Below are 60,948 nucleotides of genomic sequence, written 5' to 3'. Positions count from 1 at the left end.
TTTCTTTGCTTGTTCATTTTACAGGAAAAAGATGGTCTACCAGCTTTTCCAATGGGTGAAATTGATCAGACACGGATGTGGAAGGTTGGTGAGTGAGTTCGATCTACCCGACCAGCAGGGAATTTGGGTCCATTGTATCCTTTTACTGCTGGTGTCTAAGTGGCATTGATGATGGCCCAGGTATGAGTCTCCCTTGATGGGTAAATGGGAATATAAAAATGCTTACCTTAATTGGAACTATGCTTCTATTTAATAAAGGTCGGACATGGAGCCAAGTCTATTCCATTTTGGAAGTTGGGAATTAACGAACCAGCAAATAGTTTATTCTGTGAAAGTTTAATGGAGTTTGGTCCTTTGGAACAGGAAAGAGGTTTCTAGGAAATGGTGTTTCAATCTTTTATGTGTATGTCTAATGCATCCTTCTTTATATTCCACATTGAAATCTTGAGGAAGAAGGGGCACTCATACTCTGAGATCATTAACGAAAGTGTGATCGAGTCTGTGGATTCCTTGAATCCATTTATCCATGCCCGTGGAGTTTCTTTTACGGTCGCCAACAGCTCAACCACTGCAAGATTGGGATCAATGAAATGGGCTCTTCGCTTTGACTATATCCTCACCCAGCAGGCATTGATAGCGGTAGACAATGGTACGCCCATCAGCAGCAACTTTCTATCTGATCCAGTGCATGCATGGTGCTATTCAAGTCTGTTCCCAGTTGAGACCAGCAGTCGACATTTCAGTGCCACCAGATGCTGACTTTGTGCGACCTGAATTACGTCAATCTAGCGAATGAGGTCGGGAAGGGGAAACTTCTGCGTGAACTAAGCTAGGGGAGTTTTTCCGTATAAATTGAGGGACAAGCATGTATTTATTTATATTTTAGTCTTTTGGAACCTTTCATAGGGTTATATCAGCATTCTACCCTTTTTTCCCTCTCTCTATCTCAAATCAGTAGTGGAATATCAAGAATGCTTAATCTTCTGAGACATCCAAGAAAAACAGACGTAAAAAACGAGGGATGTCTATTTGATTACAGACATTTGATATGTTTTAATGTATCCTGTATAAGATTAATTATGAGTTGGGTAACAGTAGTCTTGTATTGCTATGTTGAGCATTGAATCTTTTTGGAAACATGAGTGAATCTGCTTGCAAGATGAAGAGTTTTGCATAGACAAGTTCATGATAGTCAAAAGACTCCTGCATGAACTAGCCGTTTGTTCTTATAGTGCTATCGGGGCAGTTCAATCGTTTCATGCACGTAAAATAACAAAGAAAGAACTCATCTCAGTACACTTTCACAATCCAAAATTTTATCTGGGCACTGACTCAATACCTACCTACAGCAGCACCGTAGGTATAAATATGGTGCCACAAGCTCCAGTAAAGAACCCGCTCGACGGCTTTCGTCAGTGCTGGCTCGACGGCTTTCGTCAGTGCTGCCTCGCCGTTGGCTGGCACATCTTCTAATTAACCCTTTGTTTTGGCTGCGTATCCTGCTTCCTTCTCATTGTCTCATTTGCCGCTGGTTGCAAAGTAGTATCCACACCCATGCATGCTCTCTACATAAACTTATAGATGGCGTATCGATCGTTGATTATCCATAAAAAAAACACACACACACACACACCTCCTGAGAGTATTAAAGAGGGTAAGAATTTTGTTTAATAATAATTATTATTTTTATTACCAGTGATAGTTAGATTTTAAAACTAGCATCATAACAACTTTTATAATTTTTTAGATTGATTCTGTTAATTCTTGACTCAGTTCTGAGTTGGCCTCAAATCGAATCTTAAAATTATAATAATAATAGATTTTACTCTTATATTTACCTGAGTTCACTCTCCTAAACAGTAACTTGAGTCTTGTTTCAATTCGACTCCTGAATTAAGGTCCCGTTTGGAAACGCGGCTACCGCTGCATTCCCAAAAAATTTGAAAATTTTTTTTTTGCTAAAATTTAATATAGTTTGTACGTTTTGGATCGTTTTGATGTGCTGATGTCAAAAATGATTTTTAAAAAATAAAAAAACATCGTTGGCATGCATTTTGGCATGAAAAGTTATTTGAAAAGCACCTGCAACCACACTACCAAACACGTTCTAAGTTTTAAAAATATAATAATAACTATCTTTATTATTTAACTCGAGTTCCCTAAATTTACCCTATTGAATTGTGGCTCAGGTCTTGTATCAGAATAACTCCCGAGTTAAATTTTAAAATTATGATTATAATTATTTTTTTCTTGTGTATTTTAGTTGAATAATTTTGAAATTGAGAATTGATTACAAAGTTATTTTTATAAACATAAAATAATAAATATTGTATATTGAGATATATTCTCATGTACTTCCAAATAAAAATTACAAAATTCACTCTAAAATTATTTTAAAAACAAACTTATTTTATATTTTTTATATGTATCTCATTAAAAAAACATATTATTATTTTATTATCTTCATCACTTATGTTTTTATAGCCCATTTAGTATTACGGTAACAATTATTTTTTAAAATATTTTTTGTTTGGAAATATATTGAAATAATATATATATTTATTTTTAATATTAACACATCAAAATAATATAAAAAAATAAATAATAATAATTTTTTAAAAATATTTTAAAACCCAAAAATAATAAACAGACTATTCCATAGTTTTTAGACTTGGCCCGGTCCAAGGCCTGGGTTCTGGGTTTTGACCGGGTCGTCCGAGTCAATTCTTTTTTTTAAATCAAAAAGACATTGTTTTAGTAAAACAAAAACAAAAATCAATGGGTTGCAACCGATTTTTTAACTGAGTTACCGAGTCAATCCGTCGAATTAGCCGAGTTTTTGACCGGATCATCAAGTCAACCCATCAAATCAACCCATTTTTTTATTTTTTTCAACCTAACCCAATTCTAATTTCAAATTATATTACTTTTCACCGAATCAACCCGCCGGTGAAGTCGAGTATGAAACCTATGTTATATTCTATTTGATAGTAACGAAACAATGGCTAGATGCTCAAAGAAAATTTAAAAAGAACGCGGCTCTCACCCAGCGACAAGTCGTGAGTCGTCCACATATGAAATGTCAAAATACGTGTCGTTCACTTCCCGCAATGTCAAATCCAATTTTCTTCGGTCTCCGTCCTCTCCGTCTGAAAGTAACAAAAGAATTCAATTCCTAAGCCAAATTTCCGTTACTTTGCGTGTAAATCTGTATTATAGAAATCCAAAATGATGGCGGAGGATCTGGGCATCGAAGCGAAAGAAACCGCCGTGCGTGAGGTGGCGAAGCTGTTACCGCTTCCAGAGCTCTTGCAATCCATTGTTTCTATCAAAGCCGATTACATTACCCGCCAACAAGTAACTTCAATTCACTCCTTTTTTCTCTCAATTTTTTTATGGATCTCAATTCAATTAAATTGCTATTATTTTTTGGTTTTTTAGGCTAATGACGCGCAACTTAGTACAATGGTAGCAGAGCAGGTACACTTTTTATAGATTTAATTAATTATTGCTTGTTGATTTTATTTTGTTTTGTTTTTAAATTTTAAATAATTTTGATAATGTGAAAGTGCAGGTGGAACAAGCACAATCTGGATTGGAATCTCTGTCCTTGTCGCATAAGACGATAAATCAGCTACGAGAGAACTTCATTTCTATTGAAAAGTATGCTCTTATTTTAAAAAAAATTAATTAATTACAAATGCTTGTGCATTCTTTTTAATTTTTTCTATGGTTTGATTTAATAGTTATAATAATTGATTTAATTTTGTGTCAGGTTATGTCAAGAATGTCAAACTTTGATTGAGAATCATGATCAGATAAAGCTACTTAGCAATGCAAGGAATAATCTAAATACTACCTTGAAGGTCGGTGCCATCTTTTCACCTCTTAGATTTTGCGAAGTCATTGCTTGTGATTAGTGTGACAAATGAGAGTGTGTTATCTTGAGTTGATATGATATTTGAGCTCTTATAAGCTGTATGTTCTGATGCCTGAAGCTTCAGCTAATATGAGTATGCTGATTTTATTATTTGCTCCACGGTTACTTTTTGGCTTACCTCTTGATTCTATATAGGATGTTGAGGGTATGATGTCAATATCTGTTGAAGCAGCAGAGGCACAGGATTCGTTGAGTGATGATAGAGAAATTGTTAATACTTATGAGGTAGAGCTGAGTTCTTTATCTTGTTGAGTTGTAAGTTGAATATATATATATATATATATATATATATATATATATATATATATATATCATGAATGTGTAGTTATAACTTGGTTGATAACTTTTTGTTGTTAATTTGTCGTAGAGATTAACTGCACTTGATGGGAAGCGAAGGTTTGCATTAGCAGCTGCTGCATCTCACAAAGAGGAGGTTGGAAGATTAAGGTCCGTATCTTCCTCTTCAAGTTAATTTTGATGAAGCACAACAAATTACTACTATTAAAGAGAAAATAAATAGCACCTAAGTTTTGGCTTGGCTATGAGTTCCTTTACATTTGTTTGACGTTGTAGCATGTAGCTGATAAAAACTACAAGTAGTTATAAATATTTGTACTTCAAAGAAAAATGTTTAACCCCTTGTGATGCCAGCCTTTGAATTATACATAAGAGATTGTAATTTGATGACAACCTCATGACCCACCTCTCTGTTATAACTCTTTTCCAATCACTTTTTCCTGAAATAAAAATTCTAATGTTTGACACTTTGACTTTGGCTCAACCATGAAGCTCTGTCTCACTTGGTGGTAATGTTGACGCAGCAGAACCTTTATAATTGATATATTTCTTTTCTCTCTTGGTTTGTGTGTGCTTTTTATAGTTTGAGGTTCAATGAATTGATTTCTTTTTATGTGCAATGATCAGAGAATATTTCGAAGACGTAGATCGGACATGGGAAACCTTTGAGAAGACTTTATGGGGACACGTTTCCAACTTCTTTAAACTTTCTAAAGAGAGGTACACCCCTTATTTTCTCTTGAAGTTTTTGATAGTGAGTACATGAAAAGTTTGTCTAGTTCTTGGAGCCACATTTGACAAGGACTTACTGATGTTCTCTCAGCCATCCTACCTGAACAAACTGTTTATTTAATCTGAGAAATCAATCAAAACAGTGGTGTAAATGTTTTATGGGTGGTGATAATAATTAGCGTGCCTTCTGATCATCATTTTGCAAAAGAAACCTTAACCCACCTTTTCTCTCAATAGAAACACCACCCCCAGCAATCAACTAGGAGCATTGAGGTTTGTTTGAAGTAAGCTATTTTTTTTTTAGAGAATGCCACATTCCTTGATAAAAGCCTTTTGCTCATCTGGTTCAAACATGTTAACTAAACCCACTCCCCTTAGTCGAGTGAGAGATCTCACTTCAATCTGGGATTTGGGGTGGGGGTAGAGAATTTGCCACCAAAAACCTCCAGAGAACCAAAATTAAAAATCTTAACAATAGCAAATGGAACCCATTCTGCTGATAATACCACAGTATCTACTTGTAGGCTTTCAGCCTCAAAAAGCAATCTCAAAGAACTAAAATTATGATACCTAGCATTAAGTAGTTGATCCTAATGGTACATGAGTAAATGCCGTATTGCTTGCTCATTAACAAATGTGAAAATCTTTGTTGATTAGACAAACACATGTATGAGAGAGAACAGAGCGACTGGGGTTGAGACTATTTTGCTTGATTCCTGATCCTTGTGGTATCCTGGAAATACAAAGCCGAATGATTGTTATTGAGGATTTAATGGATGTAGATCTTCTGTATAATAAATAAATTGCCCATATAATTCTTTTCATTTATTAGTTCTATTACTCTTCATTTATTAGTTCTATTACTCTTTGCTGTAGAACACAATATATGTTTTATTGACCTTGTGGTTCTTCTCCAATGCTAAACTCTATTAATTGTGCCTTTTCTTTCTACTTTCACAGCCCACAAACACTGGTTCGTGCTTTAAGGTATGTTTCTGACAAGTCTTTCAGGCTTCTCTCTTTTGTACTTAGGCTGCTGCATATCAAAATGTCCTCTCTTTCATGTTCTTAAAGTAGTTGTCATCTATTAGTGGCAAAACATTAGTTACTCACTGAAGGTTCCAATAACTATGAGGTTTTGTATCATGTAAGATGATGATAGGAGATCTGGTAACTAGAGATAGCATTCTTTTATAACCATTTTGTTTGTAACAGAATCCTTGCTGTGATATGAGTCCATTTGGTTTAGTCAACCGTTACTAGCATGATGAAGAGGGAGAGCATGCTGTGAATACATTAGTTGCTTGTTTCTCTTCCAAATGGTTTGATATGGCTTTTGATTCAACAAATGATGGTGAAATAATGAAATGTGAAACTTCATATCCAGTATGTTGAAAATTTATGACATGCTTGTTTGTCTTTATTCAGTATATATTTGAAAGGCTACTGTATCCCCTTTTCCTTTTTCTAGGGTTGTCGAAATGCAAGAAATTCTTGATGAACAAGTTGCTGAGGAGGCAGCTGAGGCTGAGGGAGGTGGTGCAATGGCAACTGTTGCAAATCCTCGCAGATCTTCCAAGTAACTTGAGTCTCATCTGTTTGTGTTTATATTTTGTTTAAACTCTGAATTACTTTTTCGACCAATGATTTTGTATTTATGTTATCCATTTGTATTTCATGCTGCATTCACCTTTGTTCCACAAAGTGAACATCACTAACAGAAAGTTTACTTGTGAACCGCAGAAAATCCACCACCGCAGCAGTTTCTTCCATAAACCTTACGCAACAGAAGTTGAAGATTCAGGGAAAAGGGTTTAAGGATAAATGCTATGAGCATATAAGAAAGTCAGTTGAAGGACGGTTCAACAAGCTACTAACAGAGGTGTGCTTCTTTTGAATAATGTTTCACTTGATATAAAATTCACTTCTGATGCTGTAAATGATTGATAATGGTATTTGTTCATCAGCTTGTAATTGAAGACCTCAAAGCTGCCTTAGAAGAAGCTCGAACAGTATGTACAAGTGATATCTCCAATTCGCAACTATTTAATTTTCCCTGTTCCTTGAGATTGGAAAATTTTATACTCTGTTTTTTATTTAATTTAAATGATTTTCATTTGATACACAAAGGTCTTGAATAAAAAGCCATGAGATATAATAAAGCTACTATTATGAAATTTTAAGAAAATCTGAACCAGAAAAAGGATTGTTTTTTTGTCCCCCACGCAGCATTTTGTCTGTGTGTATGATTGCCTCTATTCTTCTGCTTGTGCATGTTTTCACCATTATGCTGGGAGTAGCAGCATTTGAAAGAGAAAATAGATAGAGTCGCTTGCATTTTTTGATTTCATGTCTGCCATATTGTTTTATTACTATATTTTTTCTTTAAAGTGCTTTTGTGGCTGCTTTTGGCATTACTGTGCTTGTAAGTGAATTTTAGTTTATAATCTATCCATAGCTGTTGATACCGCATCATATTGATCAATAATTTATATTTTTTTGACATTTAGATTGGTGAAGAGCTTGGTGATATTTATGACTATGTAGCCCCATGTTTTCCCCCAAGGTAAGGCCTGTGCTAAACCTGCTTCCTTTTGTTATTTTATCTGGACCTATGCAGAATTCAGTCGTTTGATTTGAGGATCAAAGTTGCTCTCATTTTTTATTCATCAATCTCAACTTTTGCACGATATCTTTGTGCTGCACAATGCAATGGTTCTATATGGAAGCCTCAGTATGCTTGGTGCTATTTCGTCTGTATGTTATGCTCTAATAGTCACCCTTAATGAAGTATCCATTTTTTCTAGTTATTAGTAACAGATAGATGTGAAATTGTGGGTTGCTTTATAAGTTTCCTAGTGGTTGTAATATGGTCCTTTGAGTCAGCTTCTGTTTCAATTGGATAGCCTAAATAGGAACTTATGTCTTTGTTGGAGAGTATGATGCACTTAGATCAAACACTTCATCAGTAATTTGTATATTTTCTTGATCGACATTAGCACGTCTAAGAAACTGCTTTGCCTTGGACTGTGAAAAACTTTAGTTGCATGAACACATTCTGCTATTTTTTCCCCAGAAACCTTTTTCTGGAGCAGAGCAACATCTTCTTGAAATATTTGTAATGTGGTCTAAGAACTTTGGGATATTAAGTTGATCTTTGATGTTTGCAGATATGAAATATTCCAACTCATGGTAAACCTCTATACTGAGAGGTTTATTCAGATGCTCAGATTGTTGAGTGACAGGGCAAATGAGTTATCAAATATAGAGATTTTAAAGGTATTCACCTGATCAATAATGTGTTTGAAACATCTCATTTCATACATATAAGAGCACCATATTGGAGGGTGACGCATTGTCCCTTTGTATGGTACTTTCTGACTTTATGTACAATTTTCTTTTATGAGAAAAGGAAGTCGATTTTCTTTTACCGAGATCTCATTTGTTTTCACCCTAGGGTAATATTAGATGATTTCTTTCATGTAGATTAAGTGGTTTAATTTTGATTGTTTACAACCAGGTAACCGGTTGGGTGGTTGAATATCAAGATAATCTGGTTGGACTTGGCGTTGATGAGTCTCTTGCTCAAGTCTGTTCTGAGAGTGGCGCCATGGATCCCCTCATGAATTCATATGTGGAGAGAATGCAAGCTACAACAAGGGTAATGATATAAGATCCCATAGCTCTACTGTGCTATTTTGTATGGAATATGTGTATTATTCAGCTTTGACCTTTTCTATTACTCATCTGATGCATTTGCTCATATTTTTTAGAAATGGTACTTAAATATCCTAGAAGCTGACAAGGTACAGCCACCAAAGAAAACAGATGATGGAAAGCTATATACACCAGCTGCTGTTGATCTGTTTAGGATCCTTGGGGAGCAAGTTCAGATTGTTAGGGATAATAGCACAGATGTCATGCTATACAGGATTTCTTTGGCTATAATTCAGGCAAGTGTAGATAAATTCTGTAGAAATAATAGCTTCATTTTTTGTCACTTGGAATTGATTCCTGAGCTCGTTTAAAAATTGGAAGAGAGTTTGACAGTATCTTGAAGAATATGGTAATACGTGGAACAATCCAGTTCACTTAATCGTTTTCAGCAGTGTCCCACTTGAGTCTTGCTTCTATGCCTTGATAATAGGACTTCTGGCACCATAGGGATGACTGTTTTTATTGTGAATTTGTGCAGTGGCATCTAGCTGCGCCTGCACTTGAGTTTGTATTTATGCTTCATACTAGTTATGCATAAGTCTGCCCTCCCTCTTACTTTCTGGCCATGTGCTTGATGTTGTTTTCTGTATCCACCATTAAAATTTCTGTTACTTGTGTTTTATAGGTGATGATAGATTTTCAAGCTTCTGAAAGGAAGAGGTTTCAGGAACCTGCTTCAGAAATTGGTTTGGAACCTTTATGTGCAATGGTTTGTGGATTTTTTTTCTGTGTGTTTTATGCAAGTATTTTTTCATGGTCGAGAGATAAGTTACATTTTTGTTTGCCACTTGTTTTTGCTATGAACAGATAAATAACAATCTGCGATGCTATGACCTTGCAATGGAGTTGAGTAACAGCACCATAGAAGCACTACCACAAAACTATGCTGAACAGGTTATTTATATGATTACTTTTTATTTGCTTCTGCTTCATCCATGTGTTTTCTTATAGGTATCTATGCCAAGATTTTCAGTTGCATTACTATATAATATGCTTGAAAACAACTATTCTAATTGCATAGTTGAAATTAAATATGTAGCTTAGCTTTTCTTCTTCTTCTTCTTTCTCATGTTATGAAATTTATTATCCTTGTCACTTTTGCAGGTTAATTTTGAAGATACTTGCAAAGGCTTCCTAGAGGTTGCGAAGGTATAAACAAATAATGACAGTGGTTCCTCCTTTCTCTCTGCCTCTTTTGTTGTGGAAGAATAGCATGGAGCTTGGTCACTGCAAATGCTATTTTCTTCCACAATCCTGATGTTTGTGTTGTTGTAGCCAGTGGCCTTGCTTAGCATACTTTATCATTTTTATGGACATTCTTTTTATGAGATGATGATTAAGCTGATGCTCAATTTTCCCTTTGATGGTAGGAAGCTGTGCATCTAACTGTTAGGGTTATATTTGAAGATCCTGGAGTGCAGGAGTTAATTGTCAAGCTTTATCATAAAGGTAAAGCAATGTTCAGATTTATCATACTCTATACTGTTAACTTAACAACTTGATATGTCATTAATGCTATCTGTGTTAAATAATGAGAACCAAGCTGACAAAATTTAAGCACATGTTAACAGCCCAATACAATCACAATATCTAATTACAGTGATGTGGGACTGCACAATAGCTTTTCTAGGACTACTTATTTTAGAAGGAAAAGGTTTTAATTTAATTCTAATATTTTAGTTTCCTTATGTTTCCTACTTTCATCAGGGCTTGCCCATTCTATTTGTTTGGGTGCCTATAAATAAACACTACATGCAGGCATTCAGTTCTGAGGTTGAATTTTTTAATAAAATAAATTGAGTTTTCTTCAAGATAGAGAGTGTCTCTCTTTTATGTTGTGGTGGTTCTACACCATGCAGTGCTTAAATGAGTAATTGGCAGAGGTCAGAAAGGGCATGATCCTACCCTGGGAATACAATGCAAAAGGAGCATGTATCCCTGATGGATGATCTTGAAAAATATTAATGAAATTTTTCAAGTTTAACAACTAAAAGAACTTACGTTGATTTTATAGAATATTGTCCAGAAATGTTGAAAGATATTAACTCAACAAATTTTCTTAATGCATTTGGCCCATCTAATATTGCCTCTAAGTGTTTACCTCATATTTCAGAGTGGTCTGAAGGACAGGTCACCGAGTACCTAGTTGCAACATTTGGTGATTATTTTGCAGATGTGAAGATGTAAGCTTGCTCGTTTGTCACCTTTCTTCTACTGCTGTATTGCAGCTGAACGTAAATAATACACTCCATTTGCTTGTTGCATGTTCTTTGCATTTCCAAGGGAAAAGTTCAGGTTTATGATTTTTGTGAGGGAAAGTCCCAACTCTTATAGCCAAGGCCACTTAATTGTGATCCATGGTGTGTGTGGCAAATTGAATCAGGCATGCATCCTGGGTTTAGAAGCTGGGTTTCAGCCTGCTAATGGAAGGGGAAGTGCTAGAGGAATATCACAAGGTTTTAAATAACATGGTGTGCTATCAAGAAACTACCTCTTGTCCGTGAGATACTGGAAAATCTTGAGGGGCTTTGCACTAACAGATTAGATAAACCCATATGATTAAAATAGTTTGCTTAGGTTTTCCTCTTATCTGGAAGTTGTCATCTCGAAATTTAAAACATGGATTTGGGTGTGTAAATTATTTTAACTACTGGCAACCACACATGCAGATAGCTTTATTGATCTTGAATCTATAGTTTAGACAAGAAAGGCTGCTCTTATTTGTTTTATTTTTCTTACCTTAGGTATATTGAAGAAAGATCATTTAGGAGATTTGTTGAAGCTTGTCTTGAGGAGACAGTGGTGGTTTACGTGGATCACCTTCTGACTCAGGTTTTATTTCAAATATAAAGTTGAACCTTTTATTTTCTTGGAAGATACTCCTGCATGTACTCTCTCCCAGTGTCTTTCTATTTTAGCATAATGTTCATTTGTAATGTGTTGTGATTGTTGTAGAAAAACTACATCAAGGAAGAGACGATAGAACGGATGAGGCTAGATGAAGAGGTTATTATGGACTTCTTCAGGGAGTATATTAGTGTGTCTGTAAGTAGCTGCTTCATGTAGAAACTTGCCTGGATTATTCTATGCTTACTATATTCGCAAGCAGTTTCTGTTGAGATTACCAACATTTTCTATCATCTTTTTGTTCTTTATTAATATTGATCAACTGACCTTTGTTTCAGAAAGTAGAAAGTAGAGTCAGGATACTGAGTGATTTGAAAGAACTCGCTTCAGGAGAGAGTTTGGATACCTTCACGCTCATCTATATGAATATTCTTGAACATCAACCTGACTGCCCGGTAAATGTTGCTTAATATTTCTTCTTTTGAGTGATTATATTGGTCCGATAATTATTCTTCGTATACTGGGTCCTGCTGTGCACAAGTGGATCACCAGTTGTCAGTTTTATGATAGGCTAGGATAAAATAACGGGTCAGACTTCAGTGATTTCTTGCAAAGCCATGGGCGGGAAAAAAACAATGCAGTATAAATTTGCGCCTAACAAAATTTTGTGATTAACCTAGTATCTGATTGTATCGTGCTTACGAATTGCAGCCCGAAGTGGTTGAAAAGCTTGTTGGACTGCGAGAAGGCATACCAAGAAAGGATGCAAAAGAGGTGCGCGCAACCCTTGATATGGATCCAATGCATAACAGACACACTTAACGACAACAAACCTCAAATATTTCTTATATTTCTCCATTTTAACATTGGAATATCTCCACTTGCATCATATACCATGTTAGGACTAAACAAAATAATAATAATAATAATAATAATAATAATGATAAAGCTTATTTTCATGTTATTCCTTTCACAGGTTGTACAAGAGTGCAAAGAGATTTATGAGAATTCACTTGTTGATGGAAACCCCGCGAAGGCTGGTTTTCTCTTTCCAAAGTTGAAGTGCTTTGCAGCTTCCAAAGGATCTCTCTGGCGAAAGCTCACTTAATTTCAGTGCCGATGTGGGGGCAAAAAACAAGTGCTGTGAAGTTAATCGTCCATTGCGATGACCTGATGTATTCATTTTATTGATGGTAAATTTTGAGCTTCTATTTTCTTCTCTTATATATATATATAAAGCCAACCTATTCTTTTCTTTGTAATTATATACTTATAGATAGCAATAACTCTAAAGTGTTCGTGATCTCAAGTCACTGTTTTTGACGAAAAGAAAGAGTAAAAAGTTCTAATATTTAGCTGCTATCAAATGTTGCTAGCCAAACGACAGTAATTCCCACGAAAAAAATCAGTCAAAACAAGAACTTTGTTGTCTTTGTTTTCTTGTACTGCCAGCCTATTACCGTAATCATATGGTATTTTTACCCCTTTCTTTTCCCTCCTCCCACCATAGCCAGCTTAAATTCTAATAATATCAACAATAATGGAAAATTTCCCTCCATTGCCTTACAGAATCCCCAGAAGAAGCTCTAGGCAATCAAGTAAATACCTTGGAGTATGAGAAGACCATAGTGAAGCTACGATGCAAAGATTCAGAATTGTTTTCATATTGTTTTGATGTGCTGATTTTAAAAATAAATTTTAAAAAATGTTATTTTAATGTTTTTTTAGATAAAAAAATATTTTAAAACATAATATTTATCACAACTCCCATCCCAAACAGGTCTTAAAAAATAAAAATTGGCTAGGCACGTTTGACACTGCTGAGGAAGCTGCTATATATAGCATATGATCTATCATCCATCTCTTGTAGTGGGCATTGAAAGAACTTGGCATGGAAGACATAGCTAGGTACAACACAAGATGATGAGTCTACTGTTATTGCTTCTGTCTTGCAAAGTTTTTGCCAGTCCACTAGTTATTCTTTCCATCCACAAATTTAAGTTTTTTTTTCCTAATAATCAACTGCCTCCTTTCCAAAAAGATAATATATAGCCCTCTTGAAATCCTCTTGAAAGTTGAGAATGAAAGGTATAGGATTTCAACATGTGAGCATGTGTTCTTTTCATTCTTTTTCTAATTTCTACAGAGGAACGCTATGCCATTGTTGAAACTAAGGCAGCTCTAACTTAGTTTTCTCAAGAAAGCCACCCCTTTAAGGATATCTTATTAGAATTCGCTCTTGTTTGTGAGGCAGATTTGTTAAAATTCAATATTTTTTTTGTTTAAAATTATTATTTTATATTTTCAAATTGATTTGATGTGTTAATATCAAAAATAAATTTTAAAAATATTATTTTAATTTATTTTTAAATAAAAAATACTTTAAAAAATAATAATAATCAAACTCTCTAGCATCCCCTTCATTCCATCCATTTATATGTAGCTAGATTAAATGTAGATACATGTCATTTTTTAAAGAAGTCAATTGACTTAAAACCTAAAACCTAAGGTTTAATGATTTTTTTTTCTTGTCATCTGAAGCAATTTATTAGAAGAGTAGACTAATTGTGAATTATAAAAGATTAGTTGTGATAGTTAAAGGAGACCGCAGATATTCTGCTACTTGATAATTTTTTTATAAAAAAAAATGCGGCAGCTTTCTGGTCTTGGAAACTAGCTTATTTTCACCTTCGACTGAAGGAAACTTGAAATTGAACCCTATATATGAACAACTGAATTTACTGGCATGTGTGGAAGGCTCTCGGTCGATACAATATTTATTTATTTATTTATTTATTTTTATTAATATAGATATCCGAGTTAGTTTATGTGCATTTTAACTAATTTTATAGATTTTAAAGTTAACAACCATGTAAACCTCTAATAACTCTGAGGGGACTCGAACTTATGATCATTAGAAAGCAAACCCAAGATCTGACCAGTTGAGTTACCCATAAGGGTTATTAAACACAATATTTAACCCCACAAGTATTAGTTAAAAGTGATTATTATTATTATTATTATATAAAACACTAAAACATGTGGGACAATTACATTACACTCTTACATTTCGTTGTGGATTTATTGTTAAATTTTTTTCTAATTTTTCACAAACTTATTTTTTGAGTGATTACATCCTTTTAGAGTCAAATTAAATGGTGATTAATTCAAATTTATTGATCAAAGACAAGATTGAAAAAAGATGACCAATGTGGTAAAGGCACAGAAAATAGGTGATGGGTTCAAAATTCTTGTGAAAAGTTCATTTTATTTCTCCTACTTTCCAAATTATACCAATTCAGTCCCTAACCAACTTAGTCCCTTAACCTTTTTTGCAATTCAATCTTGGTATAAATATTTATTTTTAATATTTTCTAGTTTCTGTTTTAAAAGAGAGAGAGAGAGAGAGAGAGAGATTGTTGGATTATGGCATTAAGAGAAAAGGTCATTATTCACGTCATTTTCAGCCATCAAAATGGTTATTCTTGGTGTTCACAGGTTTCATACAATGAAAAAAGTTTGATGGTGATTGTTTGGAGTCTCAATGTTACTTGAAAAACATATCTAGGTTAAAGAAGACAAATCTAACCCGATTAAATTTTGATTTTTTTTATTGTTTTTTTGGGTTGATAAATTGGTTTCTGGATGCTTTAAAAGTGTTGGTAAGGCCCCACAAACCTAATTTTCTAGTCACCACGGTGATAGCTGGAATTTGGGTTGATAAACAACATGTTATTTGCCTATTTTTTTTATAAAAAAAAAACAATAAAACCAAGCCTAGGCACGCAGGCTGGCACAATGCTCAACTTTTTTTGGTCTTTTTTCAATTTTTATTTTATATTTACATTAAATATAATTTTAAAAAATAATTATTGAGTCCAATTAAGTCCATGATTCGGATTGCAAGTTTTATAGGTTAAGCCACAACGTCTGATTATTTTTTTTATATTTTGTTGTTTAATACATTTTTTGTCCCTTGATTTAAAAAATAATAATTTCACTATTTTTTATCAATTATCTATTTTTTTATTGAAATTAAAAATAAAAAAAAATACAATTTCACCTTTTGCTATCAATGATCTAGTTTTTTTTTAATCTCAATCCCATGCTCCCGTCTAGTCTTTTTCTTTTTAAAAACTATTTCATACAAAAAAATTCTCATTCTCTTCATTGTCGTATAATTAAATAAAATTTAATCTCTTAGATAAAAAAAAATATGAATTTGATTATATGCATGATTTATATCACGAGTTTAATTGGTTGAATCGAGTTCACTTAGGTTATTTTTTTTAATTGAGTGTCGTTTTTTATCATTTTTTTCCTTTAACATTGAGTTAATTGGAGATTGAGCTTTCTAATTTATTTTTGCAAAATTATCTCCACATATTTCATAAGTTAACCCAAATAAATCTAATATATTTTTATCTCAATATTAAATAAAAATATCATCGAGTACGCAACCGATTTTGAATTTATGATTAAAATCTATTTGTTTTCTTAAGAAACATGTTAGCAATGCCTAGACTCTTTTCATGCATTCAATATTTTTTTTGCTCTGGCATGTGGCAGCCGGGCCAATTCTTTTATTGTTTGATTAGATAAAGAATTTATGATATATATGACTTGTGTTGTGAATTCAAATATCTTAATTTATATTTATCTCTTTATTTTTTTTAGTTTAGTCTTTGATTATCGTCAATAATTTATTTATATTTTATAGGCATGGATAATAGTTTTATTAAATAAAAAAATTTATTCAAAGAAACAAAGTTATGAAACACAACTAGGTACATAACATGTATTATAAGATCAAATATCGTAATGTACATCTATCTCTCGACTTTTTCAATTTAGTATTTACTTATTATTAACATCTTTTTATATATATATATATATATATATCGATTTATTTAATTACACGGGTGTATAAATTTTTTTTATTAGAAATTTTTTTTCATGGCCACAAACCCGTTGAGAAAGCATGCACATTCATTTAAAAAAAAAAACTAAAATTACTCAACTCATAACAAAAGCACGGGACAAATAGCTTTAAGTTTTATACTTGTACAATTTCTAATATTTTGTTGCATCTGGCCTCTTTTAAAAGTTTCAAGATGGGTTGACATCAGTCCAAAGACTAGTGTGACCTAGTGTAACCACTCTCAGTCCATGCAAAAAATAATTATGGAAGTCTCAAGGGACCATAGATCGATTAATAGATACCAAAAAAAACCCTAATATATAGACAATTGAATTCGATTGTGTGATATATATCAATGAGCTTCTAACTCAGGTGATAATAATCTCTTGATAGATAACAAAAGATTTACATCTCATGTAAGGAAAGATCAACGTTAATTGTTCATCCTTACTGTATTGGTCAGATTAAAATACCTATCAGCAAGTTTATCTCTCTTTCTTAAGAGTAACAATTAACACTAACCATGTTTATAACCTCATATATAATAATATGATTGTGTTATTGTTAAAATAATAATAACCTAACTCAAATTAATATTATATCTTTGTATCGCCATATGATCAGGCTGTTCATAGACCTAATAGTGGATTAGTTGGGTCAAACATTTGAAGTTAAGAATTAAATGACTCCTTTAATGAAAGACCTGCACTTATCTTTAGTACAGAGTACTTTTTTCTTTTAAGCCCATAAAAATGAAGGGATCCGTTGCATGGACTCCATTAATGCATGGAAGAGACAGCCTTGTCAGGTGTCGAGTGCGTCATGTTTGCAGTTATGATGTTGCAGGTATAAGGTTTGCTGTCTGAAAATTTAAAGCCTCAAAACAATAACCTAAACATATGTAATATTCAAGTTCATGTCACCCAAGAGAGAGAGAGAGAGAGATCTGAGAGAGTATCCCTAAGCGCACACACAATAATTACAACTAGTACTCGTGAAATCTATATATAGAGAAGATGATTTTTTGGACTGTAGCAAAGCTAGCATGGTGTGACCGACAGATCTTTGAGCTTCTGCGATTCTTAAGCTGAGGTGGAATTAATCTGACCACCGCTCCCGCTGCTTACTGGTGGAGTCCGCCTCGCAAGAGCACTTACAGTGACTGCAGGAGGATCTTCCTATATGCACATCACACAAAATATTAACTGGTATAATTCTGTTGAACTAATAATCATGAGTCATGAGTCATATTTAAGAAGAAAAAAAGATTACTAGTGCTACACGAATTTAATTTGGAATGCAAGTTTATCTGTTGGATACGAGGAATTAAGTTATTAATGCCGATTTGATAATTCAGGAACTACTCCATTTGTTTAGCCCAAAACAGATGAGAAAAAAGCTTAATATCACATCGATATATATGTGATCAAGTCACATTTCACAGGTTGGATTCACAAGCTGAGAGAGAGAGAGAGAGAGAGAGAGAGAGAGAGAGAGATTACAGAGTTATCTGTGGGAGGATCAGCTTTTGGGTCGGTTGTTGTTGTTGGAGGATCTTGGGAGCTTTCTTCAGAGGCTTTTTCATCCTCTTGTTTCTCTGAACTGGAAGTTGACGAGCCTTCTTGGGTCTTACTTTGATGATCAACAATAACCAGTCCCAAGAACTGTAGAAGAGCATTATGAGCTTCAACAAAGAAGGAAGAGAGATAGGAACCCATTTTGATACTTCTTCTTCTTCTTCTTCTTCTTTGATCTAACCTCAACAGTCAGCAGCCCTAGTTAAATAGTTCTCTCAATGGTTGTCTGGTGAATGTATTGTATCATGACTATCGTTGACAAAAGTACGAAACTGTCCCCCTTTTTGTCTCCTCTTATTTACGTGTATGCACCCTTTTATGACCAAATCTAATATGAACTAGCCCATTAAATGTAAATTGTAAAAAAGAAAACTAGGAGAGTGGAGGTTTTTTTTTTTGTTTTTTTGGCAATGCTGTTAATCTAGGCAAGTAAATAAATTTTGAAATCTTTTTATCTATTTCTTATTTAGCATGAGTTTTTAATTAAATCATATAAAAACTAACTTAATATAAATTAGTTGATTTAATGGGTTTAAAGGAAAGCTGGATGACCATCAAAAATATTAATCAACTTAAAAAAAATATTGAGACGATAGCACATTTGATAACCTCGCTCACACGAAACTTGGTTCATGAACTTATTAGCTAGGTTTGATTAAAAAAAAATTAAAATATTTTTTACTTAATTATATGATAAAAATTAGATGCTCGCAATTTTAATCATCAAACCTAAAATAGACGTTTATTCAAGACCACGATAACCCTAAATAAAGCAGAGAAAAAAAAACCATTCACGAAGTCTATTTCTCAATCAATTGAACATCAATAGATGAAATAGGAAAAAAAATAAAATAATTTTTTTTATTATTATCAACATTAATTAAAAGATCAAATTGCCTTTAAGATGATAATTAAGCCACTTAAGTCAAGCTTTAAAAGTGAAAAAAAAAAAAAACTTAGACCCAAGTTAAGTGTTGTTTTGCATTTATGGACATTATAGTAACTTAATTTTGCAAAAAATGAATAAAAAAGACAGCAATAACCTCGATCAATTAAAAAATAGTTAATCCATAATAAACGAAGAAGGACGAGTATGAAAGCCATTATATAAAAAACTGGTAAATTTATTGTTTCAACCCATACTAATTGATTCAAGTGATTAATCTTCTAAACTAGGCTTAATATTCAAATTTGCAACACATGAAATTAAAAACCTGGGTTCAATTAAGAATTTTAATTGTCGACCAATTTAATACTAAATGATGAAATTGAAAAAAAATCTCAAATAAAAATACTAACCAAAGCAAGAGGGCAAAAAAAAAAGAATGTAAATCAAATATGAAAGGAGAAAAACAAATGAAGGGGTGAAATTCAAAAAGAAAACAAACTCAAAAATTATCTTAAATTAAAAAAATTAAAAGAATAAAAACTAAATTCGATAAACAAAAAAATTAAAAGATGATACTATTGAAAAAAAAACAAAATTTGAGAAATGAATTAAAATAAAACAAATAGAAATAAAAAAATAAAGGACAAAATCTAAAGAAAAATAAATTGAAGAGCTGATATGAAACATGGAGATCCTAGCGTGGATTTCTAGTAGAAAAGAGAAAAGAAAAAAAAAAGAATCTTAACGACACATTAAGGGCCCGTGCGACTACATACATCATATAGAAAGGAAGAGGAGGCCAAAACAAATTGAAAAACAAGACAAAATAATGTTTTTAATCATCAGAATCAACCACATATGCCTCCGGAAAACAGTGGAGCAACTGACAAATGCAACGTATATGTAAGTAGCTTTTTGCGTTTTTTTAAAAAAAAACTATTGTGAAATTACAAATTAGTCCCTCAAGTAAAGCTTTTGAAATTTTGAATCCAAGGATAATTGATTAATATTGTAGCAAAAAATATGAAATGCCTAAAAAAACCCTAGATAGTTAAATGATTATTTACTTTTAAGTGCACCAAAGTCTTTTTATTGTCTAAAAAATTAATGAAAAGACCTAGACACCTCTTAATAATTCTAAAATAATAAATGAATCAAAGAAAAAGACCATTATACCTATTATTAAAAGTTTTTTTGATGATAAAATCATCAATTTATACTATTGCAATGCACAATAAATAAAGAGATATATTAAGTGTTTTCCGATGTATTTTAGCTTTCTTTTTAATTCTCTTAATGAAAAAGTTGAATGGAAAAGTTTTTAATTTGCATGCATGAGGAACTTCCAACGCAAATTATACAATGCATATCATTCTTAAGACATGACCTAATTAATTAATTACTTGAAACAATGCTCACTAATGGAGTTTTTTCTATTTTTTTACAAATGAGAAGTTCGAATTCAAGTCTTTTAAGAAATGGAGAACATATTGAGTTATTGCTTATTAATTAATAATGAAGAATTGATTTAAATGGAATTACCTTTTAATCATTCAACATTACCATACACCCCTTTAATTTCATCTGATTATTTAACCCATATATGTTGTCTATATGTGTTTGTACGGATATCATCTATCTAATTTTACCTTACAATATCATTATGGTATATATATATTATTCTACAAAACTAGTTTGTGTATATATTAATGAAGCTAGCTGGTATATAGTTTCAGGAACTAGCTAGTCGTCCTTGAGATCTTTGAAATAATTGTTATTAATTGTCTAGGTTCCAGCCACAATGAATAAAAGACCTTAATTAAGGAATTGATTAAGTTAATTATTTTTCACTTGTGTTATTAGAAAGTGTTTTTTTTTTTAAATGAAAAAATTATAAAAAGTTTTTCAGTTTAAAAGAACTGAAAATACAATGACTCAAAAATATTTTTTATATATAAGGATTAATATATTAACAAAGACTTTAAAATATATAATATTATTAGTTATAGAATATTTGAAAGAAAACTTATTATCAGCAAAACTATAATCAATCAGCATGCTACACAAACAGCTTGAATTGTCACTCGTGAGTCGTGAGGGTATCAAAGTAAATAGGTTGAATTGTCATAAGGTAATAAATATTATTAAAGAGACATGACACAGATGAATCTACCCCTTACCTACTCCTGGGAGGAGATGTCAGATGATAATACATCATGCCATGGCCCTTCTCTGTTTGTCTTTTTACACCTACTCCGATCGTATATTAGACTATTAGTATTAAAAATTCTTCTTACTGGGATCGCAGCTCTTTGTCTATGAAGAATCTCACTTAAAAAATCTAATGTTCTCGTCAGAAGTCTGAATACGCTACATTTCTTCTTCCTCTTCTCTGCGTAGGAATCAAAGTTTCGAAGTCGCCCCAAGTTTTGATGACTATAATATTTTGACATTATATCAAACCAGTTGCAGGCTGTTTACTAATTCAAGACCACCATGTCTGTGGTCATTTCTTACGTCAATGGTAGAACAGTTCTTTCAATTCGAGTGTGATTTGTGGAATTCCTCTTCCTTTAGGATCAAGAATTATATTTTAACATTGCATTTAATTAACCATATACTTTGAACAACTGATGCTAAGAATCAAGAGCAACGGCAGAAGGGTGATTAGAAAAATAGATAAAAACTTTACTGTGCAGTGATGTTTTCTTGCGGTGCATGCTAAGGGCATTGTATAACAAAAATAAATCTGAAGAACAATTTCATTCGTACGTAAAAGACATGTACCCTGTATTTAAGTCAGGAGAGAGAGAATGCCGACCTCCTGCAAGGAAGACCAGAGGTACCATGTTACCATGAATGTCAAAGAGTAACCTAATGATTATCTTGGGAATGATGGAGTCGGCAGGTTCAGAAACATTAAAGTTTCTTAGCTCATCGAAGCATTCATACTATACTCAATTGCTGATGAGTTCATTTTTTAATAGAATCCCCACAGAAAGGATCACTTTATAAAGACAATCTGGCAGCTGACGAGTTATATTTTGGCTAAAGGATTCTTATTCTCCAAGGTCACAAAAGGTCAGCTACACAACATTATTCTCCAAGAAAATTACAAGGTCAGCTTACGAGTTATAATTGTATTATAAAAATAGGATTTCATGTATATATAGAAAACAAATTTAATGTCAATGCTCACGAAAGACGAAGTAAATTTAATAACTCAAAATATTTAGTTATTTTTTAATTACTTTATGATCAAATATTGAAAGATGGTTTCCAGCTAGTTTTTTCAACTAAACATACGAGATTATTTGCCCAATATTTGAAAGAAAACTTATTATCAGCAAACTATAATCAATAAACAGCATGCATGGCACGAACAGGTTGACTTGTGAATTGTGAAGGTAAGTTGGATGCGCATAAGGTAAGAAATATTATTAAAGAGACATGACACAGATGAATCTACCCTTACCTACTCCTGAGAAGGGATAGCTAGCAGATAATATAACTTGTTATTCAGGTATTAATTCAACTTACAGCTCTGTCAATGGAGAATCTCACTTACAAAATTATTGTTCTCATTAGAATCTCAATACGCTTAAACTATTGTTATTCCGGTATTAGAAATCTCTTCTTCTTTTATTTTTCAATAGTTTAAGTTATTAGATAAAATTAGTTCTTTAAACTTGAAATTTGTAGAGGGTTTTACTATTTTGTACTTAATTTTTATCAATTAAATGAGGATAATGAGATTCAAACTTGTGACTACTTGGTCATCAAGGTTCTGATATCATATTAAAAAATCATGTCAACTCAATAGCTTAAACTATTAGATAAAACCCAAGATATAATTTATATTATTTTCTAACATTGATTAATGCTTTGCAGGATCTTTTGGTTATTGTTGTTGTTGAGATTTTTTCGTAGATTATCATGTAAAAGTCTTTTGAAAAATTAAGTTCCAAGTCTGTTGGAAAATTTTCATTTAAAGGTATTGGGTTGCAGGTATTGCAAGTTAAGAAAATCTTATTTTATATCTAAATAGTAGGTGTCGTAAACTATTTTTAGGTTACTTTTTAAAATTTATCCTTTTAAAAAAAATAAAAAATAATAATAATAGCAAGAATACTGATATTTTGATAAAAGTAGGTTGAGGAGGTTCCAAATATATAAAAAAAATCAAACTGAAATTTTTTGACAAATTAGGAGCCTAATCGAACCATTTTGTACCAAAAATAAAGAAATAATGTGGATTTTAGGTCAAATTAAATGATTTTTGGATGAATTTACATAAAAATTAAGCTCAATGATATAATTAGTTTTTAATAGGTCAATTTAATTTAATCATTGGCCAGATTAAAAATTTTATTACGCTTAAGAATTAATTTTGATCCAATTAAAGAATTTAATTAGAAGTCATGATTTAATTATACTTTAAATGAATATAACTTTATAATTATACTCAAACCCTCTTTTCAACACATCATTTCAGAAGACCGACCCATCATTGCTCATTGCCATGCATGCCCTATAATAGTAGGTCTGATATTGAGTAATTCTAATGCGTGAATCATTCAATTTGTTTCCAAGTAGAAAACATTGATGAATTAATTTGCAGATATTGTAGTGTGAAAATTTAAAGGTATTGGCATCGTGTCGGGTTTCATGTAATTCAATTTGGTTTGGTATTGCATCTAATTTTTAAGTTTGTTAAAAAAAAACTTACAAAAGACTAAGCTCAATAAAAAATTGTTAAAGCTCAATATCCAAAAAATTATCAGAAATAATACAACTCATTCACTTTTAATATAAAAATAAAAATTGCAAGAAGTTTTTGTATCTAAAATATTATTTGGAATGATACAGTGGTCAAAAATTCAAAGTTCGTTCTAAAAGAAACCTCAACAGTAATTAGAGTTATTCCAACTTATGTCTCATGGTACAAGAATTATGGGCATCCAAAATATAAAAGATAAAAGATAAAAAAAATAAAAATCATTAAATCTTTTTGGATTTCTAGTTATGGTTCTTTAGACCAAGTTCTTGACTTATAAAATTAAGGTTTGTTCATCATAGCAATCCTGTTATAATAGATTAATAGGATTTAAAATATCATCAGACCATAACAACCACAAATAAAAATGATGTATCTTATCTTAGATAAGGCATATCAGAAGTACTAATATATTTTCTTTAACCAACCAATTTTTTTTTCTAGAATCTCTAAAGATCAATTAGGGTTTTTAGTAATCATAATATTATGAAGCAACTCCTTATTCAACCAAAGACCTCTTAACTCGTCTAGAAAGGATTGTCTTGATGTCAAGTTTTAATGAGGGGTATGACAATTATAATTATATTACAAAACATGATAAAAGAAAACCTTAATTCATACTTCATTTTTATCACTTTCTAATCCCTTTACTTTAAAAAAAAAAAAACACTCATCAAAAAATAACAAGGAAAGATGAAATATTTTGTCAATGGAGTCTGGTGATGCTTCATTTATAACTAATATAGACAACACGAAGCAGGGAGTTTCAAAAAGTTTCATTGGAAGTCAAAATTATTATAAAAGAAGGACGAACAACCTCCAAGAGTACTATTTTTCCTGTGTATTATTTTCATTTTAATTATTATATTTTGTTTCTAAACTTGATCACTTGCAAAATATGAAACAAAGGATTTATCCTCTTTCGTTCTCTAGCCTCCAGTCAGAAAACACATGCACAAAAACAAATTAAACAAGAGAAAAAGCTAGTCACCTTTTTTCCTCAAGGGGCCAGTCTTCGAAGTTCTGATTGCTGGGTTTTTTACCATTAGGTTTTTGAAGTGAAGATCCATCCTTTTTATTATTATTATTATTATTATCATTATTATTGTTAGGGCATATTGCCCCCACAAATTTAAAAGAACAGAAGATCCAAGTACAGTCCCTTGTAGGCCGACACCCTCTTCATAACCCTACTTCTTTTGTGTCTTCTTCCAGCTTAACAAAATAAAAAATTAGAAATATAACTGGAGTACTTCAATTCAAGAAATTTTAAAATGATTAAAAATTTATATAATTATTAACTTTAAAATTTATAAAATTGTTTGGATATATATATATATATATATATATAAATTGATTTGAAAATCCGTATTAATAATAATAAAAAATAACAAGGAACACAAAGGTTGTTCTGTTCTATCAATAGACGTACTCCGTTATAGAAGGGGCCCGTTTCTTAAAAAAAGATAAAAATTATACCCCTTCAAACGGAAAAGAAGACGCTTTGTTTTTTATTTAAATAAAACACACACACGGGCACACATCGCTATTATACCAAAGATACAATCTCTCATGCCTTTATCACGCCCTTCGGACCGAATATTTGACATGTCCAAACCAAAACATTATGCAAAAGTGTAAATCTATCCCCCAATTATTAAGGCACCGAATGTTTGGTCCCTCGACAAAAAATTTCATCAATCGAGTCTGTGGACGAACATAGACGCATCCCGCTTCATAGCTGTTTGGAGTACAAAATCATACCTTTTCTTTTCCGACAATACTTATGTTTGGATTTATGTTTATTGATCATGCGCATGTGTTGGTGTTGGTGTTGATGAATTTGTTCATTAATGTATAATAATCTCTCTCTGATTAGGTGAAAGGGGTGCAATTTTACAGTTGCTCTGAACCCTTGCATGATTAATGTTGCTTGCTTTGAAAATCTTGTTTACTCTTAAATTAAATTTCCGAGGGCCAATTTACTTGATCAAAGGTTTTGCAATCTAATTAAGGTTAAGGTATTGAAATTTATGATGGGGATAAAACCATTGAGGTTGATGGGCTAACAAATCAAGTAATTATGATGACTGATGCAAAGGTAATTAGAAATTAGTAGAATTATATGTCCTTAAAACCTAATTAAGGACCAAAGCCTTACCACTTTAATAGCACAAGGACAAATTTATACCTTACCCCAAGAAAATGTATTGACAGAAAAACGGTGTTTTTGGGGGTCACGTCACTGTCCACGATATAGCGCGAATGCTGTTTTTGACTGCGTTCGGGCAACGGGTACCTTCAGCTCCCTGTCCGGGCAACGCTACATCTCTCTCCTCTTAAGAGGAAACCATTAAAAAAAGAGAAGAAAAAAAGGTGTAATGAATAAACATAGATAAGCGCACACTTTCACTCATTAAGCTGAAAAGGAGAGCTTCCTTTTTTTATATTTCCTTTCATTTTTAGTTACCATTATTACGAAAAAGAAAGTGAAGTGGTAGTGAACCGAAAATGCTTTGAAATTTTTCGACTTGGTAATTGTTGTTGTGTTTTTTGTGGTGGGTTTTGTGGTCTTGTCATAAAGTTGTGACCTTTTTGAAGTGAGGTATAATGGGGCGTGAGAGATCAGGTTAGTTTTTAGAGGGAGAAAAATGGTGGGGTTGTTAGTGTTTTTGTTGTTGTCACGGAGATGAAAGAGAAAATGGAATGTTAGGGGTTTTGAGGGTCTTATTTTTTAATTTTTGATTGCCTATGTAATGGTGAGTTGGGTTTTGGTTTGTTGTTGTTTGGATCTGAGGAGCTTGAGAGATTAAATTCAAGAGCTTTGGTGGGTTATGGAGAGGAAAGTTGGGGACTTTCTTTTTCTGTGGTTGTTGATCTTGGCGTTGCTGCTGCATCCAGTATGGCTGGTTTTGGGTAATATGGAAGGTGTGTTGTTTCTGCGCGCATTTACTGGTTTTTTGGTACTGTAGTTTTGTAGGTTTTTTCTTTTTTGGAAAATTTGAGTTTGATCCCGGTTTTTTTTTTGCTATATTTGCTGATTTGTGAAAATGGGTTTTTGTTTTTGCTTTCATTAATTGTTTGGTGAGTGAAGGATGAGTTTCTGTGGTCGAGTAAAGTACTTTGATAATGGGTACTGGTGATCTCATTGAATTCTTCAATTTATTGCTTTTGATGGTGAATTTGAATGTGTGATGAAATTTGAGGTAAAGGTTGTTGATCTTTTAGCTCAAGAGTTAAAGATTCTATGTTAGTTTTTACTGTTCATTACTTTTTAGAATTAAGATGATAGTTGAAATGGCTTTATGTGTACCTGAGAATTTGCCTATTGAGACATTGCCTTTTTGTTCTCCACTTTAAAATTTATATATCTAGAGGGATTTATCAAATGCTTTAAGAATCTGTACTCGCTTTGAGATACATTTTGTTGTGGATGTATATCCTTCCATATACATTAGATAATGAATGGATGGTTACTGTGAGATGATTCCTGTCTTGCACATTTGGTGCATTTCTGCCTTAAACCCTGCGCTTTCTTCTTCTTTTTTGAGAAAAAAATCTCTTTTTTCTTCTTCTTTCATGTTTATAGATGAAATGCCCTGAAGCAAGGGTCAGCCTCATTGTCCCTATACCTCATTGACTTATCTCTGTATATAGTGTGCCTTAACTAGTGTATTGTTATCAGTTGTCAACCCCTAACTTAACTGGTTTGCTTGCTTGAAAACAGGTGATGCTTTGCATAGCCTGAGGAGCAATTTGAATGATCCAAACAATGTCCTGCAGAGTTGGGATCCTACCCTTGTCAACCCATGCACGTGGTTTCATGTCACCTGTAACAATGATAATAGTGTTATAAGAGTGTAAGCTTCTTGCCCTTTTGGTGTTCCTCAAGAACAAGCTTATGATGTAACTTGTTACAAACGTATTAGCTTACTTAAGCATTCCTGAGGAATACAGGCTGTGATATTTCTTCTTAATTGCACAGTGATCTTGGAAATGCTGCTTTATCTGGTCAGCTTGTTCCACAGCTTGGCCTGCTTAAGAACTTGCAATACTTGTAAGTCCTGCTCTCTGATTTTGAATACATTTGTGCACTGCACCAGTTCTCTTGCTCTTGTAAAGGGGATTTTGAAGTGCAATATTACAGATCCAGTTGCATTTGGAGACACAAATAAATGTTCTCAAGCATTCATTTCTTTGTCAAATGAATAATGTTGATTCCCCAGAAATATATTTTTCTGAAATCATCAAAAAGTTTATTTCTTCTTTCTGGAAAAATATGATTTTGGAATTAGTGCATATACATTTAAGTGTAGATGTATTTCCATGTTGAACAGTTTAGCAATTCTTTTCCGAGTTAAAAAAAGATTCTTGAATGACATTAGTAGCAAGTGCTTCATTTGCTCTCGAAGATATTGTGTTATTATATCCTCACTGGGGTAGAAAAGGATCTAGTTCATGTCAGACGTATGGGTTGGATGAAAGTTCATAGGTCAATTGGAAAGGGTTGACGGCATTCTTTGCCGGGGCTAGTTCTCCTAAAGAGGTTGCATTATAAGGATGGGAGATGTGATGACAAAAAAAAAAGAGCAGCATGAGATATTGCTCTCAATACTCTTCCAAGTGGGCAATGATTTTGGAAATATTATCTAGATTGTTTATATGGGTAGATATTTTTCTCACTTCCAAGCATGCAGATGATGGTGCTCTCTTGACAGACTGTTGCAACCAAAGATTTTTCACTAAAACTATGGAGCCCATGAGACAGAACAATGAACTGTGAAAGAATTGGATATTTCCAATTATGTTAGCATTTCCAGTGGTCTAACTAAATCTAACGCACATGTAGTCAGCTGTCTGGTTGAGTGAAACTTGTATTTCCTATTGCAAGTCAGCAGAAAGTAAGAAATGTTTTATGTTCTGAGCCCCTGTTCTGTGTATTGGATGACCCATCACTTAATTATAACTCCATTCACAATGAGTGAAATGCTATCTTGTTATAAAGAAGAAAAAAAGAAGGCATTTCATGGGTATTGTTCCACTGAAGTGGTATCCTGGGAGGAAGAATTTGGAGACTATCTTAGCATTTTGCTGGAAGCGCTTGTTCCCAAGACTCAAGCCCTGTTTCTCCATGGCTACAATCCCAAAAATCTTAGCATTGTACCTAGCTAGGGCCCCTTGAGATTTTCACGGAACAATCTTACATGTACTGATGCTCATCTTTGAGCATAGGAAAGTCTCAATAGTATGTGCTAAGGTCTCAGGAAAAGGATTTAATGCTTTTCTGGCATGAAACTGTGTGCTTTTAGCTTTGGTCAGTGAGATTGAATGTGGCCAAATGTATTCCACGACTGAAAATTTGTTTAGAAGATGTATCAAAAACTTGTGGCACTGTTTCTGCTGCTTGATCTAGCAGAACAAGATTAAATGGCTACATTGTGATATTCATCCTAGATCTTGCATTAGCTCCATGCCTCGATGTTATAGTTGGGTGTATGTAAATTAGATAGTGTAATATAACATCATCTCATGTGGATCAAGACATGGAGAATTGTTTGGTAAAAGGCGCAAAATAGCTATTTGGAAACTGTTTCGAGCAAATTTAGCAATGATGTATTTTGTCTTGAACAGATGAAAAAGGATATCCTGCTTGATCTAGTTATGGAAAATGACCCGTAGCAGTTTGTTAAATCTTGTTTCATGAATCTGTTGTCGATGCATCTTTCCTTATCTTTAATTTTTCCTTTCATGATTCACCAAGCCAAATTGTTTGCTACAGGGAACTCTACAGTAATAACATAAGCGGACCAATTCCTAGTGATCTTGGAAATTTGACTACCCTGGTGAGCTTGGATCTTTACTTGAATAGTTTTACTGGTCCCATTCCAGACACTTTGGGCAAGCTGTCAAAATTGCGATTCCTGTAAGTATGCTCCTATAATAGACAGTCTCAATGTTTATTGTGTAGTTTCCAAATTGTCATTATATACTATCTATTCTTTATTCCTATCCATTACTAGTCATGCTTTTTGTTATGTGTACATTGTTGTAGGATGACTAATGTTTGATTGAATGGTCATTTGAGCTATTACACTGCAAAAGAAAACAAAATGAAGTTATTAGTTGGCTCTTGGTTCTATTGAACTGCCAGAATCTCTGAGCTGTAGCCATATCTAAGGAGTCATCAAATGAAAAATTGCAGTTGCTTCATGTTAGACATGCACACAAGTGCTGTTAACCTGCATCTGCACTTGCATGCCCAATCAATCGTGCAAATTCATTATTTCACATGGCTTTTATATCCTTGACCTTAATAGACTTTTATGGTATATGTTTATGATGCTAATGTGAGTTGCTTCTCTTGATTGATTTTAGATCTTGTTTATTTATTTATTTTGGCGTGTTTGGTGCAAGGATAGTCGGCTTAATAACAATAGTTTGACGGGGCCAATTCCAATGTCATTGACTAATATCTCAGCTCTTCAAGTACTGTGAGTGCCAAGTTATTTTCTACCTGTCATGAAGAATTATCTCTTGCTCTTTCAAAGTAATCATTTGCGATACAAGACTAAGATTTTTACTTATTTTTTTCATTTCGAAATGCAGGGATCTTTCAAACAACCGCCTCTCTGGAGTGGTTCCAGATAATGGTTCCTTTTCACTATTCACTCCCATAAGGTTTGATTATCATCAGAGCATTACCTGTCTATAATACACTGGTTTTGAAATCTCTTCTGAAAAGCTTCGTTTTCCCTTTCAGTTTTGCTAACAACTTGGATCTGTGTGGACCAGTTACTGGTCATCCCTGCCCGGGGTCTCCTCCATTTTCTCCCCCTCCTCCATTTGTCCCACCACCTCCAATTTCTTCACCAGGTAATCTGCTGTTTGTTTTTAGTTTGAACTTAAAAAGTGTAGTGCATGCTCTCCCATTGTAGTTTTTTCTTAACCCTTCAGCGTGGTTGGTCATCATTTTTGGCATGTGAACTGGACCTGGGATTTTTATGCTCAAAGTTCATTGTTCTAGCATTGCATGGTCAATGTGAGCTGTTGCGTGGTCCAAGTTATGCATACTGCTAAAAATACTCCTGAATTTTGTGTCTGCATAGTCTGTATCAATATGAAGGTTTTTTTATTTTTCCTGTTCATTTCTCGTGTTGTACACAGTGGCCAGAATATTTAATACTTGATATAACATTACTTACACAAAAATATAATGCTACACATTTTAACTTGTAGGTTTTAAATTAATTGAAATTGATTTAATTGTGGTTATAAAACCCATTTGATTAATGCAGTGATATTTTAAGAAATTTATAATCTGATATGGATATTGTTGTCTAAAACATGTTGTACACTGCCAATTCCATCACCTAAAGAAACCATAATTTTTTATCTCTTGTTTTTCACTTTCCTTGATTTAGTTTTCTTTTTGTGGGCAAGTCTGTAATGGAAAACCAGTTGGAAGCTTCATCTCTTTTGTCTGCAAAGGCATCAAGGTGTCACCTGCCATAGGCAGAACTACCATTTCTTAATGTTATTGTTAATAATCAGTGAAAATGAAATGTATTGTCTGACTTGATTAACTTTTGATCGATATTCAGTTTACAAGTGAATAGTTTGTCTAGAATTTGATATCCTGTGCTAATTTTGGGCTTTTTTATGCATGTAACTTCAGGAGGGTATAGTGCCACTGGAGCAATTGCTGGAGGAGTTGCAGCTGGTGCAGCCTTACTGTTTGCTGCCCCAGCATTGGCATTTGCTTGGTGGCGTCGGAGGAAACCTCAAGAATTCTTCTTTGATGTGCCTGGTTAGTGTATTAACTGAAAACAGATTTTAGACTTGTAGGATGGTTTGATTAAGTATGTTTATATTCCTTTGCAGCTGAAGAGGATCCTGAAGTTCATCTAGGACAGCTTAAAAGGTTTTCTCTGCGAGAATTACAAGTTGCAACGGATACCTTTAGCAACAAAAATATTCTGGGTAGAGGAGGGTTTGGTAAGGTTTACAAAGGACGTCTAGCAGATGGCTCACTGGTGGCTGTAAAAAGACTTAAAGAAGAGCGTACACCTGGAGGGGAGCTACAGTTTCAAACAGAAGTAGAGATGATAAGCATGGCTGTGCATCGGAATCTCCTCCGGTTACGTGGCTTTTGCATGACACCAACTGAAAGACTGCTTGTTTATCCCTACATGGCTAATGGAAGTGTTGCATCATGTTTGAGGGGTAAAGCTTGCTATCATTGACATTTATCTTTGATATTTTAACTGCCTTGGCACAATTTGTTTTGATAATCAGATAGGTTGATCGGTCTTTGTGCCTGTTGATACTACCTTTTGTGCCCACCATTATAGCGTTGTCTTAACCATTCAATGGATGTATGTTGTCTTAACCATTCCATGGATGTATGTTTGTAGAACGCCCACCTTCACAGCCTCCTCTAGATTGGCCAACGCGAAAGCGAATTGCATTGGGATCTGCAAGGGGTTTATCTTATTTGCATGATCATTGTGACCCAAAGATTATTCATCGGGATGTTAAAGCTGCAAATATTTTGTTGGACGAGGAATTCGAGGCTGTAGTCGGGGATTTTGGGCTGGCAAAATTGATGGACTACAAGGATACTCATGTCACCACTGCTGTCCGTGGTACAATAGGACACATTGCTCCAGAGTACCTATCTACTGGTAAATCATCTGAGAAAACTGATGTTTTTGGGTATGGAATCATGCTTCTGGAGCTAATTACTGGACAGAGGGCTTTTGACCTTGCCCGGCTGGCAAATGATGACGATGTCATGTTACTTGATTGGGTATGCACATTTCACTGTGCTCTTATTTTATTTATGTTTTTGTCGAGGTATTGTGTAGTTGTCTGTTCATGTACCTTATGCACTTGATACTGTCTCAGGTAAAAGGACTTCTCAAGGAGAAAAGGCTAGAAATGCTAGTCGATCCTGATCTCCAAAACAAATATGTGGAAGCTGAGGTGGAGCAACTAATCCAGGTTGCCCTGCTCTGCACCCAGGGCTCCCCAATGGAGCGGCCTAAGATGTCGGATGTGGTGAGAATGCTTGAAGGTGATGGTTTGGCAGAGAGATGGGATGAGTGGCAAAAGGTTGAAGTTCTACGTCAGGAGGTGGAATTAGCTCCTCATCCTAATTCTGACTGGATTGTTGACTCCACAGAAAATCTACATGCAGTCGAATTATCTGGTCCGAGGTGACCCTGGCACAGTTACAAGAGAGAATACTTCCCCTTTTTTTTTTTTTCTTATGATTTGATGAATGTATCCTGATTAAGCTCGTGTAAGTCCAGTATGCATTATTCTATTCATTACCTTTTGTGCATACAAGTCGCTTTGTTGAACTGCAATTTGTCATCTGCCGACATTTGGAATCAATGACATTTAGATGCAGCCTATGCAGTTCAATCTTGTCTACTGCCTGCAAGTTCATGCCATGGTAGACCTGAGTAGCGAGTTTTTCAAATTATTCATTGTTGATGAGGAAATCGATTCCATGGATTATCTTTTTAAGCTGAATCCATGCGTCATTCACTGATTTGAACACTGGTGTAAAGATTCACATATGCTTTCCAAGGTTTATTGTACGGCTGATCTTGTATGAAGTTAAGAACTATGAGCATATTTTGAACTAGAATTGGACAGGGGCCGCGACTCGCGCAGCCCCCTCTGCCACAAATTTTGACGTAGGCTCTCCCTCTTGGGGAGACCTTAGGCCAGCACCCCTCCTGCGTGCAATGGAGGTCACAGACCTAGACCATGGGCCTTTAGGATCACCCATTGATCCCGTCCAGGTAAGTATGTGTAAAGTTGCTGAGGCCTTCTAATTTATACCCGCATTCCTTATGTCCCTTCTTGTTTTTCCTCGATGTGGGATTCTAGACTACCTCGCGACATCACTTCCTCGTGCGAAGCAGAAGACTTAAATACCCCCGCATGTGCCCTGCCTACTTACAAACAGTTTAGCGACTAAACTATTTTATTTTTCTAATTAAGTTTTTAACTATTATTTTACCCTATTTTTAATTGTACTATTTTGAAAGAAAAAAACTCCAAATTTAGATAATTATTGTATTTTTATGCTAGATAATATAAAGTAGAGATAATTCAATCAACCAATTATTTATTTCCATAGAATTTATATAAAAAAGCTAAAGCTGGAGGTAAAAATATCATGTATTTAGACTGGTTTCACTGTTCATTGATATTCTTGTTTTTTCAAAAAAAATCTAATTGCCATTGTTTGGGGGTGTTTTAGTCTTTTTTACATGGTGCATTAATTATGAAAGAATTATATAGAGGTATAATTATATTTTCTTATTTTTAAACATGATAAAATGACTTGACCGCCCTTAAAATAAAAAAAATTATAAAATTGGTGAAAAGGTGTATAAATATCTTTTTATTTATTTATGTACAGTAAATTGATAAATATACTCTTGGAATAAAATAAATAAATCTTAGGTCGAAGAGCCTTTTGGTCTTTTTCCTTCATGTCTTTTTTTCATGTAATTATTGTGATAATCAAAGGCATTTCAATTTATAATTCAATTAATAATTAATCGATCCAAAAAAGTTGTTGGCATGCACGCATCAACATGTGGGAGGCACTCGCGTATTTTGGGTGGCAAGTGTGAAGCCTCCCAGCGGCATAAAATGCTCATTCGTCATGTATCTGAATGCATCACCATATCCTCTTTCTTCTAATGTCATGCGTGTCGACAGCGACATGGTGATTTGTTGTCAGTCGACCTTTTTTTTCTTTCTCTTCTACCCTGAAAAATACATGTTGGTTCTCTTTGTTATCAATATTTCAACTTCAACCTTTAATTTTTTTTTTGTTTTTGACCCTTTAGCTAAAATTTTATTTGTTTTCAATTTAATCCTTCAATTTTAATTTGTCATGTATACTTTTTTTTTCCAGTTCTTGTTCTTTAGATTTCTATTTTTTTTCCTTGGTTTCTTTGTAAAAATTTTGATGGTTTTCAATTTTATCATTCAATCCAAATTTATGGTGTATTGTTTTTTTTATATAATATGCTCCTCCTTTTTATTTTTTTGTCATTTTGTTAAATTTATTTTTCTTTTCAATTTAACCCTCCAATCAAAAATTTGTTCTCTCTCTCTCTCTCTAATTTATTTTTTATTTTGATTCTTTTTATTTTATTTGTTATTTTCTATTTTAGATCCTTTTATGTAATTGATTTTTTTTTCTCGGTTTCATAATTTAACATTTGATTTGTTGAAAATTAAACTTTATGATTTTTCCATGTATGATGTTTTTGGTCTAATGACTCAAATTATGGGTTTAAGAAGTTAACAAGGTCAACATCCTCTCTTTTTTTATTTTATCATTTAACATTAGTTTTTTTTAAAAAAAAAATAGCTTTGCGGTTTTCTTTTAAAAATAAGATCAGAATCATAAATTTTATAAGTTAACTTGAATTAACTAATTTTTTATTATTCATATTACATGTCTATCATGCTAACTCAATGCTAACTCAGAAATAATAATCTTTTGATTTTTAAGGACTTTGAGCACTGGTTGCTAACATTCTTTTCCATAATCATACAAATGGTATAAACAAACCCAAATTCGCACCTTTTTTTTTTTTGTTATGATGTGGCAGGATGCATAATTTATGTCTTTCCAATTTACATCACCTGCATTTCATGGACGATTATCCAAATGATCAGCACTTGATTTAATTTCAATGCTTTTTATCTAAAAAATTAATCTGTGATGCGTCTCACAACCGATATCATGGTGGTTTCAAAAAATTCAATGAAATGAATAAATTTTTATTTTTAAAATAGAAAAAGTCTGATTTAAAAAATCATTACCTAATATTACGGTCACTAGAAATTCTAACTGATCTATAAAGATTCTATGATATGAGACTGGTTATGTAAAGAAAAAGATATTATCACCCCTTAAAGAAAAAGATATTATCACCCCTTAAATGTCCTGTCTAAGATAGACTGCATTGTTGGTTTTGTCTTAAATTACTAAAAGTTTGTTGGTTTATACTATGATGGTTTGATTATCATATTCTTGACTCTGACATTAGTGAATATTCAACTACGGATATTTCTAACTCTGATATTAGTAAATATTATGTAGCAAAAAAAAGTATGATATTACTGACTCTGACATAAGTGAATAAATTAATAAAATAAATTTAAATTAATGTATGTATTTTTTTTTGTTTATTTTTCTCTAAAAAAAATCATGCATCATATTTGCGTTTCCCAATAAAAAATTCATAGATTAATTATACAGTGAAATACCTATAAATAAATATGATGGACGCAGCCGGCCTGGCTAGGCAAAGCAGCACTCGTCCGCTAATTCACTCGTGTTGCTACAGTGTTCAGTGAATTAAAATTCACTTGAACAATGCAATGTGAAATAAAATGAAGGAGGAGGCAAAGCGGGAAGAGATAAATTATATATATATATATATATATATATATATATATATATATATATGAAAACCTTATCTGGTTGCTGAAGACTGTGAAGACGATGGTAATGGCGTGCTTTGGACAACGCTTCTGTTTTTCTTCTCTGTCTGTCTGCGTGTTACTGGGTTTTTCTGTTCTCTCTAGTTTTCTTGCTTTTTTCGTTCGCTCATTCTTGGTTCTCTGCTTTCTTGTTTTCTCTCTATCTCTCGTCTGTATTTTTACTTTCCGTCTCCCTCTCTCTCTACTAGTTTCTTTCACTTTGGTTATCTGCTTTTGTTGCTCTAGTTCTTCCCTGGGTTCTAACTACCTTCTCTTTCTATATACTCTCTGTCTATTCTTTCCTTTTTAGTCTGCCCCCTGCTTGTCTTTCTGTGGCCTTTAATAAGGCCAGAGAGAGTGAAGTCGTTAACAGTCCTGTTCTTGCAGGACTGTTAATCGATCTGGAAACAAGATCATGGGCAGGAGACGTGGTTCGAGTTTGGTGCCATTTCTTCCTGTAAATGAAGTTGTCGACAGTCTTGCTTTTGCAAGACCGTTAATCGATCTGGAAAACGACGTGGGCAGGACGCAGGAGACGTGGTCTGATTTTGGTGTCATTTCTCCTTCTTAAATCGGTCTTCAGGATGATGAGATGATGAACAGTGTGCGTTGAAAACGGCATCGTTTTTACTCGAAATGAATATTTTTAATTTGACCTCTGAACTTCTGACATTTAACAATTGGATCCCTGATTTCATTAATTAAACATTTTCAAGTTCAATTAAGTCCCCAAACTTTCAATTCTTTTAATTGTTTTACCAAATTGACTCTCAAATTATAATTCAATTCTCAAACTTTAAATTTGTGTTGTCTTAACCTAATTCTCAAATATTTTTTATTCATTTATTTTTATTTTATTTTTTATATATTATTTTTAAAAATTCAAAAATGAGGTTATTACAATGTATGTGGTTGCATAGTAAGTGTAAGAAAAAAAAATCAAGATAAGTTCTATATTAGAAACTTCTGTATTTTGTCTGGATAAATCATACTTTGCCAAATAATTGCAAATCAATAATGAAAATGGATGCTTTATCTCCTTCGTTATATATATATATATATATATATATATTCACGTAATCATTGATGACATTGCTTCCTTGGTAGATTTTGCACGAAGCTCAATATTTATGACAGCCATAAAATAAACTCAGATAAAAAAAGGAAAAAATAATCTGCAAAACCAATGAACACAGGCACAAGGTTTTGTTACATCTTTGCACTCTTTACTGGATGACATTCTCAAAATTGAATGTCAAAATTCAAGGAAATATGAATTCATTACCTGCAACATAATACGGTTTCTGTACATGAATCCTAAACTTGACCAACACAAAATATATGAACTTGTCTGAGATGGCTTCTCAACTACATCAAGTAATTGAAATTTCCTTATTATAAACCTCATTGGACAAGATTGCAGAAACGACTCCAGGGAATTAACACCACTACGACTAATAATCTCACACTCTACAAATAACAATAAAAATGGCTCATACCATATTTGCATCGATAAACTACGTAGCAGTCAATCAACTCACCACATAACCAATGCACAGGACTCAACTTAAAGGTTCCCACATAACCAACGCACAGGACTCAACTTAAAGGTCATAGGTGGAACGAGAATGATCTGTAGCAGATTGTGCACCAGATCCGAGATTTGAGTTTTGTGATGTGAACAAATTTGGGTATGAGAAGTATGGCTCATCATCCATTGAAGGCAATCTCTGTGGCTGGTGACTAACAGGCCCTTGCTCAGCAACATGATTACTAGGAGGGGAATCATAATCCACTTTGAGTTTCTCAAAGGAAGGAATATCCAACAACTCTGATGCCTGGTGGTCTTCATGAGGTCGATGGGAGTCTTCATAGTTGGGAACACTACCTGGGTCACCAAAAGATTGTTGGTGAACAAAGTGTGGCATTTCAGTAGAGGCTGAATGACCGGAAGTATCCACAAAAAACGGGTTATCATCCTCAGGGAACTTCTCACTGTTTTTCTTGGTTAGCTCACTAATCCTTGCCTGGGCAAGAGTTGCTGCTGAGCGAGCCGCCGCCGCCGCACGTTCAGCAGACTCGGCAGCAGCATGTGCTGCAGCTAAAACATCCTGAAGATCCACATTAGCCTCGGTTCTGGTCCTCATTACAGAGGGTGGTGAAGTGCTTGGTATTGCTGCATGTTTAGCAGTCTCCACAGTGCCCTGCACAGCAGCTGAAACATTCTGCAGATCCAAATTGGCCTCACTTTCGGACCTTGATGCCGAGGGTGGTGAAGTGCTTGGTATTGCTGAAAATGATTCAGAAGATAGTGAAGGGGGGGAAATGAAAGGAAGAAACTGTTTTTCTTCCCTGTCACTTACTGCAGTGCTTGAAATTTCATCCCTGGTAGCAACTGACTTTTTTTCAATCACATCACCATGTTCAAAATGAGGTTCTTGTGATAGATCTTTGTGAGTCACGGAGTGATTTGATGACTCATGATCGATGTCAGGGTGTAGAGCAGCTTGTGCAGGTGGAGCTATTTCTGGTGCCAAGGCAGAATTTGCACTTCGCCAAGGTGAGATCTTAGGAACTTCAGGAAAATCTAATGGGTCGAAATCTGTATCGGAATCAGGCTGCTCATGCTCAGCATGATCAGGAGCATTCAGAACTTCATCATGCTTCTCTTTTGGAAGAGGCAACATAGTCATATGTGTTGGACCAGCAACAGGTGTTGGATCAGTGATATGTGTTGGACCAGCAACAGGTGTTGGATCAGTGATATGTGTCGGACCATTCTGACAAAGACAGAACACACATAAGACATGGAAAGATAACAAGAATCGAAGCAGTTGCACCAAACTACTTACCAGCAAGTCTTCGTGCTTTTTTAAGAGCTCAGTTTCAGATGCAGCTGGGTCCCAGTCTAACTCGTGCTCTTCAGCAATTTCCTTCAGAAGCTTCAGTTTTTTTTCAGGTGAAGGCGCACGAACTGATAAGAGTTCTATTAACTGCAGGATTTCAATTTATAGGAAAAATGTCAGAAGAAAAGAGGCATAAGCATAAACATAAGGAAAAGGAACTTGTTGCGAGAAATAAATCAAGGCATAAGATAGAAATCCAAAAAACCTGACGATTAACACCACAAGCTGGCATAAGCTCAGTTGCAGCAGCTACAAATTCCTTTCCATATTTGGAAGCAAATAGGATTTGAACCTGCAGGAGCTCAGGTAGATCCGCACATCTTGGAGCCGCAAAACAAACACTGGATATTGCTTCTTTCAAGTCTAGAGGACATTCCCTGAAAAAGGAAAAAATGACATTTGAAAAATACAATCTAAGAAAATGAGTGGAGTTCTTAGCTCCAAGTAGCTACGGAGATTCTTCAACTCATTTCACATAGGTATAAATTTATTACATGCTGGATTAAGCAAATAAAATAGCAGAGCGACACACAGATGTTGGCATTCATGAAATTGTATAACCATAAAGAATTATTGACAGGATAGGAAACGTAAACAAATTGATTCCCCAGCTACATTGGAACTCCTACATGAAGAAGAAAACTGGTTAGATTAGATCCAACTTGGGGATTTATAAGAGGCACTTAGTAACTATACTGTCTGCAAACCAATCATAGTATTGACTGATTTTAAGACATCCCACGACCATGATGCCTCTGCCAGTTCACAATTAACATGTCATAGCAACTATAAGATAACAGTCACCAATGAAGCTCCTAATTTTTTATCTTGCAGGTTTGACCCGATTCTCACCTTTAAGAGTTCACAATCTTAATCTTAAACAATTATGTCAAATGCCACATTTAGACAGCAGCCTAGAGTTTCTAAGGTAAAGAAAAAATATAAAAGATCATTGAATGGCACTGCTCTAGCCAAAACAAGTCTGGAAAGTAATCACGATTTCTTCCTAGACCAAGAAATGGCGACTCTCCAGAGTTAGAGCAGGGCAGCCCAGAGGAGTAAAAAAACATCCATCATTATGATGTAGTTTGTTAAAACTTAAGAAAGGTTAAAACATTAAAAACCATCCCAAGTTTGTGCTTCTCTAGTCTTTTTGCATGTATAGATATGAATATCAGTAGTTTGTTCAATGACTACTTCTTCCACCTTCCATTTCCTTAGCCTTTTGGTTCTCTGGTTTTCAGGGAAGGTCAGTAGTTTTTTTTAAGCCTGCTACTTGAAGAAAACACAAGCAATAATACCTACAAAACTTTCATAGCTATGATGCACTGTTAACAAACCTATAAAATTCATGTGCAGATGGAAATATATCTCTAGTTCAGCACATCAAATATTAACGAAACAAACTATCTAAATTTGTCCCTATTAGTTTCCGGTCACTAATTGCAAAAGGCGCCATACATAAGACAAGAGTCCAAAGGGAAAGTGAATTAACAAACCAGGAGAAATAAACATAGTGCAAGCCAGATAATGTAATGCGAGGAATAACCTTTGTGTTTCAATAATCGGAAGGCGCACAGAAATAAGCTCACAGAATAATTCAATGATCTCTTGAGCAGCCATCATATTCTCCTCTCTTATTACGTGTTCTACCTGAAATGGAAATATCAACAACACCGTAAGATCATTCCTTCTGCAGGTACCTTAAAAAGACTAAAAACAGGCAAAGCTAGTTCATACTATAAAAGATGATATTAATAAGAAAGTAGCAAACCCTAATGCGAGCAGTAGCTTCTTGACCAGTTTCAAGAAGCTTAGCAATGTCTCGACGCATATGCTTCATCTGAATATCTCTCCTGTTCCTCAACAACTTTATCCTAGGTATCGTCAACTTCAACAGGGTTTTACTGTATACAAGCAAAACAAGTTGAAAAAACAACAATCCTCATCAAAAATTTAAACCCCAAAAACAATAAGTAATGATAGCATTTAATTAAAACACAACTAAAAAAAAAGTATGAACACTCCAAATTCTCGATGAATTCTATTTACTTTTTAATAAACAAAATAACTACAGCACAAGAGACAAATACCCAAATCCTTAATTGATAACCTTTTTTTTTTTTTTTTTGCTAATAACCAGTAAAATATGAAAAAAGAAGAGTTTTGTGCAGTCCATATTTCTTTAATTTATCCAAAGAACAACAAATTCAAAATAGATTGTACATTGAATTTCATCACGGTTAAATTTTGAATTTTTTTATTACTAATATCGTCATTTTCTCAGAAACCAAACAAAACCCAGAATTCCAAATCTAAAAAAGAGAAAAACAAAATAGAGGAAGATAGAAATCAATTACCATTTAGCGGCTTTAAAGCCTTTGTTGAAGAAGGAATCGATCATCGACATGATTTCTTATATTGAATAAGAATAGCAGAGATCAGATCAATAATTATAACTGTAGAGAAATTGTTTCTGTTAGATAATATAGCAAAAGAAGAAAAGAAATCTTGAATTTCAAAAAGAAGAAAAGGTAGGGGATAAGGAATCATCAAACAATTAACAAAATACCTGCTCCGCTAGAAAAGAGAAGACAACTAGTTTAATTATTATTATTATATATATACACAAATGAGTTCTGTCGTTTTTTATTTAGTTTTTGCTTAAGATGTAAGATTTCTATGATTCTTTTTTTTTTTTTAATAAAACATATTTTTAAAACACTTTTAAAACAGATGCTGTCACTTTTCCAAACAAGAGAAAGAAGATATTATCAATGTTTCGCCCTTGATTGATATTATGTTTTAAAAGGTGATGGGTAAAATTTAATTTTTTATATTTTTATAATAATGTATTAATATAAAAAATAATTATAAAAAAATATTTTAAAAAACAGATATTAATATTAAAGTATTTTTCAATCTAAAATATATTAAAAAATTATTTTATTATTTTTAAAAAATTATTTTTGATATTACATATCAAAATATCTGAAAATATAAAATAAAAATAAAAAATAAATTTCGAAAACGCTTTCGTCCGCAGTCTCAAACAAAGCGTCATCATGTGGGACCAAACACGGCTTTATGTGCTTCCGGTGAAGCTGCCTCGTCGGTCAAGTACTCATAATAGAAATTTTTTGCATTATGTATCTAAGCCCTAATTCAGTGGGCCATGTAATGACACTAGGAAATAAAATATAGTAAATAATATTATTAAGTCTTTGAACTTTTTCGATTTTTAATTTTAATCAATTGACTTTTGTTAATTAATATTATTATACATTATGAACAGTCCATTTGAATTTTGTTAATGCATGTGTTAAATTATGATATGAACACCATAATCTTAAAAAAAATATTATATATGCTGCCATTATGAATATCTAATATGAGTTCTGTTTTATTTCTTAATTTTACTGATTATAAGATTTATTTAGAATGACATCAAACTCTGAAATTAAAATGGTAATTTATTTATAATATAATCTAGATTTACAATGATAATGATAATTTAAGAATTATGAAAGATCTTTTAAGAAAATTAAAAGGAAAGAAAAATCAAATATTTGATAATTTTTTAAAAAATATATATAAAAAGAGTGATATAGGTACCATAATTTAAAATAATATATATATATATATATATATATATATCTGAATTTATTGGTTTTATGCGCCGTTTGAAAACACGGTGTAAACCGCGTTCCATAAAAAATTAATTTTTTTTGTTAAAAATAATATTTTATATATATTTTAAATCTTTTTAATGCACTGATTTTAAAAATAATTTTAAAAAATAAAAAAATATTATTTTAATACATTTTAGCATGAAAAACATTTTAAAAAACAATCGTAATTACCTTCCTAAACAGTATCTTAAAAGATTACCATAGAACTTATTGGTAAATTGCTTTTCAAAATTGAATATAACCTTTTACTTGAGCGTTATGTAAAGTCCTAAAATATTGTAAAGATTTATATAATTTCACTGGAATTATTTCTTATATGAAATGTGTATATAATTACAAAGGGAAAATTAATAACCCTTGTTATATTACAGTGTACGTAGTACATATCAGGATTACATGTTGTAGTTTAAAAAATTACTATTTATATCCTAAATTTTATACACGTTCTAATACTTATTTTTATTGTAAAAAAAATCAATAAAAAATATATTTACAAGAATATCATTATTTTTCATTTAATAATTAGAAAATCCTAATATTAAATACTACAAATTTGTTATTAGATTAAAAAAAAAACTCTAGCCATTCCACTTATTTACGTTTCAAAAACGTTTTAAAAAAAAATTAAATTTTTTTTTTAGCTTCAAATTAATATTTTTTTATGTTTTTAAATCATTTTAATACGCTGATATCAAAAATAATTTTTTAAAATTAATATTATTTTGATATATTTTCAAATAAAAAACATTTTAAAAAGTAATCATAACCGTAATTCCAAATAAAATTTTTTTTATCCTTTACAGCCACCATCTCCTATGATAAATAAAATTACAGGATGCTAAATAAGTTCCCCAATTATAAATCTTCATGTTTTTTGTTTTGCTTTAAATTATTAAAATAATTTTTATTTTACTTTAAATTATTTTTTTATTTTTTTGATACATTAATATCAAAAATAAATCTTAAAAAATATTATTTTAATATATTAAAAATAAATAAATAAAACGCAACATATATATACACCACACTTCGAATGAATAAACCCTAAATTAGCACAAAGATAGCACACGATATATAAATCACTGACAACATGCACTACTTGGCAGTCAGTCCTCCCTGCCTAACATTAGACGTTTCACCCACACGGTGGAGATACTGGACATTCCACAGCTGAACCACTGAAGAAGAAGAAGGAAAGCAAATTGGAATGAGTTGCATCTACAAACCCAATTAATCCAAAGTCATGTTAGATCATGCATCTCTGTCTCTTGGATTGACATCCAATTTATTGATAATAACACCAATCCTCTCGTAGTTTCGTTGAATGACTTCAAAAGGATGGGCTCCATTCAAGGACTTTGGTGTTATGGGCGAGCAAATTTAATTTTGATGAGATCCATGTAAATTTTGATGAGATCCATGTAAATTCACGTTTTGCAAACATTAATTCTGTGTTTTGCACATGAATTTGACCAAGCAGCTCCTGGCTGCTTTTTAAAATTTTGTGTTTATGTGCACGGTGCAATATGTGCACAGTGCAATTCACTTGTATTGTGCACACAAACAGTGCAATTTATTTGCACTATTCAAGTGAATTCTTTTTTCTTTTTTTTTTCAATGTGTTTAGTTTTTATATATATTTTTTTAAAAAAACTAGTTTTGCATTGTCATGTAAACAGTATTTTTTTCCCTGAAAAACTAGTGTATAGCGAATTAAATTCACTCACACTGTAATATCAAATCAATTTTATTCCTGATAAAATTTTATCTAATTTTATTACAAGCTCAAAAAATTATAGAAACTGTAGTTCTTGTCAAATGAATTTTGTACGTAATGAAATTGTAGATGGTTTAATGGCATAATAAAAAATATTTTATATAAAGTATTATTTATTTCATGAAATAATAGCAATAGTTAAATCTACAACATTTAAATTAAAAACCATCAATTTTAATATATATATATATATATATATATTAAAATTATTTTATAACTTTAATTTCAAAAGCATTATTAACCAAACACATTAAACTACTTTTTATTCAACCTCAATTTCAACCACAATTTTAACCAAATATCTATTTTTTCAAACCAATCTCAATTAAAAGTACTTTTTATAAAATAACTTTTTTCAAATCACAACTACAACAGCTACTGCAATACCAAACACACTCTAAAAGGTTTAAATTTTAGGTTTTAGGTCACATTTTTCAAATCAAAAGTGGAGTGAGGGGGAGAGGATTTTCATGTCGGTGTTACTTGCCAATGTCTCCAAGAATCGTAGCTTGATGTCAAAAGATTTGAGATCTGCACAGCAGGTCTCGAGTTCAAGTTAAAATGTGCATTTTTTATAAGAGCCTGGAACAGTTAGAGTTTTACTCGCTCATCTGGACTTATAAAATACGCTTTTTGAAAGATGAGATTTCCTCGAATTAAAAGAAAAAAAAATTACTGGACTTATAAAATACGCTTTTTGAAAGACGAGATTTCCTCGAATAAAATTTTTTTTTACTTGCCAATGCATTTTGGATCTGGGAGTGTCAAAGAGAGGGAAAAAAGCGAGTGAAAGTTTTGAGATTTTTTAAGTTTGTTTTTGTTTTAAAGTGTTTGGTTGATGAGAAATTTTAAAAACAAAATGACAGCCATCTTGCTATTTTAGAACCAGTATGAGAAAACCAAAGTGAAGAGAAGAGAGACTAGAGAGAGAAGAGGTCATTGAAGTGATACGGTTATTTATCTGTTGACACGCGACACCTCTTGTAAAAACTCTTCTCAGGCCGCTTTCAACCCCTCCAATAATGACGGTATTCTGATATTGGAGGAATTTATATGTTCAACCAAAACACGATAACTTCCCTCACAGGCTGGAGCGTATTCATGTATAAGGTTTTTTTTTTTAAAAAAAATGAGATTATATTTTTGCACATTTAGATGCTCTAGCTGCCCAAACAACATTTAATATTAAAATTTATTATAAAAATAAAAAAAACATGAATTTCATGCACTTCTTGAATGAACATATTTTAAGAATCACTTAAAACCAGGCTAACAAAGCCAACAAGTTCGTCATCTTCATAGCCAAATCCCAGAAACATCTACCACTTTTTAATGAACTCTTAAATCCAAGCTCAGAATCAAAGCAATCAACCTTGCTTTACTATAAACTCAAAGCAAAGATGATAACATAAGAAACAAGGCCTTTTATTGAGTGGTGTTTGAAATTGTGATTTTATACCTACTTTTGAATAGTTTCAAAAGTGTAATTAAAAAAAACTAAATTAATAATTTTATTTTATTTTTTAATAGCTATAATATGCTAATAAAAAAAATAATTTTTTTTTAAAAATATATTATGTACAATAACTTAATACTAAAAAGTAATTTATAGGTTTTTTAAAACATACAATCACAAATTCTCTTTTGAAATTTTAGATAAGAAAAATTTATAATTTATAGTTTTTTCAAATTTATTTTTTCAAAAAAATAACCACAAAAACTTCTACAATACCAAACACATATTAAAAAGCATTAAAGATTTAGGATCTTTTAGCATTGCGGTTGAACCGTTATTTTGTTATTTGTTGTGTTTTTTTATATTTTTGATATAATAATATCAAAAATAAATTTAATTATAAAAAAATATCATTTTAATTTATTTATGATTGAAAAATATTTTAAAATATAATTTCTACCCATATGTATTTAAAGCTAGGTATTCAAATTTAAATTATAGTTATAAGATCCACCATAATTAATTCACAAATAAGTAGATTGATTCATTTTTTTTATTGTTTAAGTTTTTAATAAAAAAACTAAAAGAAATATCGTTTTAGTTAAAAAAATCATATTCAAAATAAACTCAACACAGATAGATCACTAAATTGACCGTCTATTTTCATAAATACGATTCAAATCCTCTGCTCAAAACATCGAAAAATACCCTCCAATTATTCAAAAAAAACAAAAAAACATAAAAAGACAGAGAGAGATTGAAATACAATTCCAAATAGCAACTCTATTCCAAAATCCATGCCACAACAATTAAATCCAACCCCCTCCCCACATAATTTACCACAAAAGAATTAAAAAAAAAAAGTATAAAAATTAAGCAGCAAGTTCAATATCACTTAAATCAAGCTGAGCAGCAATCTCCTCCAACTGTTTCTTCACACTCATATCAATCAACTTGGACCCTGAATTTCCATACCTTACAGTAAACCCAGCAACCAAACTGGGGTCAATCACTGGCTTAACCCTTACATTCTTAGCTCCTGTCAGTTTCTGCACTTGTTTTGCTATCTGTGCCAAATGTTGCGACTCCAAAGGCACCACTGAACTCACCACAGCAAGCTCTGTATCCGTCAAGCTATTGTAAACCATCTCAAATTCTTTCACTATATCTTTAACCAAATCAATCCTCTTTGCATCTATAAGTATATTAACGAAGTTTACTGTATGGGGTTGGAGAGGTGAGGACTTGGCAAACTCATCAACCATTTGCCGTTTCTTTTCTGTGTCTACTGTCGGGTTAGCAAAGAAGTCATAGACTGCTGTGTCTGAAAAGAGTTTGTCTACTTTGCCCATGTCAGACGAGGTAGCATCTAATGTGTTGTTGGATTTTGCCACGTCAGCTAGCGCTGCCGCGTAACTTCCTGCTGCTGCTGCTGACATTTTGGTCCCCAGGGCCGAGCCACCACGGAGGCGGAGGGTGGTTGTGGTGGAGAGGTTGAGGGAAGGGAAAGCGGCGGAGAAGGAGAGGCTGAGAGGTTTCGGGGAGGTGAAGTTTGTTGGCAGCCTGGCTGATGGTGGGATTTTGGATTGGAGAGAAACGGCGGCATTTTGGAGTGCTGATGCCATGGTAACAGTGGCGGAGAGATAGAGGAGAGGGGCGGAGATTGTTCTGATTGGTGAAGTGTTTTTTTGGAGAGAATGGGGGGTGGTGTTTGAGAGTGGAATGGAGGGTGGTGGAAGCAGCGGGGGTTATCTTAAATAAGCCACTTATCTGCGTACACAGAGGATAATGGAGTTTGACATGTGGATCACGCTGATGGGCTAATAGAGATTGAGTGACCTATTTATTTTTTTTTGGCGCGACTTTAATAATAATAATAATAATAATAATAATAATAATAATAATAATAATGTGTCACTTGTGGATTATGGTGTGTGTATATATATATATATATTATGAATGATATTAACCAACGATTTTTTTTTTATTTGGAACAAAAAGAGAGATGTCTGTCTATATGAGAAGTTTTTAATGAGATTAATTAAATTTAAATATGTTATTTTAATAAAAAAATCAATAATCATTTTATATCATCTAAATTCGTAGATGTTTTGAACTAACATGTATTAAATTTTTAGATTTATCTCTTTAATTTGATTAAAATGGCTATTTTTCTACAAATTTTGGATTTGAATTTTTGTTTATATTCAAAATACATATTTGTTTGGGATTTTCAAGCTCTAAATATCAGAGAAAATCTATAATTTTGGCATTTATATTCCAAAAAATCCATGGAATATTTCTACTTTTCAAGATTAAATGAAAAACTAGGCGAAAATTAGACATCACTCAAAAGATTAAAGAACTAACCCACACACGTGTGAAAATCAAGGGAAAAAAAAAACAGAAACACATGGTAGCTGCACGCGCCATTTCAATGAGCAACTGCAGTTACAGATACAAGGGCAAAACCCTAGCTAAAACCTCTCATTCTTCTCCTCTCTAGCAAACGCCAAGGCATCGCCATACACGGAAATTAAAATAAATAATTAAAAAAGGCGAAAAATGAACGGTCCGAATCGATCATTTCACGACGACGACGAAGACGATCAAGGCGAAGTTTTCCTTGATGATTCCGATATCATCCACGAAGTCACCGTCGATGAAGAAGGTATTGATTAAATTATCATTATTTTATTAATCAAGTTATTGTTATTTTATATTGGATTGATAAATAATTCACGAATTTGTAGACCTTCCTGATGCGGATGACGACGACGACGACGACACGGATGATTCTATGCACATATTTACCGGTCATACCAGTAGGGTTTTTTTTTTTCCTTTGAAGTTTCCATCTCTTTTTATAATGAAATTAATTAATTTTCAAAATAAAAAGAAACCCAATTCTATTATTTGGATTTAGAGAAGTATACGAATTAAATGAAACTAAAAACGAAAAAGTAATTAATTCTTTTTTGTAATCAACTAAAAGATTATGAAATAATAGCTAAAAATGTATTTATTCGGTTTTAATTTGTTGGATTAAGGAAAGTAATGAAGTATTGTTGTTTCTGTTTGTTTTTTTTTTTGTATGTAGGTGAACTCTATACAGTTGCCTGCAGTCCAGCAGACCCTTTGCTAGTGGCGACTGGTGGAGGAGATGACAAAGGGTTTCTTTGGAAGATTGGTCTTGGAGATTGGGCTGCTGAGCTCAAAGGTATGATCTTTGTAGCCGTTGGAATCTTTTCTATTTAGTAACTGCTCCATTCATGGATTTGTTTTTTATTGTTTTTAGTTTATTTCTGTTTCTTTGTAGCACGATTGAGTAACCTGCTTTTTTATATATATAATTAATGATGATCTCTAATTCATTGGAAAAAAAAGGGCTTTAAGATTTTTGTACTTGTTGGTCTTGATACGTGCTATAGTGCCTGTCAATGAAGCGAGGTCTTTTTCTGTGGTTATTATATGTGGGTGATTTTGATATTGTGTCCTTCTAGGTTAACGTTTTAGAAATTTTTTGACAGGTCATAAGGAATCTGTGTCTAGTTTAACATTTAGTAGTGATGGACAGTTGCTTGCATCTGGAGGGTTTGATGGGATTGTCCAAATTTGGGATGCTTCGTCGGGAAACCTTAAATGTGTACTCGAAGGTCCTGATGAGGGCATTGAGGTGAATTTGCTTACTGAATTTACTTGCACCGATTTATTCTGTTTTATGTCCGAGTCTGGGTATCAACTTTGTGGTTTCTCAGTGGGTCAGATGGCATCCAAAAGGGCATCTGGTGTTGGCTGGTTCCGAGGACAAAACTGTTTGGATGTGGAATGCTGACAAAGGTGCCTATCTTAATTCATTTGCAGGACATGAAGCAAGTGTTACCTGTGGTGATTTTACTCCTGATGGTATTAAACTACTCTTTTTTTTTTTTTTTTATGAAGACCTTTAGATTTAGCTTGCATTGGATCTATTTCTTTCATCTTTTTTCTCCCTATCTGCCTGCTTCAGGTAAAACAATCTGTACTGGTTCTGATGATGCATCCTTGAGGATATGGAATCCTAAAAGTGGTGAAAACATACATGCTGTGAAAGGTATTTCTTTATATCCTGCTCTGTTTCATGTTTTGAAAAAGCTTATTTATCTGGTCATTACATAAATATAGTTGACATCAATAAAGGACATATTCAAATTCTACCTTACCTTAAAAATAACTACATAAAAATTAAAGGAGCTTGCTTTTTTTTTTTTTGGGGGGGGGGGGGGGTTGTTTGGCATTGCTGACAACTCTGCTCTTCAGGTCATCCATATCACACTGATGGACTGACGTGCTTGGCATTGAGCTCAGATTCTACTCTTGCTATTACTGGTTCGAAGGACAACTCTGTCCACATCGTGAACATTACTACTGGCAGGGTTTGTTTTCTTCTTGCACTCCATAATGTTGTGGTTTATTTTAGTTATTGTTCTCAATTTTGGCTAGATAACTTCGTTGTGACCTATTTAACTGTTTACCTTTGCCGTCAGTGCCTTTGGTTCTTTGACATGTTATGCATTGGCGTGCTCCTTTTAAGCCTTTTTTCCGGGTCTTTATTGAGGTATCTGGAAAGCCTTCTGCGCTATAATGGGAGGAATGATAGAAAACATAATCTCCAATAAAATTTAAAGATGGATTTAATATTCAAACTTCACTTCAGCAACTACTGAAATACTAGCAAGCTTTAGCATGGGGGGTTTTATGTTTTAGCATTTACGGATTCTTTATTCTGTCATATGAAATTCAGCATGTTGGATTAAAATTAAGTTATTGAATGAATGAAGAAGCAATAGTTATCCAATCTTTGACAAAAGGGCCGACATTCTTAAAAGTTGTCTTTGGCACCAGAGAGGTTGGTGTCTGGAAGCTGAATGCTAGTGCAATTTCCCAGAAATTCATCTGTTCTTAGAAGATCTTGCCTTGGGTCTTTTTATTGAGTTCTTTCAAGTTTGAAGCAATTAAGCAAGTTGTGTGGTTAATATGTGCTCAAGTTCTATTCTTCTTTAGATTTATTGGAAAGGTCTGCATAAAGCTAAGGTGTGGGGTTGAATAGAGCTAAAATCTTGGTTTAAATCTTCATTCTGCTATGGGCACTATTGAATTGTGGGTTATGCTTCCCCTATCATATGGCATATCTGGCATAACTTTCGCTACCTTTTAGCCCAGAGGATTTGGAATCAGGGATATCTTGGTTCTGGTGTTTCTATCAGCATTTGGATGGATTTTCAATTTCTACCCTCTTTTTATGTTGTCATAATCTGGGACGTTTTCTGTTGCATTTTTGTTTTGTTTTCTTGTAATGTTTGGATATACCTGCCAATGCAATTGCTTTCCACATGTTTGCTTCTATGATTTGATCAGACTGGTAGCCTCTTTAATAGACTTTTTCCCTGTAACAGGTGGTTAGTTCTCTAGTTTCTCACTCGGATTCCGTTGAATGTGTCGGGCTTGCACCAAGGTAGAAACAATCTTTCTCAATGCCTGTTTAGGAGTATGGTAAATGTTGTTTTTCAATGTGGTTTTCGCTTACAAATTTATCAAAATAATATTTTTTTTTCATTTTTTAAAACTTACTTTTAATATTAGCACATCAAAACGATAAAAAAACAAGAAAAAAATATTTCAAATTTTTTGGAAATGGCAATGTGTCTGCAATACCAAACAAGTTCTCAGTGTCTGTCCGTCTGTCTATCTGTCTCTCTCTCTCTCTTTGCGGGTGTGACAACAGGAAATTATGTGGTAGGAACTAGGAGAAATCGGACATACTTTAATGTTAGCAAAAACAATTATTTAGTGAAACTAGGAAGTACATACGCAGACATTAGCTAGGCTTTGGTGCAGTTGAAAAAAAGTTGATTGTATGTTGCCAGGCTTTCAACAAGAGAATAACATTTGCTTTGGTGCCAAACTTATACAACTAATTAGTCTCTGTTTTTATCTGGAAGATTATCTTCAAAATGAGACGCTCCTGCTTTTTCTTGAAGTTTCCGGATTTGGACTGACCATTGTTTATAAGTTGTGTTTTGCATATTTAAGAGTCAACTTCTGATAATCTTAAGCTTCTCCCATCATAAAAGAAAGCAGGCGGGGGGAATAAAAAAGAAAATCAAATTCTGTGAAATCTCGTGTAACCTAGTTTAACACTCTTGTATTGTATACCATGTGCATGGCAGCTCCCCTTGGGCTGCTACGGGAGGCTTGGATCAAAAGCTTATCATCTGGGACCTGCAGCATTCTTTGCCCCGTGCCTCATGTGAACACAAGGTCCGTTTGAGTTTTGTTTTTGTTTCATTTTAGTAACATCCGGTATATCTCAATTGATGACCAGTTTCATCAAGAAGCCCTCCGAATAAATCATAATTTCTCAGCTCATAATGATCAAAGTTGCAATCAGCCCTAGAAACATAAAGTTGAGAGAATAAGACGATGAATTAACAAAAGCCAGCACTTCACGTATGCAGCAGTTGTAATTGATCAACAGTTTAGTTATCGTCCAATGATGTTTTGGCTTATTACAATGGCATCAAGATTCCATATCTCACAAATTGAACTTCTGGACAGGATGGAGTTACATGTCTGGCATGGCTTGGTGCATCAAGATACGTGGCTACAGGTTGTGTGGATGGGAAAGTAAGACTGTGGGATAGTCTCTCTGGTGATTGCATAAGAATATTTAGTGGCCACGCTGATGCCGTTCAATCCCTGTCTATATCTGCTAATCAAGATTATCTTGTCTCGGGTTCAAGTGATGGAACCGCAAGAGTGTTTGAGATTGCAGAGTTTAAGTAAGCCATATGGTAGTATCAATATAAGGCCTTGGATTGTAAAATTGAGGATAATCTTCATCCAAAATTTTAAATCCTTGCCCCACTCTTTCAAGTTTTAATGGGAATTCTAGATTTTAATTGTTAGAGCATTCCCTAGAGAAAGAAAAGGATAAAAGGATTTAGTTATGTATCAAATCCTAGTTTCATGTTTTTCAAAAGAAAAAAAATAAAAAAAAAAGTTGAGAAGTCAAAATATGGGTTATTTAGGGTGTTTGTTTTTTGCGAATTTCTGTTTGGAAGCATGGTTGCGGTTGTTTTTCAAAGTATTTTTTATTTGAAAATGTATTAAAATGATTTTTTTTATTTTAAAAAAATTATTTTTGATATCAGCGCATTAAAATATCTAAAAATATATAAAAAATATTAATTTAAAACAAAAAAAAATAAATTTTTTTTATAATTTTTCAAAAGCATTATTAGGATTCACAATGTATATTTTGAAAACATGAGTATTTTAAGCAGTGAATTCACTATAAAAAGCATGAATTTGCTACTTTAGCAAAAATAAACATACATTGAATTACTTTTCCTATGTATCCAACGAGAAAATCAATTCTTTGAACCCTTATATATCAACATATTTTTCAACAAGTTATTTTATTGTTGTTAGGTTAGGTGGCGTTTGCTATTAGGTTAAAAAAGCATAAAAGTGAGTTATTACAAATATAATTATTAAAAGGGAAAATTTCTAAAGATATAAACGGTTGGTTTTTAAGGATATTTGATGAGTTAATAAATTAAATGGTTAACTATTAGTAAAAAAAGATAAAATAATTTAATTATTACTAATGATAAGCTACAAATCTTTAAATTTCCTCGGAGGTTAAACTTTAATCTAAATGCTTGTAGTGTAATTTTTACCCACCAAACATAAGGTTTTGGGTGTAATCATAGTTTCACCTTACTAAACCATTACAACCAATTAGCTTAAATTTTACTAACCTCCCACCAAACATATCTAATTATAACTACAATGCCCTTAAAAATACAAAAATCTTTAAATATAAGTTGAAGAATAAAAAATATATATTGGAAGAGTGCAAAAAACTCTTTTTCAAAAAAAGAAATCAAGCCTAAAGTAAAATATAAAAAAATTCAATAAATCATGTGACAACAAATTAAAAAAAAATAGTTTAAAACTAATATCGACTCCAATAGCTAATTAATCATAAGTTATGGCAAATAATCACCAACTTCTTCACTCATGTTTTATATAATTTTTTTAATCAATTATAAAAGTTATTTTTTTATCTATTCATATATCAATTAAAATTATCTTTTTTCTGATTTTAAAAGCATATCTTTTAGTTTTAGGAATCTTTTTCATAAAATTAAGATTTAATCCTTCATCAATTTTCTTATAATTTTAATTATGGATTGTTTACCTTTAATCTAAAAATATATTAAAATAAGTTTTTTTTTATTTTTAACATTAAAACAATCTCTAAAAAAATTAAAAATAAAAAAATAATATTTTTTTAATACACTTTTCCAACCTAGAAGCAAACACGCTCTTGCATAAACCAAACCAATGGCAAACTCTTTTCCCAGCACTTCAATTCCGCAATGCTTTCATTAATCTTGGGGGTTAAAAAAGTCAAATTAGAGAACTTGTCGCTGTTTCATTAACTTAACAATCCAACGGCCAAGGCTATTCTCTGAAAACTAATGGTCTAGATTTAGCCACATCGACAAAGACATTATATACAGAAGAAACCTCAAATTACCCCTAACGTATTACCCAGATCTCAATTGACTCTAAAGTAAATAGTTTTATCAATTAGGTCCAAAAACTCTTAGATGTTTCTCAATTGGATCTTCCTGTCAATAGATTTTAGTTTTTTATGTAAATTATATTTAAAAATAAGTCATTTTATTGCATAAAATATGCAAACCAGATGAAAATATTAACAGATTGGGACAGATTGAGAAGCATGAGCTGAATTGAAAATATCTTTATTTTGGGACTTGAATAAGAGTAAATGTATACATTAAGGACTAAATAAGAGATTTTCCCAAGTTAATACAGCACCCTGTACCGCCTCTACTTCTCATAAATAGAACTACGAAAACCCCCAAAGAAAAACCCTAGCCTCCTCCGTGCTATACATTCACCAAAAGTAGAGAAAGTCTCCGTCTTTGATTGAGAAACCCTAAACCTAAAAATGGTATCCTCTCTCCCTTTCTCCTTAGCAGCGCATAGGATTTAGTTTTGTTTTCTATGAAAGGTCTCACTTTGTTTTTTTTGGTTTTGCAGACAGTAGAAGCAGTGAATCCAAAAGCATACCCACTTGCAGATGCCCAGTTGTCAATAACAATACTTGACCTTGTTCAACAAGCTGCTAACTACAAGCAACTCAAGAAAGGAGCCAATGAAGGTTAGTTTTGTCAAAAGTAGCAGTTAATGTGTTTTTTTTTTTTGCTAATATAAAATATGGGGTTTTAATAAAGTTTTGATTTTCAGCTACTAAGACACTTAACAGAGGTATCTCTGAGTTTGTTGTGATGGCTGCTGATACTGAACCACTTGAGATCCTTCTCCATCTTCCTTTGCTTGCTGAAGACAAGGTTATCTTTTCTTTTTTCTTTTTACTTTTTGTTGATGGTTTTTTGGTTTGAGTTTCTGTCGTGTTGTGGATTGGTTTGTTGTATTTGTGACAATATTAAGAGGATGTAGTTTTAGGGATTTATGCTTATTTATTCGGTTTTTTGTTTTTATTTTTTCTGGTTATTGCTGTACAACTGGTTTTGTCACTAATTTAATTCTGGATGCCTTTGTTGGTTATATATGACAAGCTCACATATATACTCGTCTTCAATCATACCGACTTCAATTCAGTAATCTGAATAAATTTGATTTAGGATGAATGAATTTCATTGGATTGGATTATGGTTTTGTAACTCTTTTTAAGACCAAGCTATTCTGCCATTGAATTTCTTGCGCAGGCTTGAAACTCCCATTCTAAACTCCCAAGTTTAGGTCATACTTATTTATAGAATTTCACACAACTTTCCTTCTTTTTTGGTTACGAAGGATATATAAAGCAAAGAACTAGCTAGTACTTAAGTGGGGGAACATAAACCAACTTATATCACTCCACATAAAGCTAAGACAACTTTAGAATTGTAATGTCTAACTGCAAGTCATATACATAATTTGCTAGCCAGTCTGCTACTGAATTAGCTTCACAATAAATGTGCAGCATTTGCTAGGATTCTTATACTGCATAAGAAAGGATAGCTGTTTGTAATAGCATCATTCCTGCCCAAAATCACATGTAACACCATGCTAGAATCCACCTCAAGCATAAGCTGACTATAACCCAAGTTCCATGCTACGTGAAATCCTTCATAAATACCCTACAATTCTACCTTGAAAGAAGTATGTACATGACTTAGTTCTCTTTGTCACATGATTAAAGTAGAAGTTGACTTCACAGAGCTTGGTTCATTGACTTGTGATAGTAGAGATTGGATTTCAACTCTTTTCTTTTTCAACTATGAAAGGATGCTCGGGAATTATCCTAGATTACTCTTTATGTCAAAGGCATGAAATTAATGTTGTTTTTTTGCCTGTGCTCCTTTTCTATTCATTTTGTAAATGACTTTGTGGAGGCACAGAACAAACTAACTTTTTTTTTGTTTTTTGAATTGGCAGAATGTGCCCTATGTATTTGTACCTTCAAAACAAGCACTTGGCCGAGCATGTGGTGTCACAAGGCCTGTTATTGCTTGTTCTGTGACGACAAATGAGGGGAGTCAATTGAAAACCCAAATTCAACAACTCAAGGTATTTTGCTTTCTGTACGTTTCTGGAATTCATGTAGTGTTAACCTTGTTGAATTCAGCTCATAATTCTTCTCTCCCTTTTAAAATTCAGGATGCCATTGAGAAACTTTTGATCTGAAATAGTACGGAATGCAATTTCGGTGTGATGGGCCTCTTGGACCATTGGTGGTTTGCTACTTTGGAGGCTTTGACTGATGAAGTTGTGCCCTGTTGCCATGAACAAATAATGTTTTTGACTTTTTTAAGGGCCTGTTATCTTGTGTTTTTTTCACTCTGTGACTTGGGACCAATTATATAATGTTCAATATGAGTAGTTTGTTTGTTGTGGTTTAAATTTTGTCATGGAGTTTTTTACAGTGAATGGTTTGTGCCATGAAAGCCAAATACTAATATTGCGAAATGTGGCATTTGTCATGTGAGGATATTTGGTTTGGAAAGTAAAATGTGGTATCCAATTGCGCACCAAAAATGTTCAAACTGAGAGGCAATTCTGGTAGAAAGTATTGCTCAGAGCTATTTGGTGAATTCGAGTTAGGGTCCATTTGTTCTTCAATCTTGATCTCAATGGTCAAATGTGCGATGGCTTCAAATCACGCTGAGACATGATTTCGAGTTTGTTCATGTTCTCTTGCTTTCTGCCCTTCATTTTTTTAATGAGCTCTCATAGACAGATTGATTTATGTTCATGGTGGTATACCATGTTGCTATCTATCTTATACGAAGAGATTAAACAGGATACTGCTCCTTTATTCTTGAAATACTTTCTTGCATTGTCACGATGAAAATCTCAGATTTACCACCAGTTTTTACTATCATAACTAGGTTGGCACCTTGCAAACGTTTACTTTTGATAACTAGAGATTTTTTTTCAATTAAAGATATGTTTCCACCATCTAATGAATTCTTTCGTCAAGAAACTCTCATTGAAGAATGGGATTTTATCAAAATTAGACTGTGAATTAAGTAAGTTTCTTCACAGATGCATGATGCCTACATGAGTTTGAATGAATAATTCTGACATTGGTTCTGCCACGAGGTAAATCTTTGAGGACTTCTCTCTCGTCCCATTTGTGCCCACCACAAAGTTACTACAACATTTACGACTTCCTGTGAAACTCCTAATCACTCGAATTAATGATCATTCCTCTGCTAATGACGTCTCAATACCACCTTCAGCTCTACACAACACCTAAGATGAAAGGCACCTCTTTACCATGTCCACGGTTTGATATCCAAAAATATCCCACACTGTAGTATGGTGTATTTTAAAAAAAATTAGTTAAAAAAACTAATTTAATAAACTTTGTGGAGTCGATATTTTTTTGGAAGTTTGGCAAAGTAACCTTGGTTACCCTGATTTATAAGTTTAGCAGGATATATTTTTTTTTTTAATTGAACTCGATTATGTGATTGTTTATTTTTCTTTTTATTATATAGTTAAAAAAATAGTTTGGAAAAAAAACATGTTATTAAATTTTAAAAAATCCATGGGCCTATTGATGGGTATAACAAGTTTAACTTTTCTTTTCTTTTCTTTTTTGTTTGTTATAAATTTTTTTTTTTTGATTTCATCCTTTGATTTTAAACTGATTGAGAATTGAGTTTCATAATTATTTTGTTTTGCTTTCTATAAGGTATCATAGTTTTTTTAAAAAGTAATAGTATTGGTTTGACTCTCGATTTTGCAATCGTTTATTTTTGTTATCATTTAGTTAAATAAACAATATTTTAGAAAAAAAATTAAAATAAGTTATTAATTCCAATAGAGTCCATTACCTGGTTTGCGGGTTTGACGTGTTGACCCGGGTTACCCAATTCATGGTTTTAGTGGGTTTACCCATCACACCTAAAATTTTTTTTTTTTAATTTTTGATCCTTTAATTTTTCTAATAGTTTTTTTTTTATTTCACTCTTATTCAATATTAGATTAGTTGAGAAATAAAATTCATGATTTATTTTTTTCTACTTTCTATAGGGTTATCACAATCTTAAATAATTGTTTTTAGGTTGATGCTCGATTTCGAAAACATCTAACATTATTATAAAATTAAACAAAAATAATTTATAAAAACAATAAATTTATTAAACCTATTGAAGTCCATAACTCAGGTTGTAAGGTGATCAAGATCGATCTAATCTGGCATTGTCTTAATATAAAAACAATTATTGTTTTAAAGTTTTTAAAAAAATTATGCAATATTTTTACTAGTTATCCAAATTGTCTTTGAACTCATTAAATTAAATAATTCATTTTAGATCATTTTCCACTGGTTTAATTCAAAACTCGAACCAAGAAAAGAGCTAAATTAACAAGTTTTAAGATTGAATTACTTGATTAAATTTAATAATACTGTAAAAAAAAACTTTATACTATTAATTTTTTTTTAAATTTTTTTTAAATCAACTCTCAGTTAAATGCACGAGAATATACTATTAGAAACTATAAAGAAAGAAATGGTTGAGGTCCTATTTGACAACTTGGGAATTTCTTCTTATGTACTTGATGACTTAGATATCGTCGTGCTTGTAACACCTCTTCAATTATATGTAAGAAGTCTATTATAACCTTTTCTTAAATAAAAAAAAAACTATAAAACCTAATTTTACCATGCACAAAAAAGCTAAATGAAATCCTAAAATTACAACTAAGATACTTTCCTAATTTAAAATCAACTAAACCTTAAAAAATCTTAACAATTACAATATTACAAATAATTAAACAAAAAAATACTGGGATTTGTGTCTTACAGCAATTCGAACACAAGTTTGTGATTTATGGTCTTATGCAGCAGAAGAAGTGTCTTGTGGGACTTGATCATCACCCCATTCAAATTGCATTGAACACTTGCAATTAATTAGACGGCTTCAATATATTTGCTCATAATGTGTTCTTATAAATTGCATTCCTGCTTTAAAGGGATTAAGCAGTCTGTGACCATCACTTTGAAGATGAGGAAGACCATTTCTTTCGTCGTCGGGGTTCTGCTTGTGCATGCTTTTGTTTCAGGTCTCCTGCAGCTGCCTTAACACATACTTTAAACTTCAAACATTGAACAATTTAGGTCACTAGGATTTTTCATCTTAGCAAAGCTGACATATGTAGCCATTTTTTCTTTGACATTTTACAGGGGGGCTCAGCCATAAAGAGACAGGAAGAGATTTGTCGTGATGAATTTGTGCTGCCCGAACCAGATTGCAGTTTTGAAACATGCATGGATCTGTGTTGCAAAGCAGTACATTACACTCTATGGCCATGAATGCCTTGACGGTGTCACCTGTGCTTGTGCTCACTTCTGTTGATCTCATGCCTGATGGAATCAAACTGGCCTCTGTGTGCGCGCTTGCGCACCAACTTAATGCAATAAATTAATAATCACCAGAACCTATTACTATGAAGATATTAGGTGATGATGACTCTTGTACAGGAGAATATCACCAAACAATGGAACGGAGAAATCACATATTTGTGTATTTGTGATGAAAACAACGGAAGAACGTCTCAATCAAGCAAGAGGTGTGAGCGAGTTATTTGATTAAAATGACCACATCACAAGTGAAAAAATTTGCGGATAACATTCTTGATCATGGAAAGCAACTGACACAAATAGAAGGTAACTAACTAAATAGGCACAGAAAAATAAAATAAGAACACCAAATTTACATAGAAAATCCTTCAACTTACCGACAAATGAGTATCCAAACCTGCATCTGCACTCATCAGCCTACAAAATATATGCACTTTTCATGTTTGCAATTGCCCTCGAATTGCAGAGTAGTACAAATTTCCCTAAAGGAAAGTGCATTTCCACTAAAATACTAATGCAACACAAGCATTAAACAAGTAATTGGTAGCAAGATGAAATACCAACTAATCTCCAAATGCGAATGACATCCACAAGTAAACAGATTCAATTTCAGAATACGAAGTGCCACGATGACTGATTAAAGTGGAAGCTTCACATGGCATGGCAGCTTTATGTACAGCTTCCTGTCATCACTAAGCTATTTGGGTTCAAATAAACGTGTAAATGAAGATTGTAATGTATAGTCATAATAATATCACCAAAGACCATTAGCTATATTATACAGGAATATGCTGGCAAAATTAAAGCAGCTATAGTGAAACATATATGACAGCAACAGCCTACTCTGTGCACCTACTCAGTAATCAGAATTCATATTTTTAGTCATTGAGCAATGAAGAATAGAAATATATTTGATGCATGGTTTGAGTGGCACA

At 32.9% G+C, this 60,948-nt stretch overlaps 7 protein-coding genes and 1 non-coding gene across 9 annotated transcripts; 4 read left to right on the top strand and 4 right to left on the bottom strand.

Moving 5' to 3' along the window:
- Positions 1 to 3,040: 3,040 nt before the first annotated feature.
- On the top strand, positions 3,041 to 12,884 carry LOC133668885 (exocyst complex component SEC6-like). Its single transcript, XM_062088884.1, has 25 exons — positions 3,041 to 3,357; positions 3,442 to 3,480; positions 3,575 to 3,663; positions 3,776 to 3,866; positions 4,076 to 4,165; positions 4,308 to 4,387; positions 4,865 to 4,957; positions 5,930 to 5,956; positions 6,441 to 6,548; positions 6,713 to 6,851; positions 6,937 to 6,981; positions 7,480 to 7,535; positions 8,140 to 8,248; positions 8,490 to 8,630; positions 8,743 to 8,922; positions 9,312 to 9,395; positions 9,494 to 9,580; positions 9,791 to 9,835; positions 10,057 to 10,135; positions 10,800 to 10,869; positions 11,431 to 11,518; positions 11,642 to 11,731; positions 11,872 to 11,988; positions 12,245 to 12,307; positions 12,510 to 12,884. Exons 1-25 carry the CDS (start codon positions 3,229 to 3,231, stop codon positions 12,639 to 12,641), a joined length of 2,271 nt encoding a protein of 756 aa, XP_061944868.1. The 5' UTR covers positions 3,041 to 3,228; the 3' UTR covers positions 12,642 to 12,884.
- A 4,439-nt stretch (positions 12,885 to 17,323) lies between these two features.
- LOC133668981 (uncharacterized) lies at positions 17,324 to 18,242 on the bottom strand. Its single transcript, XM_062088997.1, has 2 exons — positions 17,957 to 18,242; positions 17,324 to 17,632 (listed from the first exon to the last, which is right to left on the bottom strand). The coding sequence occupies exons 1-2, from the start codon at positions 18,170 to 18,172 to the stop codon at positions 17,537 to 17,539; spliced, it is 312 nt and encodes a 103-aa protein (XP_061944981.1). The 5' UTR covers positions 18,173 to 18,242; the 3' UTR covers positions 17,324 to 17,536.
- A 7,825-nt stretch (positions 18,243 to 26,067) lies between these two features.
- On the top strand, positions 26,068 to 33,129 carry LOC133670155 (somatic embryogenesis receptor kinase 2). The gene is made up of 11 exons (XM_062090649.1): positions 26,068 to 26,625; positions 27,425 to 27,557; positions 27,683 to 27,754; positions 29,477 to 29,620; positions 30,117 to 30,188; positions 30,304 to 30,375; positions 30,458 to 30,570; positions 31,373 to 31,504; positions 31,579 to 31,920; positions 32,112 to 32,506; positions 32,605 to 33,129. The coding sequence occupies exons 1-11, from the start codon at positions 26,532 to 26,534 to the stop codon at positions 32,917 to 32,919; spliced, it is 1,884 nt and encodes a 627-aa protein (XP_061946633.1). The 5' UTR covers positions 26,068 to 26,531; the 3' UTR covers positions 32,920 to 33,129.
- A 231-nt stretch (positions 33,130 to 33,360) lies between these two features.
- Positions 33,361 to 33,520, bottom strand: LOC133670291 (U1 spliceosomal RNA). The gene has a single exon (XR_009834037.1). It is a non-coding gene; the product is annotated as a U1 spliceosomal RNA (small nuclear RNA).
- Positions 33,521 to 37,486: 3,966 nt separating this feature from the next.
- Positions 37,487 to 41,850, bottom strand: LOC133669777 (uncharacterized). 2 transcript variants are annotated; one of them, XM_062090054.1, is made up of 7 exons: positions 41,704 to 41,850; positions 41,492 to 41,590; positions 40,906 to 41,038; positions 40,681 to 40,784; positions 39,337 to 39,508; positions 39,078 to 39,218; positions 37,487 to 39,005 (listed from the first exon to the last, which is right to left on the bottom strand). In XM_062090054.1, exons 2-7 carry the CDS (start codon positions 41,539 to 41,541, stop codon positions 37,830 to 37,832), a joined length of 1,776 nt encoding a protein of 591 aa, XP_061946038.1. In that variant the 5' UTR covers positions 41,542 to 41,590; positions 41,704 to 41,850; the 3' UTR covers positions 37,487 to 37,829. The 2 variants fall into 2 exon arrangements, with proteins under 2 accessions (XP_061946038.1, XP_061946037.1); XM_062090053.1 differs by lacking the exon at positions 41,704 to 41,850 and having other exon boundaries at positions 41,492 to 41,682.
- A 4,963-nt stretch (positions 41,851 to 46,813) lies between these two features.
- On the bottom strand, positions 46,814 to 47,798 carry LOC133669336 (ATP synthase delta chain, chloroplastic-like). Its single transcript, XM_062089430.1, has one exon. It carries the CDS (start codon positions 47,679 to 47,681, stop codon positions 46,929 to 46,931), a length of 753 nt encoding a protein of 250 aa, XP_061945414.1. The 5' UTR covers positions 47,682 to 47,798; the 3' UTR covers positions 46,814 to 46,928.
- A 632-nt stretch (positions 47,799 to 48,430) lies between these two features.
- On the top strand, positions 48,431 to 53,003 carry LOC133669281 (uncharacterized). The gene is made up of 10 exons (XM_062089352.1): positions 48,431 to 48,727; positions 48,810 to 48,881; positions 49,157 to 49,276; positions 49,587 to 49,732; positions 49,815 to 49,962; positions 50,066 to 50,149; positions 50,356 to 50,471; positions 51,492 to 51,550; positions 52,266 to 52,356; positions 52,654 to 53,003. The coding sequence occupies exons 1-10, from the start codon at positions 48,622 to 48,624 to the stop codon at positions 52,879 to 52,881; spliced, it is 1,170 nt and encodes a 389-aa protein (XP_061945336.1). The 5' UTR covers positions 48,431 to 48,621; the 3' UTR covers positions 52,882 to 53,003.
- A 1,943-nt stretch (positions 53,004 to 54,946) lies between these two features.
- On the top strand, positions 54,947 to 57,042 carry LOC133669278 (uncharacterized). The gene is made up of 5 exons (XM_062089350.1): positions 54,947 to 55,087; positions 55,177 to 55,297; positions 55,384 to 55,487; positions 56,578 to 56,709; positions 56,800 to 57,042. Exons 1-5 carry the CDS (start codon positions 55,085 to 55,087, stop codon positions 56,824 to 56,826), a joined length of 387 nt encoding a protein of 128 aa, XP_061945334.1. The 5' UTR covers positions 54,947 to 55,084; the 3' UTR covers positions 56,827 to 57,042.
- Positions 57,043 to 60,948: the final 3,906 nt, after the last annotated feature.

Source organism: Populus nigra, chromosome 12, assembly GCF_951802175.1.
Source record: "Populus nigra chromosome 12, ddPopNigr1.1, whole genome shotgun sequence".
NCBI lineage: Eukaryota > Viridiplantae > Streptophyta > Magnoliopsida > Malpighiales > Salicaceae > Populus > Populus nigra.
The sequence above is the reverse complement of the archived record's forward strand: the minus strand, read 5'-3'. Positions and strand labels throughout refer to the sequence as shown.

What these genes read in the sequence shown, in the direction of transcription:
- LOC133669278 (XM_062089350.1), top strand. An exon ending in CAAGAAAGGAGCCAATGAAG is followed by an intron (nt 55,298 to 55,383) that starts GTTAGTTTTGTC and finishes TTTGATTTTCAG; the next exon opens with CTACTAAGACACTTAACAGA. An exon ending in CCCAAATTCAACAACTCAAG is followed by an intron (nt 56,710 to 56,799) that starts GTATTTTGCTTT and finishes TTTAAAATTCAG; the next exon opens with GATGCCATTGAGAAACTTTT.
- LOC133668885 (XM_062088884.1), top strand. Translation starts at nt 3,229, where the DNA reads ATGATGGCGGAGGATCTGGGCATCGAAGCGAAAGAAACCGCCGTGCGT. An exon ending in GCCCCATGTTTTCCCCCAAG is followed by an intron (nt 7,536 to 8,139) that starts GTAAGGCCTGTG and finishes TGATGTTTGCAG; the next exon opens with ATATGAAATATTCCAACTCA. An exon ending in CACAAAACTATGCTGAACAG is followed by an intron (nt 9,581 to 9,790) that starts GTTATTTATATG and finishes TCACTTTTGCAG; the next exon opens with GTTAATTTTGAAGATACTTG.
- LOC133669777 (XM_062090054.1), bottom strand. Translation starts at nt 41,541, where the DNA reads ATGTCGATGATCGATTCCTTCTTCAACAAAGGCTTTAAAGCCGCTAAA. An exon ending in CCGATTATTGAAACACAAAG is followed by an intron (nt 39,509 to 40,680) that starts GTTATTCCTCGC and finishes TTCCTTTTTCAG; the next exon opens with GGAATGTCCTCTAGACTTGA. An exon ending in CTTGTGGTGTTAATCGTCAG is followed by an intron (nt 39,219 to 39,336) that starts GTTTTTTGGATT and finishes GAAATCCTGCAG; the next exon opens with TTAATAGAACTCTTATCAGT.
- LOC133668981 (XM_062088997.1), bottom strand. Translation starts at nt 18,172, where the DNA reads ATGGGTTCCTATCTCTCTTCCTTCTTTGTTGAAGCTCATAATGCTCTT. An exon ending in ATCCTCCCACAGATAACTCT is followed by an intron (nt 17,633 to 17,956) that starts GTAATCTCTCTC and finishes ATGTGCATATAG; the next exon opens with GAAGATCCTCCTGCAGTCAC.
- LOC133669281 (XM_062089352.1), top strand. Translation starts at nt 48,622, where the DNA reads ATGAACGGTCCGAATCGATCATTTCACGACGACGACGAAGACGATCAA. An exon ending in TTGGGCTGCTGAGCTCAAAG is followed by an intron (nt 49,277 to 49,586) that starts GTATGATCTTTG and finishes ATTTTTTGACAG; the next exon opens with GTCATAAGGAATCTGTGTCT. An exon ending in AAACATACATGCTGTGAAAG is followed by an intron (nt 50,150 to 50,355) that starts GTATTTCTTTAT and finishes TCTGCTCTTCAG; the next exon opens with GTCATCCATATCACACTGAT.
- LOC133670155 (XM_062090649.1), top strand. Translation starts at nt 26,532, where the DNA reads ATGGAGAGGAAAGTTGGGGACTTTCTTTTTCTGTGGTTGTTGATCTTG. An exon ending in GATAATAGTGTTATAAGAGT is followed by an intron (nt 27,558 to 27,682) that starts GTAAGCTTCTTG and finishes TTAATTGCACAG; the next exon opens with TGATCTTGGAAATGCTGCTT. An exon ending in ATCTCAGCTCTTCAAGTACT is followed by an intron (nt 30,189 to 30,303) that starts GTGAGTGCCAAG and finishes TTCGAAATGCAG; the next exon opens with GGATCTTTCAAACAACCGCC.
- LOC133669336 (XM_062089430.1), bottom strand. Translation starts at nt 47,681, where the DNA reads ATGGCATCAGCACTCCAAAATGCCGCCGTTTCTCTCCAATCCAAAATC.